At 42.1% G+C, this 72,089-nt stretch overlaps 1 protein-coding gene across 3 annotated transcripts; it reads left to right on the top strand.

Annotated features, from left to right (window-relative positions):
* Positions 1-34,867: 34,867 nt before the first annotated feature.
* LOC311238261 (uncharacterized protein) lies at positions 34,868-56,719 on the top strand. 3 transcript variants are annotated; one of them, XR_014620341.1, is made up of 5 exons: positions 34,868-35,086; positions 41,380-41,461; positions 47,203-47,308; positions 54,999-55,063; positions 55,808-56,719. XR_014620341.1 is itself a non-coding variant. In XM_084326287.1 (3 exons), the coding sequence occupies exons 1-3, from the start codon at positions 34,881-34,883 to the stop codon at positions 56,369-56,371; spliced, it is 852 nt and encodes a 283-aa protein (XP_084182413.1). In that variant the 5' UTR covers positions 34,868-34,880; the 3' UTR covers positions 56,372-56,719. The 3 variants fall into 3 exon arrangements, 1 of the variants encoding a protein (XP_084182413.1); XR_014620340.1 differs by lacking the exon at positions 54,999-55,063; XM_084326287.1 differs by lacking the exons at positions 47,203-47,308; positions 54,999-55,063.
* Positions 56,720-72,089: the final 15,370 nt, after the last annotated feature.

The raw sequence follows: 72,089 nt of genomic DNA, 5'->3' as shown, positions 1-72,089 counted from the left end.
AGGGTGCCTACTTGTTTCGGTTTCGTCGATAATCCAATGTACAGTTACCCCCCCCCCACCCACCTCCAATGTACAGCCCCCCCCCCCCTCCACCCAACCTACCCAACCTCCTCCAATGTAGTTTCTTCGTCAAATGTATATACTCTCTTTTTTAGACTCTTATTGTATCACAAACAATACTGTATTTGTAAATCTGGTATGTCATAAATGTATAGATGTAGCAGTATTGTCTATCTGTTTTAGCGTAATCCTGTCTCGAGTCGCTGCGTGCGTCCTGCCATTATTGCTCGCCATGACTGCTTGGCGTGGCAGAAAAAAAAATCCCTTTTACATGATATTTGATGCCTGATTGGCTCAATTTAGTTTCAATCTGTATGCATCTACAAATCATATTATACCAGGTAGCCAATTGACGGGAAATCCGTCAGACTCCGAATCAAATGGACGGAACTCCGAATCAAATGGACGGAATTCCGTCTCAAGACACTCGAGTGCATTTGGATCGCTTTCGAAACGCAATAATCGATATGATTTCGGTGTTTATTGCGTCATACAAACCGGAAATGGATCTAGCAGATCGACGTCAAATAATTGGGATATTTTTTCTCCAGTCTCATCGGCGAATGGTAAGAGGACACTAACGTTACTTTCAGCTTGATTGTCCATTTCTTTGTTTGCAATCAGTCTGATCAATATATCAACCCATACTAAATAAAGCCGTTACGGACGATCAAGGAATTATAAACGATCCCCCCCCCCTCCTTTCCTTCACGCATGATGAAGCATTATGTATACCGATCATATACATTTGAATTTTTTAATATAGCGTGTATAGGAAAGAAACGCCAATCGATAATCTATCATATGCTTCAGGGCCTATAACTAGCATTTTTGGAATTACAGCAGAAAAGCTTAAAAACATACTTATATTCTCGACGGTATTAACACAAAATGTGTGAATGAAAAAAGATAACGTTCGCACATCCGGAACGATAGATATCCGATGTTGAATGGGCCATAGTAATGCAGATATAGCTATATAATATTTAAAAAGTTATAGCCCTGCAAAGAAGGTAAACATCTCCATAGGCTTACAGCGGTGGCAGAGAGGGCATAATGATGGGCACAATGCATGCCGCCCAATGTGTTAACAGTTACCAAATCCATTCCTACATAGGAGAACTTTTCATGCTCCTCACGCCAAACCTTGAATGCAGAGTGCAGTTGGGGGATCACATTGGATGAAAAGTTTGATGAGCCTGCCCAAAGAAAATCATCTACATGACACGCAAGCACCCCAGTGACCTTACATTGCTCATCCAACCAGTAAAAGACTGCCGGATCCACCTGTGACACTCTACCACCAGTACTCAGCATGATTTCCTTCAATTTGTTGTACCAATATAGTGATGAATCTGCAAGACCATATACACATTTCTTTAGTTTCCATACAACATGTTGACATCCTGCCTCTAGAGGGGGGGGGATATAAATATCACTGGATAGCGCCATACCCTGCAAGAATGCAGATTTGATGTCCATAGAATGGACTTCCCAATGGTTTTGACATATCACTGATAACATAAGTCTAAGTGAATCTGTGGCACATGTGGGGGAATCTTTCGGTAACTCTTGAATATTCAGATATTCAAAACCTCTGGCAACCAGTCGGGCTTTAGGCACTATACCCTTGGGAGTGTCCTTAAGACTACAAACTAGGGATGTCCCGATCCTATCACGTGATCGGGATCGGGGCCGATCGTGGTTTTCCAAATCGGGATTTTTTATTTTTTAACTTTATTTTTTTATTGAACAGACATGACCATACTGAGGCCTTAGTTTTGGTTTTAAATTGCATATCATCATTCATTTATTTATTGTCACACAGAGCAGAAGAATTTTGCCAAAACAAACGCATTTCCTTTGATTTAATTATACATCAAATGATTTATGTCAAGGATTGCAATGCCTCGCTTGAATGAAGTTAACTTTTCACCTGGAAATGAGAGAAATGTGAGAAATTGGGATAAAAAAAATAAAAATAAAAAAAAATTATAATAATTTGTGATCGGATCGGGAAAGATCGGTATCGGTAGATACTCAAAATCACATGATCGGGATCGGGAGCAAACAAATTTGATCGGGACATCCCTACTACAAACCCATCTGGTGGAAATGCATTTCTGCCCTGCATCTTCAACTTCCTCAAATACATTATTATTGTGCCAGTTCTTTATTTCTTCCTGTTTAGCTGCATCAAATGAGATGTCTTTGGTTACAAGTACATCAGCTTCTCTGTCTTCTGTTTCAATGTTGAGATTATCAACCTGTGAGATATCAATTGATTCCTTTTGCCCATCACTACCATCATTCTCTAGATGTTGTATGTTATACCAGGTTTCATATTTCCCCGTAGCCTTGCCTGATCTCCCTAAGACTCTTGCTTTAAGTAGAGTATTGTCACCTCTGTTCATATTATGTCTGTCCTGTTTTTAAACTCACATCTGCAGAAGGGGCAGGATTATTATGGGCATTGGGCCTATGCGCCATTTCAGTTTGTGTTACGCTACTCAAAGTGTTTGGTGGATCGATCGCTTCACTTGTATTGGCTTCCCTGTCACCGAATTGTTGTTCATTCTCTGTATTTTGCTCACCGTCTAAACTACCAGTTGCATTGTTTATACCTTGCTCACTTCCTGCTTCTGTGTCAGCATAATTTTGTACCATTTGCTCTTCACTAACCTTTGTGTTCACCTTGGAAAGCCTAGAGCAGACCTGGGCATTGTACGGCCCGCGGGCCGGATGATTCTGACCGGCTCGCGAAAGATGACATGATAATAAAAAATAATAAAAAAAAAATGTATTTTTTTTTATATATATTTTTTTTACCTTTTTCTTTTCATGTCAACGTTCACACGCACAATATACGCTTACCTATGATTTGACTTGATTCAACAACAAAGCAGTCGGGGCAAGCCGAAAACGGTCGAAAGTGTGGTTATTTGAAGTTTGGATTTTCTTTCCCACAACTGAGGTAGGTAGATTACATTTTTAGAGACTAAAGTACAGAAAAAAGGTACCGTTGGATACCGGTATTGATTCACAGGTACCAGTACCGTATCGGTTCAAATGTGAACGGTGCCCATCCCTACTGAACACACAACTGCAGGGCAAGGGCATTTTTGCTCATGAAATGCATAGCCATGTGAAAGCCTTCATGACAAAGTTGCAATTAATTTCAAGGCAACTAGGCAGCAACAATCTCAAACACATGAAAACCCTGAAATAAGTCAAACCATCAGCTGATCACCGGCACAGGTACTCATCCATGTTGGGAACACTGCATGATGAATTTTCAAGGCGTTTTCAAGATTTCAAAAAGGTTGAGGATGAAATGCAGCTGGTTTCCTCTCCCTTTACCTGCAGTGTTGATAGTTGTTCAGCTTGAACTCATTGACCTGCAGTCTGATTCACTACTGAAAGAGCACTTTAAGTCAGCATCACTGCTAGAGGAGGAGAACTTTCCAAACATGAGGAGACATGCTCAGAAGATGTTTGTTCTCTTTGGATCCACCTACATATGTGAACAGACATTCTCAGTCATGACGTTTACCAAGTCCAGGTACAGATCCTCTCTCACTGATGAACATCTGGCAGCTGTGCTTCGCATCTCCACCTCAGACATGCAACCTGACTTTGATGGACTTGTTAAAGCTCAACAGAGACTGGATTTCTCACACTGAATGAAAAAAAAGAACTGAAGAACACTAAAATGTGGAAATATAACAAGTGAAATGAGACACCTGTTTTTTTTTCTTTTTTTTGCACAGTTCTGAAAACATTAAATGTTTAATATAGGCATGTAAAGTAAAAAAAGGCTACAACACTGGGACACTTTTCTTTACACAGTTCAGTGACATGTCTTGTTTATTTTTGCTATAAGATGATGTGATGTCTTTAGAAAGCTAAGAAAATCCTTGTTTCAATAGTATATGAAACTCAAAATGCCCTTTGTTATTAATGTTTCACATTTTGTTTATCATTTTGGAAATAAATTATATTTGAATAAATGATATTTTTGAAAGCTAACCTCACCTTTTAATTGCCAAATAATAACATACACTCTTACCAGGGGTCAAAACAATGCCATTTACTGCTTTTTATATAGAAATAAAATGTATATTATGCATAATTGAGTTTGGAATTTTGGCCCGGCCCTCCAACATATTTTCAGTTGCTCATTCGGCCCCCTGGGAAAAATAATTGCCCACCCCTGGCCTAGAGTGATGCACTCTCACTAGGCAACCACCATGCCTCACAAAAACAACAGCCCCATCCTGACCAATAACTATCCCTGGTCCTTTCCACTCAGTGCATTCAGCTCGTTTGTAATACACCTCGTCATCCATCTCATATTTCTCATCTGTGGGTCTGAGCTGCTTACGTAGTGCTCGTCTTATCCTTTCTGAGCACTCTGCTTCAGTAAATGCTTTTCTAGAGGCATGCAAGACTGAAATGTGTTCTCCTACTCTAGCACTCAGTGGTACCTTCTAGCGGAGGTGGTTTATCAACTAGTACAGAATGAAGGTTGTGGTTCTGGCCAAACACCAGTTGATGAGGACTGTAGCCGTGCACATTGAGCATACTGTTCTTAGCCATGAGAGCCCAGTCTAGGGCTGTTTGCCAGTTACATCCATTTTCCCGTCTGACCTTCTGGATGATGTCGGTGAGGGTCTGATTGTGTCTCTCCAGTAGCCCATTGCTCCAGGGGCTGTATCCTGCCGTGGTTTTTGTCTCAATGTTAAAGTTCTCTGCCATGTCACGGAACTCTGCATTGTTGAATTCTCCTCCATTGTCACTGTAAAGTCTCCGCGGAGGGCTGTGGACGATGATCCATGTATGAAGGAAAGAGTTCACCATCACAGAGGAGTTCTTTGTTTTCACAATGTTTCCAGCGCTGAAACGTGTAAATTGGTCAATGATGTGGAGGTACCATAAGCTTGGTTCCAACTCGTGCAGGTCCACTGCCACCGTTTCATTGTACTCTGAAGCCAGAGGCAAGCCCACAGCAGGCTTGCCTCTGGTCTTGCTGTACCTCTGGCATATGTCACATTCCTGTACTATTTGTTGTAAAATAGTGTCACAATCTTTGTCTTTATTTCCCGAACTGCGGAGGAGTCGCTGTAGTCTTTCTGCGGAGGCGTGACCAAACTGTTTGTGTAGTTTCAGGAGGGCTTTGTGTTTCTCATTTGAGGTCATATTTTCTGTGACTGTAAGGACCTCATCTGCATTCTGGCTGTTTTCTGTGACTGTAAGGACCTCATCTTTATTTTCAATTTGATTCATTCCTGTGTCCTTGTCTCTGATATCTATACAGTAGTGTCCTGAACTGGAGTGTTCAAGGGGGATATTCTGTTTAAACATCACAGCTCTATCATTCTCCATGTCCAAGATGGTTCCTGCCCTTTTCAGTTAAGTCTTACTCAGAAGTAGTGGGATATCAGCTTTGACTACTTCAGTTTCCACTCGACATTTTGTCGGTCCTATTTTGGCAGGCAGTTTCAGTATTCTGGAGGAATGCACTATATTTCCATCTCCAAAACAGAATGGGCTGGAGCTTGGAGTTTCACTTTTCACAATCTGGTTCACTTGACTTTGACCGAGATCAGTGACGAAGCTGTCTAATCATTTTTCTCCACACACAGTGCGGGTACATGCAGTGTCAATGATAGCCGTCCCTAAAGACTCAGTTAGGAATACCTCTGATTCAGACAGTGAGGCTTTAGTAAACAGTGTAATGTCACATTCCTCGCTCTACCTTTGTTCGATCTTCAGTTAGCTTTACTTGTTCGTTCTCTTGTGAGGACAGTCTTTAGCCCAATGGAACGTGCTCTGACATATAGCACATTTTGATCTCTTACCGAACCTATCCAGTAGTGATGTTAAGATTCACCGATTCGCATCGGTGCACCGGCATAAACGTTCACGGTGTGAGTGCACCGGTGGAATAAGTGCGCATCGGCTAGAATTCAAGTTGAACTCGCGATGCATCTTGTTGTAGCGTCTTTGCATCGGTCAAAACCGATTCATTCATATAATTTCCTCTCATCCACTTCTGTCAGCAGTGAGTGCACTGCACACAGCAGATACTATCTTTGCTTCGCTACTACAGATGGCAAGAGCCGCGTCACAGTTATCAACAAACAGTGGAAGTCGAGGAGGAGACCAACTGGCTAACGCTAGTAGCTGCTGGCTAACGTTAGCCAGTTAGCCGTTCAGCTAACGCTAAACTACAGTATCTAACTAACTAACGTGACTCTGCAACACCAGTTCCATTAGTGAGGAAATGGGGGGGGGGTATATTGACGACGCTTGACAACAGGTTCAAAGATAACTTCACATTTATTGGCAATTCGTTTCTTTATATCGCTTCCTCCAGCCAGGTTCAAACTGTGTTGTTGACAAAATTCTCACTCACTCTCTCACTCTCACTCACTCACTCACTCAACGCCAGTCATGATGATAGTCGGGTTAACTCGCCATCGCTTGAGCGCCAATCACAATGATTTAAAGTGGCCAAACGTTACAATATAAATACTAACTGGATAGTTGATTATAAACATTTAATTTCATTATCTGAAATATTATAAAATCATTAAGTCTGCTATAAGCTATATTGTCTCACAGTAGTGTGTATATATACATTGTGTGTGTGTCTGTGTGTTTTTAGCTAAAGTGGATAGAAAACACAGTACTGTGCAAAAGTCTTAGGCACCCAATAGTTTTTATATAAATTGTCTTACAGTAGATTATTTGATTTTTAATAATAATATAAGCTGTATAAGGAATACAACCAAATCCTCTGTCATACCATAACATTGTATCATTATTTTGCATCATGTTGAATCGCATCGCCCCGAATCGGATTATGTTGAATCAAATCGTATCGTATCGAACACAGGGGTGAATCGTATCACATTGCATCGCCCGGTGCTTCAAATGTATCATTAATGTATCGTATCGTTGGCAGTGCACCGTATCGAGATGCGCATCGCATCGGCCTCAGTGATGGAGATGCACATCCCTACTATCCAGTGGGTTGGTACCCTGTGACGGTTGCCTTTGTTGTCCAACTTGTCCAAACTGCTGCGTTGTTGGACGTCTGAATCTTCCTTGTGAGCGTTGCTCTGTGAATAACGCTTCATCGTTAACGTGTATTCGGTTTGATGTGCTGCCTTGCACCCTCCCTCCAAAGATCCTCTTCAGCGCGGACTTCATTGCAGCAAACGTTAAATCTGTACACGCAGTCAGCGCCATTTGTCTATTTTTCTCGTGTCTAAAAGTTTTAAAGCTAGTACGGCGTCAGGAAGAGTCATGTCGTACTTTTTCATTCGGTTGTATCGCTGTTCAAAGTCAATCACATAGTCCGCCATGGACACTGACCTCTCCTTTTTTATAGTAAAAAAAAGCGTAAGCATCGTCTCTCTCTTCTTTGAGAAACATACCATCTAGTTGCTAGCAGTGTGTCCATACCATTGTTGTTGTTCAAATCCAAAGCGGGTATTTCCATGGCAATATCCCTTGCCCTTCCTTCCAGCCCCAGGACAACGGCGAGGGCTTGTTTCTTCTTATCAAGTTCAGTAACCAGCTTCCAAATGGCGATTTCATTTTTCCAACACTCGTATGGTCGAGATTCGTCGAACTTCGGTGGAACTTTGTAGTTAGCAGTAGCCATCTTCTGCTACCCATCCTCTGCTACCAATGTTAGTCTACTACAAATAAATACAACGTTTATCTTCTGTTAACTTGGTTTATTCAATCAACGTGCATAACACCAATACAGAGCCATTAACGAGCAGTGGACCTCATGCTCCTGGTCGACACAGACTAACTGTGCATGCGTTTCACAGCCTCAAGAGGGCAACCTAGACCAGGGGTTCCCAAACTTTTCCGGCCGCGACCCCCAAATAACGGTGTCAGAGAGCCGCGACCCCCACTATTATAGGAGGTAAAAAAAAAATATATTTAAAAAAATAAACAATTTTTTTTTTTTTTTTTTATAAATGGAAATGTATGGTTGAAACATGCACACGTTCAAACGCACACACACTAATAAGCATTGGAGGCTTTTAACCAGGGCCGGACTGGGGAAATCATTCAGGCCAGGAAATATAGTGCAAAATATAGCCCCAGTCAGGCCACTTTTTAAGCAGGGGGTCTGGGGGTCCCCCACCAGGAAATGTCTCGTTACAAAGACTTAATTTCCTGCATTCTGGTGCAGGAATTTTTTTATTTGTACCCTTTAAATGTCAGTGTTTGTGATGGCATCACAAATTATTGTTAAAAAACAGTCTAGCATATGTATGATTAGCAACAACACTGATTTTGATGGATTTTCTGTTTTTTGTAATGTCAGATTGAAAATAATACAATCTTTTATTCAACTTCAGCCCTGATCATAACACCACATATTAATTTTATAATTCTAACCCTTTAAATGCCAGTGTGTGTGTGATGGCATATAATTGCAATATATCAAATGCAAAGTAGATTTATCTGGGGGGGATTATTACAGGCTAGCATGTGTCAATGATTAGCAACAACAGTTTTTTGTAAGGGTCCCGCCTCCACCAATCACATGCGGCTCCCTTTGTGTGTGTGTGTGAGAGCAAGAGAGAGAGAGATAGTACTCCAACTTGTGTGAGTTGCAGTGATCTCCTGGTTGTTCCCCACATAGGTTATCTAACTATTGCGCTGCTGCAACTACACTGGCCTGGCCTGCTTCTAAGTTCAGTGGCTTGACTGCATTAAAAAAATAATAATAATAATAATAATCTTTTGGATTTTTTTATTTAATTATTTGGAAATCATCTGGCGACGCCGGGTAGCGCAGCGGACTAAGTGTCTGTCTACCACCAGAGAGACAGTGGGATAGAATCCAGCTGTGGTGCCTCCGGCTTGGCCGACCGTCCATACTAACACAATTGGCAGTGTTAGCGGGTGGGAAAGCCGGTGAGGGTGGGGCCTGGAGTTGTAAAACAGTGACTCCTACAGATCGGTCGGGGCGCCTGCACAGCAAGGTCGGGTCCTGGGAGAGGTAGTGTGCTCCTTCCACACGTTACACTCCCCCAGTGAGAGTCCGCGCTGCCAGGTGAAAAAGAAGTGGGGATTGGCTACATATGCATGCGATAGTCTCCGCCCTCCCAGACCGACGGTAGGGGGCAGAGCATGCAAAGACCAGGTAGGGGATTGGGAATTGGCATAACGACTAACATTGGGATGGGGGAAAGATGGAAAAAAAAAGAGAAAAAGAGAAAGTAAAAAAAAAATATATATATATATATATATATATATATATATATATATATATATATGGATCATCTGAAGATTCTAGTCATTGAGATTTATTCTGATAGGTTAGTGTTAACTGAATCACGTGACATCAGCTCCATTGATAAACTAGCAGAGTTAATCTCCCATTATTCAGATGTTGAGATTTTTAATGTTAATTGGTTAAGTAATGCCACCAACAATGGCCGGGCGAAATCTTGAGGAACAACAACCCCCCCAAGCAGGGAACACGGCGGGGAAAGAGAGCCGGAATCCAAAACAGACTACGATCCAGGGCTCAAAACACCATTACCCAGCATGTTATTGGCCAACGTCCAGTCCATTGAGAATAAACTGGACGACATCAGAGCAAGAATTAAATTCTAAAAGGACATTCGGGTCTGCAACGTCCTTTGTTTCACTGAGACTTGGTTGACGCTAGATGTCCCGAATCACACCATAGAGCCAGCCGAGAACTTCTACGTTCACCGTAAAGACCAAATGGAAGAAGACTCCGGGAAGAAGAGAAGTGGTGGTATAGCCTTCATGCTGAACAACGGATGGTGCGATCCAGGCAACGTGAAGAAATTATCAAACCACTACTCCCCAAACCTGGAATACATATCCATCAAGTGTCGACCATTCTTCCTCCCGAGAGAATTAACGTCGGTCATTTTGATTGGAGTGTACATCCCACCTAAAACAAATACTGGAGAAGCGCTTTCAAAGCTACATGACAAGGTAAATAAACTCCAAACAGCTAATGTTGATGCTGCTATTGTTGTCGCGGGAGATTTCAACAGGGTGAATCATAAAAAAGTTTTGCCGAACTTCTATCAGCATGTGACTTGTCCCACTAGAGGTGAGAATATATTAGACCACTGCTACTCGCAATTTAAGGATGGGTATAAGTCACAGGCTCTTAGCCCATTCTGTAAATCTGATCATGACGCCATCTTTCTTATACCAAAGTACAAACAAAGTATCAATCGCGTTCCCGTAGTAACGAGAGAAGCGAAGCGTTGGTCTGTGGACTGGGAGAATGCGCTACAAGTCGGCGGACAGCAAATGACATGTGACAATGTAATAAATCAATCTCCCCAGACTGTTTCACAAAAGTAAAATTTTTTCCCCCAAACGTATTCAAGTATAAACATCATAACCATGTCACAACAGCATTTATAATGTATATTATCATCAATACGTTAGTTTAACAATAGGTTAAAGTGTTATTCGATAGATTTTCATTTAGTTTTGGTCAGGGTTATTTCGCGAGAGGTGACCATTTTGGAAAACTTTTAACCATGGGAATTGTAGTTTTTTGGCTGCCATTTTGTGAAGGACATCGCTAGCTGTCGATCAGCGTTGGAATTTTTCAGAACTACACTTCCTGAAAGCCTCTATGGGGTTTCAAGCGTCATAACTCTGTATGCATTTCTTTAATATCTCTTATTATTCGGGATAATAAACCACAACACTTAACATTATTGCATTATTTTGAAGCACAGTTAGTTTCTCTTCCCTATTTTTAGCATGCAGCAACAATTAGATTTGAAATTAGTTTCAAAACGGTTGAACCCTGATCAAAATAAAAATCAACAGTAGATTTGTTCTTATGCACGCCTGGTGATACTAAATCCAAATTGAACTCGGCCATTTGAAAGATAATATATGTATATATATATATAAATGTGCGAATTGGCTATAATAAGGTAATTTATAAGCCTGCTATTCTATATTCTATAATAATATTTCAAATTGCATTGGTCCGGATAGGAGAATTCAGTACTGCATCTACAGAACCTTTCCTTAGATTTTTTGTACACATGATCTCAAGAAGGTACTGAACGAGATCAGTGGCAGTTCTTCATGTCTGGTCATTATTAGCATGATGTTATTCACTGTCAAAGATCCAAAGAGAAATCATAATTAATATTCTCCTTCGTTTAATCACAATTTAAGCAAGCCTATCAATCAATCAATCAGATTTATTTATAAAGCACATTTCACATGACGCGTGTCAACCAAAGTGCTGTACAGAGGGTAGATACACAAGATACATATAGACAACAATCACACTCCGTTTTATGGGAGGGCACACAGGCAAACACATAGAAAAACAGGGCATGAGTCAGTGAACGGGAAAGGCTAGTAGGTAGAAGTGGGTTTTGAGCCTCGATTTGAAGGCATCTATCGAGGGGGCGAGCCTAATGGAGGTGGGGATGCTGTTCCACAGTTCAGGGGCTGCGATAGCAAAGGCACGGCCCCCCCTGAGCTTGAGGTTAGACCTCCGGACTGTCAGGAGCCTCTGATCGGCTGACCTGAGGGACCTGGTGTTGGAATAGGGGGATAGGAGGTCTGAGATGTAGGAGGGGGTGTGACTAGGGCTGGGCGATATATCGAGTATACTCGATGTATCGCGGCTTGTTCTACGTGAGATGTAGTAAATTACTATATTGTGAACATCAAGTATATGTTGTCACGTCGCGGCTGATATGAGACTTGCTTTAGTGCAGAGCGTTCCTCTCATTTCATTATAGACAGACCAGCGCGGACCTTAAATGACATGCAATTGTAATTTCATTACACAGACCAGCGCGGACCTTCAATGACATATAATATAATTGACGCGAGCAATGGGCTAACGTTAGCTGCTAAGTTAAACCATAAATAGGCTAAGCTAACTAGCGTTAGCTCTTAGCTGCTAACCCTGGAAGCGGTCAAAGCGGACTCCACGACACTAGTTCCATTCGTGAGAAAAGGGGGTGGGTTATATTGACGACGCTTAACAACAGAGGTTTAAAGATAACTTCATATTTATTGGTTATTCGTTTCTTGCATGCAGTTTCAATCTCCGTGTGTTCAACTTCCTGTGTTTACATTCGAGTGCGACATCATCGCCTACGGCAGCTTATACGCTCAAAACTCTCCCTCTCTCTCTCTCTCTCTCTCTCCCTCCAATGATTTAAAGTAGCCAAACGTTACAGTATAAATACTAACTGGATAGTTGATGATAAACATTTCATTTCATTATGTGAAATATTCTAAAATCATTAATTCTGCTATAAGCCATTATCCCTTTGTGTGTGATTATTATTTTCTCACAGTAGTGTGTATATATATATGTGTGTGTGTTTGGCTAAAGTGGATAGAAAACACAGTACTGTGCAAAAGTCTTAGGCACCCAATAGTTTTTATATAAATTGTCTTAGATGTAAATAATTTTTTTTATTAGTGTGCCAGTAGACTACTCTTAGTACATTTTCATTTAATAATTTTTTAAAGCATCTTCATGGTTTAATAATGCAAACATATTTTGCAGGGACTTATTATAATCATCATATTGGCGTGACTGTATGCATCAAAGGGTTAAATCAAGCATTTTTAAGTGCTTTAGAGGAAATGTCAAAATATCACGATATATATCGTGTATCGTGATATGGCCAAAAAATATCGCGATATCATTTAGAGGCCATATCGCCCAGCCCTAGGTGTGACCATTAAGAGCTTTAAAAACAAATAGGAGAACCTTAAAATCTATCCTGTAGCGCACTGGGAGCCAATGAAGGGAGGCAAGGACAGGGGTGATGTGGTCTCTCTTGCGGGTTCCGGTCAACAGTCTGGCAGCAGCGTTTTGTACCAGTTGTAAGCGGGACAGGGAAGACTGGTTGATGCCTATATAGAGGGAGTTGCAGTAGTCTAATCTAGATGAAATGAAGGCGTGGATGACTCTCTGGAGGTCTGCAGGGGAGAGAAGGGCTTTGAGTTTGGCAATGGTGCGTAGTTGGAAAAAACATGCCTTTACCACTGAGTTCACTTGTCTGTCAAATTTTAATTGTGGATAAAAAATGACACCTAGGTTCTTGACATACGGCTTGACCAGGGAGGACAGGTTGCCAAGGCTGTTGGTAAGGGTGGTGACAGCGTCTGGGGGACCGAAGAGGATTATTTCGGATTTGTTTTGATTTAGTTGTAGAGAGTTTTGTGCCATCCAACATTTAACATCATCCAGGCAGGATATGAGTAGAGACTGGTTGTTGGGTTTCAGGGAAACATAAAGCTGTGTGTCGTCAGCATAACAGTGAAAAGAGGTGTTGTGCTTCTGAATGATTGGACCAAGGGGTAGCATGTAAAGGGAGAACAGGATCGGGCCAAGGATGGACCCTTGTGGGAACCCACAGGAGAGGGAGGTTGAGGGGGAGGAGCAGTTGGCGATGTTGACAGCAAAGCTTCTATTTGTGAGATAGGAGGAAAACCATGCTAGTGCAGTGTCACTGACACCAACCCCATGTTGGAGACGATCTAATAAAATGGTGTGATCAACAGTGTCGAAAGCTGCACTGAGGTCAAGCAGCATTAAAATAGAGCAGTCACGGTTGTCAGCGGCGAGGAGTAGGTCATTTGACACTTTAAGGAGGGCTGATTCTGTGCTATGGCCAGTCCTGAACCCTGACTGAAATGTCTCCAGGATGCTGTTCTGGTGCAGGTAGGGAGACAATTGGCACAGAACAACCTTTTCAAGTATTTTTGACAGAAAAGGAAGCTTGGAAATGGGCCTGTAATTACTGTGCAGGGTGGGGTCAAGGTTTGGTTTTTTCAATAGGGGCTGGACTACTGCATGTTTAAAGCAGGATGGAACAGTACCAGTTGCCAGGGAGCTGTTAATAATGGAGAGGATGCTGGGACCGGTTGTGTGAAAAACCTGTTTCAGGAGAGCAGTGGGAACAGTGTCAAGGGGGCAGGTTGCAGGTTTCATAGAGGAAACTATCTCTGTGAGGGTGAGTAGACTGATGGGCTGAAAGCAGGTCAGTGTGGATGAGCAGACCAGAGGGACAGCTACATTACGTGTGGGGGGTGAGATGTTCCTTCTGATATTTTCAACTTTGGTGGTGATGAGAGTTGATGGTAGTGAACAGGGTCCTGGGGTTGTGGGAGTTGTTGATGAGGTCAGAAAAATATGTGATTCTCGCCTCTTTAACCGCTAGCTGGTAGTTAATGCGACTGTCCCTAAGCATTTCAAGTGAAACTTGAAGTTTGTCACGTTTCCACTTCCGCTCTGCCTTCCTATACTCTTTTCTCTGGGCTCTGGTGTTATCATTGAGCCAGGGCTGCCCTTTAGGGCTTAGGTTTATTCTGTCTAAGGGGGGCTACAGAGTCTAGAGTGGAGAGGCAGGTGGTGTTGAAAAGGGATGTAAGCTCTTCAGTGCTAAGATGGGAGGGAGAGGCTTCAATAGTGCAGGTGTTAGGGGCAGCTATGAAGGCAGTGAAGAACTTACTGGCAGTCGAGGGGTTAATGTTGCGAGAGAGACGTGCAGGGGGAAGGGGTTTGGGGAGTAACAGAGATAAGGTAAACATAACAGCAAGATGATCAGATGAGCATGCATTTGTTGTGATTAAACTGGACACTGGAAAACCAGATGTTAACACTAGATCTAGTGTATGGCCCAACCTGTGGGTAGAGTCAGTGACGAGCTGGGAGAGACCAAACGAGTCAATCAGATGTAAAAAGTCTGACACCATAGTAATTGACACAATATTTCTGACACTGGGAATACATTCACTGAGGTCCATAGATGTCCCCAGATACCAAGAATATGCAAATGGACTTGTAGAAGTGGAGCAATATTCCATTTACTTGGGTATGTATTTTAGGCAGATTTTCAGAAAATAGGGTCCGGGTGGAAGAGGTTAAGATCTTGTGAATACCAGGAAGGCAGCAGGACCGGACGGTATGCCCAGCCACGTCCTAAAAGTCTGTGCCGACCAACTGGCCCCGGTATTCACTGACATATTCAACCTGTCCTTAGAACAGTCTGTCATCCCCACCTGTCTGAAAAAGTCCACCATTATCCCTGTACCCAAATAATCCAGGCCCGCTTGCATCAACAACTATCGCCCTGTAGCTCTCACCTCCATAGCCATGAAGTGCTTTGAGAAGCTAGTGAAGGGCTACATCTGTTCCTCCCTCCCCAACACCTTGGACCCCCTGCAATTTGCATATCACCCCAACAGGTCCACGGAGGACGCCATAGCCCATGTGCTGCACACAGCAGCATCACACCTGGACAAAAGGCAGGGGAACTATGTGAGAATGCTATGTTATGTTTAAACATGTGATTTCAGACCATTGTGTGTGTACCTGTAACAGTTTTTGCTGATTTATTTTATATATATATATTTTATTTATTATTTTGTCTTTAATTTTCTGTGAATATTGCTTTCTATTATGTACTGTTTACATTTGTACAATCGTAGTTTCTGTAAATGAGGGAAACCTCAGAAGCTTATGATTTTTAAATTAATTAATTAATTAATTAATTAATTGTGGAAACTGGTCATTGAAATGGCTGGAAATGACTGATGGGCCATTTATTTTGGTGATTTTATAGATTTATTTTTGCATTTCATGTGAGGTTTATAATAGTTGAATAGAAAAAGAAAGCAATACGCTTGGACCAGCACTCACAGATTTTGGTATATTTAATGGCAGCCTGAAACAAACATGTTTCGGAACTATAATGTTCCTTCCTCAGTGTTGATTGTTAGATTTATTGGAATATGGAGATTTTCTTCAGATGCATCACAGTATTATGTCACCTTGAAAATTATGGTAATGAGAATCATGGAAAAACATTTATTTCAAGCATCTGTATGAACGCTGAAGATGGATTTACCCTTTAGAGCCTTACCTCCTCCTTCATTCACAGTTCCTTTAAGTCCTGGTGTTTTAATGCAGTCCACCAAGTAGACAGACAACTCCTTTAGTCCCAACTGAGAGAGGTGACTGCAAGACGCCATCTCCTCCACTGTACTGGATATCAATGGGGCTGTGGCCTAAAAATACCAGATAAAAAAACAGCGATAATAAGAGTCTAAGTACAACGTTCACTCTCCCCAGAGTAATTGTAGATTGACATATTTGGCTGAGTGTTGTTTTTTGATGTTAGACATGTCTTGTCACTGGTACTTGATGATTAAAGGGATAGTTCAGAGTTACCAGATCAAGTGGTATGAAATACTATAGTAGTATAGTTGATGCAGTGCCCTCAGTTTACACACCGAGTCTCGAGTTCTGACCTGGCAGAAGTTTTAATCACGCACAGCAGAAAACAGCGTGCCTCATTTTCTATGCTTCAAGACCCATCATTTAGTGACTACGTCACAGACTAGTTCCAACACATCATGTCACTCTGAAGCAGAGGACATGTTTTCTGCTGTGGATGATTAAAACTTTTGCCTGCAGGTTATTGTGTGGAATAACTTTTTTGTCTCATGATCTAATTTGCTGCCTGTCTGAAGCTTCCCGGTTCACTCAGAACCAGGACAGAACTCCGACCACGGTACTCTGTGAGTTAAGCTAATGGCATCGCATCAACTATACTACTAGTACTAGCAAGTATTTCATACCACTTACTGTCCAAAAATCCAAACTATCCCTTTAACTCACAAGTCAGACAAGTGTTTGGCCATGCCAAGTTTCCCCACATGCCAAATAGGGTATTATGCTGCTTGGAGTTGAATCAAATCACATGCTCTCTGGCGTCAGATTTTAGCATTGGGGAAACCCCACCCAATCCTGTTACCCTGTTTTAGTCTGGCATGGCTAATACTATACTATCAATACTAGGGATGTGCATGACTGACCAAAATCATTTTAGAATAGTCTACTGTTCTTAAGACCGAATATTCGAAAATTCGACCCCCCCCCCCCCCCCAAAAGAAAATGTTTCAGTTAAAATATTCAGTTTCAGTTAAATTCAGTTATTCTCTTTAATAGAATGGATCATTGAAATCAAAGGGTATTGCACATAAATAGGCACTTCAGAATCTTAAGTTCAGATAATACTTCAGAACGTTGATCGGCTCAGCTGACCGGCAATAAATCAAAATGACACCATTCACCATTGCAGCCTATAATAACAGCATTGCATTGGCCTATCAACCGGTTTTAATAAACAAACAGTAGCATGTGCATCTTTTAGATCAATTAGGCTATGAAAATTAGGCTGCCTCTAAATATAAAAATGAATTAAATAAGAATGGTTTGCTTCACTTAAAAAAATATTTATATTTTTTTATTATATAAAAAAATATTTTTCTCAACTCTGACATAAAAATTGAATGTGGAGATTCGAATATTCTAACCCATCCCTAATCAATACATCCCTGGAAGACAATCGTTCACTGGGTCAAACTTAGAATTTGTTCATAACATATTCACTTATGCTCAACCAATGTATTGAAGAGTATACACTTTGTTTGGATTGTAATAATGGGGTGTGTGCAGTGCACAGATAACTGGTTTGCCAGCTAACCACTTATCAACCAGATATTCATACATTTGGAAATGATTTAGGATCTATTTTGATACAGATGTAACGGATGGTACCGCGAAGCGCAGTCACAAAGGGCTGGGGTGAGTAGCGGTGCTATGGGTTAAACTCACTGTCATCCTCAAAAGACAGATGGACACGTTGCAAAGCAGTGAATTCACCTCTTGGTATAGCGGTCTGTGCTGTTGCCCACGGCGTGGGAGACCCAGGTTCGAAACTCCCTCGGGCATCGAAGTTTGAGGTGACGATGTCACAACCGTTACACAGATGTGTAAAAGATGTCATATCACCAGTGTTGGGCAAGTTACTTTAAAAAAGTAATTAGTTAGTTACTAGTTACTTCTTCCAAAAAGTAACTAAAATAGTTACTCAGCTACAAATGATAAGTAACTAGTTACTTCAGAAAGTAACTATTGCATTACTTTCAAATACATTTTTTAATCCTCAAATGTGACCCCACCTCCACCCCTCTTTAACGGAAATACATGTGCATGTTCAATTACCGTACTTTTCGCACTATAAGCCGCACCCGACTATAAGCCGCAGCAGCTAAATTGAATGATGTGTACATATATAAGCCGCACTGGACTATAAGCCGCAGGTGTTTTAATGTTTAATTACCATATGTAATTAGCATTGGGACACAATACTGTCGGACAAATAACAAGAATTAACTCATTTACAAGTTGTATTAAGTTTAGCAAATAAGGGAACAGATAAATAACATTTCAATGCAGTCAAAAAAGCAATATTTAGATTTTTACATTTTCGGGTTTGGTCACGTTGAGTCACATATAAGCCGCACCGTTATATAAGCCGCAGGGTCGAAAAATTGGGGAAAAAGCCGCGGCTTATAGTCCGAAAAGTACGGTATTTATGATAAATTTTTTTTTTTTTAATCCTCTCTTTCTCCGATTTTTCTGTTTTTCTCCCCGTCCCAATTTAGTCGTTGTGCCAATTCCCCCCTCCCCTGCCTGGTTGTTGTGCGCATGTTCTCCTACTGGTCAGTACAAGGGAAGCCTGAAGTCATCCGCACGCTTCCTCCGACACGCGCGGCAACAGCCAGTGACTCTTTTTTCACCTGGCAGCGAGGACTCTCATTGGTGAAGCGTAACGCGTGGGAGGCCACGCTGCCTTCATCAAGTCCTGCCTCCGGTGAGCAAGCACCCAGACCTGACCTGTAGGCGTCGCTGCCCACAACGCCAGATTCCCACCCATGACTTCCCTTCCCCCTAACTCAGCCAAACGAGTTAGTATGACGATCAGCCCAAGCCAAGGCAATGCTGACTCCGGGAGTCGATTATTTATGATAAATCTGAATATTATAATGAAATGGACACTTAATACAATACATTATTAACAAAGAATGTACACAAATCTAAACTATTTTAATGTTGCTGTGGGACAAAGTGAGACTAGCCTCCAATCAAATGCCATGTATGTTTGGATTTGTTTGTTTTCAGGCGTTTCCATAATCTCACCACGTTTTGGTTGGGTTGTCATTGAGGTATTTGAAATATTGGGTTGTTGTGTATCTGCTGTTATCTGTGTCATGAAACAAGGACGTTTCTTTTTGGAGGGGGGGGAGGTATGTAAGCTATTTAATGTGTTCTATATTATTATTGAGGCGGACGTTATTAGGTGGAGTGACACGCCCTCTTGGGTTTTTTGTCTTGGGGAAGAGTGGGGGCGCGTGCCTGTCAGAAGTGGCTTGTCTGCTCGCCTGTGAGAAGTCTGTTGTTGTGTTTTTGGAGTGGAGGAGAGAAATAAAGGAAAACCTGTTTTGTTGATGACCACCTATCAAGTCTCACGTGATTTTATATTACTATAGTGTAAAAGTATAGGCGGTTACATTACATTTTGAATTATTTGGGCTTGCCATACCCGTCTCTCGTTGACTGACTCACTTGTGTTGTTCGCTGTGTGTCCGACTATGTGTGCTTTCGAACACCCGCCCAACTCTACCTCCGATTGGCTTGCCATGAAATTTTACTCAACCTCAGCCAATCGTCAGCATTTATGCGCTTGTCTCGTGCACTGCCCACTAACCAAGGAAGAACAGTTAAAAAAAAGTATTTGCCTCTCGGCTCAGAGATCTAGTTGGTCTGATGAAAAAAACAGCTTAAATTATAGTAACGCGCGCATTTTTTGGCAGTAATGGTAACAGCGTTATTAAGATTGGAAGAGTAATCAATTAGATTAATCGTTACTGAAAAAAGAAACGCCGTTATTCGCATGACTGCATATCACATTGTAACTGGTATTGGAAAGCTCAATACCATAATAATGTCAAAACTGGCAAAGAGTCTACCCAAATTCCTGAACTCCTACAGTCTAAGGTCACTTTCAGTAAGCTCTTTGGACTGCTTTAATTTAACCCTGGTTAGTTTCCTAATCCGGTTGGTTTGAATGAATGAATGAAAACTTTATTTAACAGATTGCAGAATGGGTACAATACAGTACGGCTCAATACATACAATTGTTAAGGGGATGCAGACCTGAGAAAGACGTTTGTCTTGTTTCCATCAGGGTCCCCCATTTTCATTTCATATAGACATTTATGACATACACAACATACATGACATTTATGGCATAGGGACATATAGGTATTTAGTACTGATACATTTGTGACATAGGCGGTATTCAAATATACAGTACTGTTACCCCTAGATCCTGACAGAGTATATACATATGATGGGGAGGGGACTGTACATTAGGAGGGGGTGGGTGGGTGGGAGGGAAATATACATACGGCGGGGAGGGAATATATACATGCGGTGGGGAGGAGACTGTCTATTAGGAGGTGGTGGGGGTTTTGGGCATTTACGGTGGCCAGTTTCGAATTGCAGCCTCCCGTAGGTGCTCTTTAAGGGCGGTTTCAAACTCTGGTGTGGACCAAACAAGTGAACTCTGGTCCACCCTGAAAACGTTGGTCTCGGTTCGCTTGCAAGTGAACCCTGGTGAGGTATAGTAAAACTGAAAATACCATCAAACTACCATGATCCATTTTTGTGTGGATAATGAATTAATGATCAAGTCAGATGCAGCTCTGTCGCCAAAATGGCCAAGGAGTCCTGCATCCACTAGTCAAGCCTAAGCAAGATATGGTGATGTGATATTTTGTTCATCCACTAGTCAAACCTAAGGAAGATCTGGTGATATGAGATTTTGTTCCTCTACTAGTTAAACATAAGAAAGATATGGTGATATGAGATTTTGTTCCTTTACTAGTCAAACCTAAGAAAGATATGGTGATATGAGATTTTGTTCCTCTACTAGTCAAACCTAAGAAAGATCTGGTGATAATGATATGAGATTTTGTTCATATAGCCCAACCCTAACTGAATGTCAACTGAAGCATAATACCACATCAGGGAGCATATGGTGTTGGCTAGGACCGGCTATGTGGTCATCTTTCTTGTCTGCAGCCGGTGAAACAGCTCTGAGATGTTCGTTGGGGTCGTCACTGAGGGCATTCTTTCCGTGGGATATCTTCAGTGGACACAGCTCTGTAAAGTCCATACAGACAAAATTATCATTTAAAGCAGATTAAAATGTTCATTTAGGTTAGGCTGTATTGTTAGCAATTGTACACTAGAAATTTTGTAATGTAATTTCATAAAGTCTGTAAACAAAGTTTTCAAGGTTTCTCTGCTCTCTTTTTGTCTTTTGCTCGTCTTTTCCACATGCTTGTTTTGATTCTGTAGGTGGTGGAGTGGAGGGGGGGGGGGGGGGGGGCATTTCATCTTTACTTTCCCCGATATGTTTCTACATTCTGGTCATTTCAGTTTGAGGTCTCTCCTCTTCCCTTTCTAGGGATTCCTAGTATATGCTCCTCTCTTACACATCTTTGTAAACAAACTACTGCTTTCTAGTGCTGCCTCATTAGAGCTGCTTGTCTGCATGTTTTGTTTTCAGTACCGTAATTCCTCTAATAGTAACCGGGTCTCAAATACAAGCCGGGTCTCTATTAATGGCCGGGTGCGCTCTTGAGCTAAGCAATTATAAGCCGGCCTCCTAATACAAGCCGGGTTACTAATATACTGAGCTGCATACTGAGCTAGTTACTTGATTTCACTTTGAAAACGTTGAAATGACCAGTGACCACCTGTAATTGCACTGTTTACTATTTCATACAGTACTTGGTTTCAATAAATGAACCCATTGGTCTAATTTTACGTCATTTTAGTATCCTCCTGATCTAACGTGACCCTCAAGTGCAGAGTCAGTCAGAAAACATCCGCTTTTGGCATTAGTTTGCTGCTCCCCTGGCTACAAAACATTGATGTTAGCTAGCCATCTAATATTACAACTAATGTTAGCTAAATACCTAATTATACCGTATCAAGCATTAGCCCAACGTGCGCTGCATTACACTGAAGGGTAGTGTAAGATGTCTGGTAGTGTAAGACAGGACTGACCATAATATAGAGGAGGGTGTACCGGTAGTTGTGTTATTCCACAAGTACGTGAGTCCTCTGCATTTGTTGTGAGTATATTTATTTCATTCGCTCCGTAGCTCCAACACACAGGTTTTCCACTGCATGGTACCTACTCTACTCTACTCGCCAAATGGTACCTGGTACCATGTTGCTTTTCCACTGCAGATAGTACCCCCGTCACGTGACCGTCAGTGTAGCTGGTTGTCATAGCAACACGCGCGCATACACCGGCTAGCAGACACGCGCGCAGACAATGGAGACAATGGAGCATATTGAAGGGATGGTGATTTTGATTCTCGGAATGTGGCTGTTTGTCACAGCAAAGAAAAAAAGTTTGCGAAGACTTTTGCTTGAGAAGAGGCTGAAGGCAGCGAGACAAAATACTGCTGAAAGAAACTGGAGAATTTGGGAACTCAGAACTCAGAATCAGAACTCAGACGATGAGACGGCTCTGAGACAACGGCGACGCAAGAGGGTACGTTAAAGGAAAACTCCAACATTTTGGGAAATTGGCTTATTTGCCATCTACCCTGGAGTTAGACAAGAAGATACATACCCTTTTTCTTCTCTGTGCATGCAGTAGGAGTAGGAAGACAAGGGGCGCCCTCGTGGCGCATACCATAGTGCCTTGCGCACCTACGCGGCCGACCCGGGTTCGATCCCAGCACCCGACGTTATTTGTCGCATGTCCTCCCCGCCTCTCCTCCCGTTCGCCCTCTCCTCTGTCGGTCCTGCGTGACCAAGAAAAGCTGTAAAAATGCTAAAAAATTATAAAAAAAAGGGAGTAGGACACGCACCGTTAGCCTAGCTTAGTGTCAGTCACTGGAAGTAGGTTCCTCCATTAGCCTAGTTCCAAACGTCTTCCTACTCCTACTGCATGCACAGAGAAGAAAAAGGTATGTATCTTCTTGTCTAACTCCAGGGTAGATGGCAAATAAGCTAATTTCCCAAAATGTTGGAGTTTTCCTTTAACTAACGTTAGTCAATATATATACGAATAGACCAGTATTATAAAGTATTTAATATTTAATTATAAACTATTTAACTAACTTTAGCTACCACTATTACATATTTAAATGGTATTCTGTGTATGTGTATTTCAGATCGTTCACTCTTTGCTAACAAGTCGCCGCCACGGACCATATGTTTGGGCATTCAACCGAGCTACCGAGTGGTGGGATGTGATTGTTCCCAGTGGCTGCAGAACTTCAGGATGTCCGAAGAAACATTAATGTACCTGTGTAACAAACTGCGTCCAGTGATGGAGAGACGGGACACAACCTTCCGTAGGTGCGTCGCTCTAAAAAAACGAGTGGCCATCGCACTGTGGAAGCTTGCGACCGGCTCCGAGTATAGAAGTGTTGGCCATCTTTTCGGAGTTAGTATAACCACTGTGTGCCGGTGTGTGCAAGAGTTCTGTGCTGCTGCAGAGACACTGTTGGTACCCGAACAAATTATTTTCCCAGGCCAGGTTAAGTTTGCAGAAATAGCTTCCTACACAGAGAACAGATGGGGGCTCCCACAGTGTATCGGTGCTATCGATGGATCACACATACCGATCTTGGCACCACCAGAGTACCACTGCGACTATTTTAATCGGAAAGGCTGGCACTCCATCATCCTTCAAGGTGTTGTAGATGGAAAGGGGAATTTCTGGAATGTGTTTGCAGGAATGCCTGGGAGCATGCATGATGCTCGTGTTTTGAGACTGTCTTCATTGTGGGAGTTAGCCAGCCGTGGCAATCTATTTCCAGCGTGCACCAGGAGCATTGGTGGGGTGAATGTTGGCTACTACATCCTAGGAGACTCTGCCTATCCATTGCAAAACTGGCTTTTGAAACCATTCCAGGACACTGGACGGCTGACAGCAGAACAGCAGATATACCAGAGTATGGGTAGTGGTGGAAAATGCTTTTGGTAGACTGAAGGGAAGGTGGCGTTGCCTCATGAAAAGGAATGACTGTGATGTCAACCTGGTCAAATCTATGGTGCTGACTTGCTGTGCTCTGCACAACCTTTGCGAGACTCAATGGAGAGGCCTATGACAACGGGTGGGATGCACCTGCAGCTGCAGAGCCTGTGGTGGCACTGGCAGAGGGTGTAGAAGAGGGCCGGGATGTACGTGCCGGTCTGATGCGCTACTTGAATAATTAATTACCTGATCACCTTCAAACTCACTTCAGGTTACACCTCTCCCCAGTCCCTACCAATAGTAATATACAATGTACAGGTGATTAAATTGGGTATAACATATACTGAGTAATAGTGCTAATCAGATATATGTACAGGGTTGTAGTATTGATATGTACAGTGATGCAATAAGTCATACTGGCCAGCAGCCAGAACATGATGAAGAGAAACCTCAGTCCTCACGGTTTAACCAAACCCAGGACCCAGAGCTCCAACATATTAAAGAGGAACAAGAGGAACTATTTCAAGATCTAGAGGCTGATGGCTCCAATATGACCTTACACCCTGTGAAATATGAAAATGATGGTGAGAATACTCTGTCCTCACAGCTTTACCCAGCACCTCAACTGAACAGATGAAAACAGAACCTGATGGAGAGGACTGTGGAGTAGCAGAACCAGCCAGTAACATATATCCAGCTGGTGAATTAAACCAACTAGAGATGGTCAGCGCTACTCTTCACATTCTTATGGAACTGTAAACAGTGATGGTGACAGTTCTGGAACTGAGATGATATGTTCATAATTCAGATGTTTAGAACGAGGAAGGTTATTTATTTTCTTGCTAGTTCAGTTGTAGCACAGCTTTAACTTGTCCTATTAATTATTTACTGTTCTGTAATGTAGTATAATTGTAAATTGTATTGAACAAATAAATCTTTTGTACCATTTTCCACAAATGTCCCCTTTTTTTACCACTTTTTTTTTAAAGGTTATCAGGATTTACTATTTGGTAAATTAATCGCTAAAGCCCTTGAAATAGGAAACCATTATGAAAATGCATGTGTAACAAAAAATGTTTTATGTGCAAATAAAGCAAACTATATACATAAATCAGTGCAACATAGCAAACAAACACAGCAAACAAATCAGTGCAACAGCAAACAACAAACAATGTAGTGCATATACAAATTGAAATAACAATGAACTTTTCTAAAAACTGCTCCCGGTGGGGGGCTGGCTCTGCGTACTAGCGTGGAGAAGTGCAGGTTGTCACAGCTGCTGTGAGGAGCCGAACTCGAAAACAAGATGTGCGAGAGGTTATTTTCATCGTCAGGGTCTATTGGGGGACAGCCGCATGCACACAAGAAATGCATGTCAAGGGCGGCTCGTCACCAATTGCGCTCGTCACCAATGCAAGAGACTCCGGTCTCGAATCCCGGTGTCAGCATTGCCTGCGGCTTGAGCCGGCCGTCGTACTGACTCAATTGGCAGAGGTAGCGGGTGGAAAGTCGATGGCTGGGGATTTGACGTTGTGGATAGCGACTCCTACAGGTCGGTTGGGTGACGCCTGTACAGCAGAGACAGCAAGTATCGGGGGGCAGCGTGAGCCTCCCACGCGTTACTCCTCGCCACTGAGAGTTCGCGCTGTCTGGTGAAAAGATGAGACAAGCTGCCTCCTCGTGTACCGGAGGGGACACATGATGCAAGGCTTCTATCCTCACTACAGCCGACCAGTGGGGGGCATAGTCTAGCAACGTTCAAGACAGGGGAGGGGAGAATTGGCAATACGAAATTGGGATGAGAGAAAAATAGAAAAATAAGGAGAAAAAGTAGATAAAAAAATGAAATGCATGTCATAATTCAAATTTACTCAGATGTTTGTCTGAAGTCCGTCACCGAAATGACATTTAATATATATATTTCCGTTAATGCACTATTAACATGCTAACTTTGACAGCCCTAAGTATAATTATTATAACTACTTGGCCTAAAAGCGGGCTATACTTCGCCAGACAACAGTGTAATTTAACAGACTTCTGTAGTGCATCTCTAGACTGTTTAGCCAATATATAAATAGAATCATTAATGTAATTGCTTGGGATAAAAGTGGGCTATATTTAGCCCTGATTTAGCTTAGATTCTGGGCTATATGAGAGCTAGGCATAGCCACAAGATTAAAATAGATCAAGAAAAAGGGCAATACAATGATTTAGCACAAGAACGTCCGCTGTGCATCTTAGACATTTACAGGTGTTTGTGGTAAAAGTGGTCTATATTTAGCAGGACATGTTATGAGGGCTAGGACATGTGCTGAGGGCTAGGACATGTTCTGAGGGCTAGGACATGTTCTGAGGGCTAGGACAAGTAATGCAATCTGTATTAGATCAAGGTGAGGGACAGGGGGTTGGGGAAGGGCATTTGGCAGAAAGGGTAGTGCAGGAGGTTAAAAAGAGGGTGTGGGAGGATAAATTTAATATTGTGGCCTTTGTGGCAGGGGTTGTTAATGCTACGGCATTGGTTAAGGGCAAGACGGAGAGGATTAAGGTAATTGTTAGAGTGGCAGTTCAACATTTGGGCATGGAGGGTCTGACATGGCAGGAAGTGGTTAGGGAATTAGAGAAGGGGATTGTGAGTATCCAAGATGTCCAGAGTCAGCTTGTAGGAGGCAAGGAGTGTCTCACAGAGGGGGGCTCAGTCAGGCGGAGGATGTGGGACACGCTGGCCACTCAGTGTCTGCACAAGCTGGCTCAGCGTGGCAATGAATGCTTGATTGAAAGCTGCAGTTTGCAGTGCTTCCTCCCTCAACAAGGCCACTTCCTCCCTCCGCAAGGCTGCTTCCTGCTCCCTTGCGCGTGCAGCATCTTCAAGGGCCATCTGCAAATGCCTCTCACGCTGTGCCCGGTTCAGCACCTGCTGCTCCACATCCGAAGCTTGCATGCCCTCCAGGAACGTCAGATTATCCTGTTCCCTGGACCGCTTCCTCTTGCCTGGACAAAGCAGAAAAAACGAAAGTGGACCAAAGCACGTTTGTCAATAACTTTTTGGTAAATACCTACATTTGGGGCTTGAGACAATTCACATTTTCAATCAAAGCATTGTTATGCAAGTATATTATGTTCAATTACAAGTTCTTACTTTTAGTGCAGAAAATAGATTTACTAGAAGAGTTTCTCCTATTAACTGCATTGTAGTTTGGTCTGAGAACAGCCAATGTACCATTGAGAAATTATGTATGATGTTCACAATATCAACATAGAGTTTCTATACTTTCTAAAGTACATAATCATATTATATATTATTCTGGTACATAGTTTCTAAAGTACACAATTATATTGTATATTATTCTGGTGTACAGTTATATCTGAGTTTAATTGCTCTTTAATGGACCTTATCATAAAAGTAAAATGGTACACTTCCAGGTGTTTTGCCTACCTACCTGTGGATACACGCTGTGGTGTTGTGACGTTGGTGCTTGAGGTTGCCGGTGTCGACGCCCGTTCTGGTACAAACGGATCCGGAGTGGTCTCTTCGCAGGTCATCAAACTGCCCATATTATCGCGATCTTGAAACAAAAAAAAAGATAGAAATTACTTGTTAATTAAATGAACTACTGCAACACAATACGAAACAGCAACCACAATTGATTGATTGAAAACTTTATTAACAGATTGCAGAATGGGTACAGTACAGTACAATACATACAATTGTTAAGGGGATGCAGACCAGAGAAAGACTTTCGTCTTGTTTACATCAGGGTCCCCCATTTTCAATTCATCATAACATATATGACATACATGACACACAGATAGACAGTACTGCTACATCTATACATTTATGACATCAGATTTTGCAAATACAGTACTGTTTGTGATACCAAAAGAGTCCAGAAAAGAGAGTATATACATTTGACGTAGAAACTGTACATTGGAGGGTAGGTGGGGTGGGAGTGGGACACTGTACACCTGTACAAGCAAAACTGTAAATTGGAATATTGACAAAACCATACTTGGTCAACAACAAGACATTTGAACGTAACGTGTTCAAGTAACTAAATAAAACTAAGCTTTCAAGCAGAGTACAGAGTGAACGTTAAATAATAATAATAAATAACTTACCATTGCCAGCCTCCATCAAGGACTCCAAAAGCTCCTCAGCGGGGGTTAGGGTATAGTATCGAGGGTATCAATACAGCTCGCCCTGGGATTGCTCGCAGGTCGATGGCCATGTATCGCATCCATCTGGTCGAACCACTTCCAGCTCTTTCTGTTCGCCCCACTTTGGCCGTTGTGGTCCTTAATAGTCTTGTAGTCACTTTTTATTTTTTTTAACTTCTCCCTGCACTGCTGGAAAGACCTTTGGAAGCCGTGGTCGGCCATCAGTGTAGCTATGGTTTTAAACACTTTCTCGTTCCGCGTCGCTCCATCTAGCTCTCGCTGTATCCTCTCCTCGGCAATCAAACCGAGGAACGTCTGCACCTCTTCGAACGACCACGGATCTATTTTGCGAGCTGCCATTATGAAATGCTTTATATTGATAATAATAATATATAATAATAATAAATAATAATATATATCTATACGAACTGTCACAGTGTCACTTCGTCTTCTTCTTTGGAGTTCATGCGAGGTAATTTAAAGTTCAAGTTTCAAGTTTCTTTAATCGTTGTCATACAGAAGTACAGAATACTTTTATACAAAATGCTTCTTACTGTTGCGCTCCAGAGACTGTGCAAGACAAGATAAGTATGAAATAAAATAACATAGTATAGCATGTAAATTAGAAGTAAAAAAAAAATGAGGTCACAGTGTTCAGTATAGACATATGTACAATGTTCGATGCAGAATAGACGTAACTGAGTTACCATATAATATACAATACTGTGCAGTGTACTAATATACAATACTATATAGTGCAAGGCAGAAATGGGATGAGGTGCAATTTAGGTACAATTTACAGTAGGTGTACGAGTTGTAGTGCAAATCCTTTATCAATAAATATAAAGTGTGTTTGTGTGATCTAAAGTGTGGAGAGTGGGTGCTGCAGTGTGTTGTTTGTTTAAGTGAGTGTGTGCGTGTGGGTGTGTGTGCTGTGTGCATTTGATGGTTGTTGCATAGTGTTTATTGTTCGTTTAGCAGCCTGATGGCCTGGGGATAGAAGCTTCTTCTGAGTCTTTCTGTGCTCGCCTTAAGACTCCGGTATCGCTTGCCTGACCGCAGCAGTTCAAAGAGGCAGTTGTTCGGGTGGCTCGAGTCCTTAATAATTCTCTTAGCCTTCCCCTTGCACCGCTTGTTGTAAATGTTCTGGAGGGTGGGAAGCCCCCCTCCAATTGTGCGTTCGGCTGAACGTGTCACTCTTTGTAGTCTGCTACGGTCTTGTGCAGTGCTATAAAGATGGCGGGTTTTCAGTTTTTTCCAGGACGCTCTGGCTCCAACGTGTGACGCGTCTCTCTTCTGACCAATCAGTGGTCTGCAGTTTTTCACGTGACATTTCTGGTACCAGTTCTACCCGCTTGGCTCGCGCTTGGAACTACGACAGAGCAGGGACTAAAAAAGTACAGAAAAAGTACCTGGTACCAGGTACTTTGGTAATGGAAAACCGAAAATACCGAGTAGAGTAGAGTAGAGTAGGTACCATGCAGTGGAAAAGCGCCATAAGTCTTATTCTTCGCTCCTCGTCTACTACTCTGCCCCGCGTACCTGTCTGTGACCCCCAGTACTCTGTGTCGTATTAACGCACACACATGAACATAACCCCACACCGGTTAATATATATGTAAGGGATAATGTATATAGCTACGAGGTCATTGTCACAAAATAATTGACCGACACGGAGTTTAAAATACCAGGCGCCGCGCCAGGGTGTTTTAAACGTCAGTGAAGGTCAATTATTTTTAGGGGTGGGACGATACATCGATCCAGATCGATACATCGATGTAATTATCAACAATCGAATCGGATCGATGCGATGTAATAAGATCGATTCATATCGATACTCTTATTTTGAAAATCCTGTGGCGAGTCTCATATCCGCCCAAGAACAACAGCAGTAGCTCCGTGTGTGTAGATGTTACAGCATAGCATTATCCCTTTCTGTGTGTGTGTGTGTGCGCGCGTCTTTGGAAAGACCAGATGAGGTCAGAGGAGTTTGATGTTTAAATGTTATTTAAACATAAACAATATAATACATAATAAATGTAGGCCTATACATGATCATGCAACATCAACAAATTGTTGTAGGAACGGTTTGGGAGAGGGAGGTTGTGAGTTTTGAGTTCCAAAAAATTTAGCTTAAAGTTTAAAGCTCAATATATAAAAACGTGGCACTTTACAGTGAACAGGAGGTCTATTTGTATTAAAAACAATAGATTGATATTTTCATTACCTTTTTTTTGTTGATCTAAATGTTACTGATTGTGTTAAATGGGCATATGATATCATCTCATATCGATCGCAGGCACCTGAATCTAATCGTATCGTATTGTATCGTGAGAGACTTTGTGATATCGGCAAATATCGTATCGTTGTCCAAAGAATCGATATCGTATCGTATCATGATGAAACTGGTGATTCCCACCCCTAATTATTTTGCGACAATGATCGAGTATAGCTATACATTATCCCGCTTATTACATGGCTAACTTACTAACAATATACCTAATTCATTTTACATCGACAAGACGAGATCAAATGCAGACGCAGTTCTGTTCTGGCTCCGCTATCGTCACACACACTCCGCTGTCAGTGCAGCCAGCAGGTGTGTCTGATTGGCTGCACTGATGCAGTGTGTCAGTGGCCTTGATTGCGAACAGCTGCGCACAGCGGTCATTATTGTTCGGCAGAGGTCCGTTATCGAGTAATAAAGGACCTCTGACGAGCGCTATTGACCAATCACAAGCAAGCATTTCGGCGAATGTGAAAACGCCATGTAATAAAATATTTTATAACACACACATGAACATAACACCACACCGGTTAGCTATGATGACCGACGGTCTACATAAAATGGTCAATTTACACACACACTGCAATAATGTAAGACAACCCATCGTGGCACACAGTCTTATAATAAATGGGCTCTGGTCTGGAACGTTACCCAAGTAGCTCTAACATTAGTCTAAGAAACCAGCTGGTTGACTGCGACCGACTCATCCATAGTTTACAGAACCATACCGGGCATCTTATTGTTGTTCTTATTAACTGTTAAAAGTAGACAATGACGCAACGCTGGTCTAGCTGTTGGGTAGATAATTGAATGGTAAATTAGACCCTGGCAACTACCGCCCTGTTTCTATCCTAACCTCCATCTCGAAAGTCATGGAAAAAATTGTATACGAACAGGTCGAAAAATACCTTGCGGAAAAAAATCTAATCTACGAATTCCAATCTGGCTTCAGAACATCCCACTCCACTGACACATGCCTTCTCTATTTAAACGACCACATCAAACAAGAGGTGGACGCGGGCAAATACTGCGGCATGGTCATGCTGGACCTACAAAAGGCCTTCGACACTGTCAATCACACCATTCTGATTGACAAGCTAAAAGCAATTGGTTTTGATAGTCTATCAGTGAGCTGGATGCAATCCTACCTGGAGGGGAGAGAGCAGATGGTGGAGGTAAACGGTACCCATCCCCCCCCCTCACAGTGAGCTGTGGTGTTCCACAAGGAAGCATACTAGGTCCGCTACTGTTCCTAATTTATGCAAATGACATGTCGTCAGCTTGTGACTGCAACTTGTTCCTGTTTGCGGACGACTCAGCCCTGCTGGTCTCTGACAAGAACAAGTTACAGGTTGAAAAAACCCTCAGCTCAGAACTAGGCAAAATCTGCATATGGCTCGCTGATAACAAACTATCATTACACATGGGCAAAACAGAGTAGTCCATTCTCTTCGGTTCAAATAACAAACTCAGCAAGGCCGACGTCTTCTCAGTTACAGTGGGTGACAATATTGTCAGATAGATATTACCTACCTGGGTTCCATCCTAGAGGCAAATCTTTCCTGTGACAAAATGGCATCCAATGCAATAAAAAAAAGTCAACCAACGAACACGATTCTTGTACCGGATCTCCTCACTGGTAAACAAGAATACCCTGAAGACTCTGGCAGGAGCGCTCATTCAAGGGTACTACGACTATGCATGCACCTCATGGTACCAAAGCACCTCAAAGGCGCTAAAAACAAAATTACAAACATCTCAAAACAAACTGGTCAGACTACTGCTTGACCTTACTCCTAGAACCCACCTCACCCCTGCCCACTTTGACAACCTAGGATGGCTTAGAGTAGATGACAGAGTACAGCAACTTGCAATGGGCCTGGTCTACAAGATACACTACACGACCAAGGTACCCATGTACATGTCAAAATACTTCCCAAATGTCAGTGAATACCACGATCACAACACCAGAGGGAGCTCCACAAATCATGTTAAACCCAAATTCGGCTCAAACAAGGGACTAAACACGTTTTCGCAATTATGCCACATCAATGTGGAACGCCCTACCCAAAGCTGTGTAAAGGAATGTGAATCACTACCCACTTTCAAAAACACTCTCAAAAAACACCTACGGGAGACTGCAATTCTAAACTGGCCCCTGTAAATGTCCTAACACAACCCCCCCCCCCCCCCCCCCCCAATGTACAGTAAATGACCAAGTATGGTCTTGTCAATATTCCAATGTACAGTTTTGCTTGTTCAGTTGTACAGTGTCCCCCACCCACTCCTCCTACCCAACCCCCCCCCCCCCCCCCCCCCCCCAACCTCCTCCAATGTACAGTTTCTATGTCAAATGTATATACTCTCTTTTCTGGACTCTTTTCGTATCAAAAACAGTACTGTATTTGCAAATCTGGTATGTCATAAATGTATAGCTGTAGCAGTACTGTCTATCTGTATGTCATATATGTTATGATGAATTGAAAATGGGGGACCCTGATGTAAACAAGACGAAAGTCTTTCTCTGGTCTGCATCCCCTTAACAATTGTATGTATTGAGCTGTACTGTACTGTACCCATTCTGCAATCTGTTAATAAAATGTTCAATCAATCAATCAATCAATCAAGACAACTGTGAAATAACGTAACATCAAAGCATATATCCCTATTGATAAGTGGTGTAAGAATAATGTCCAAAAGACCTTCTGGTGATTTAACAAACCTGCTTTGTGTTTCTTCATCTCACGTTCAGACATCAGAACATTCAAGGTGGTGACCAAACTCTACTCTAGTTCATACTGCTCCTTAGTCCATTCAAATACTTCACATATCTTCAGCAGCTGCAGTTAGTCCGTTGTTTACACGAGGTTAGCATTAGCCCATTAGCAAGCTACATCTGAAGCTACACGTATTTCCGCTGGGGCGGGACTTCCTCAAAACGGTCGGACCAACTAAAATGTTGCTAACAGATGGCAATAGGGGATATCTGCAGAGCCGAAAGCCCAACGTCTGGGCGGGGCTTCGTGGCTTGGACTAGGTTTGAGGCGGTTTCGTGGCTTGGACTAGGTTTGACTGTGCGTGGGCAGGGCGTCGTGGCTTGTAGTTGTACCTTGTTTTGCACTAGTATACAATTGAGGGGGAATAAACTGTACATTGGAAGAGGTTGGGTATAGGTGGGGTGGGGGGTGGGGTTGGGGTAGGTGGGGGAAAATGTACATTGGAGGGGGTTGGGTGGGGGGGACTGTGCATTGGAGGGGGTTGGGTTTGGACATTTAAGTTTGTGACATACAAGATATGCAAATATGGTTAGAGTTACATTGATGGAGAGACTGTTAATTAACTGGTTAGAGTTACATCAGAATCAGTAAATAAGAGGTTGAATACAATTATATGGGATATAAACTAAATTAAATATAGCACATAATATTAAAATAAAATAGGAATAGGCCAGGGCTGTACAACTGGGCAGATGTGGTCAATTATATACACTAATTAGAATGAGTAACAATGCAGTGGGCAAGTATATAGTCCAGTAGGGTTTGTTGATGTAACACAGTGGGGGGTGTCAGTGAGGGTACCGAGCCTTGTTGATGAGGCTCACTGCAGAGGGGAAGAAACTGTTCTTGTGGGGTGAGGTTTTGGCCCTGGTGGACCACAGCCTCCTTCCAGAGGGGAGTGACTCAAACAGGTTGTGACCGTGGTGGAAGGGGTCGGCCACAATCTTACATGCACGCTTCAGAGTTCTGGAGAGGCGTACATGTCCTGGAGAGATGGCAGATTTCAGCCGATCACCTTCTCAGCAGAGTGGATGACACGCTGCAGCCTGCCTTTGTCCTTGGCTGCAGCGTACCATAGTGTGATGGAGGTGAGGATGGACTCAATGTACCTATAAATACTAACTAGATAGTTGATGATAAACATTTAATTTCATTATCTGAAATATTCTAAAATCTAATTGTTTTACCCTGTGCACCCCAGACACAAACTTTGGTTACAATTTTAATAATTTTCTAGAGGTTTAAATTGCTGGGGTGAAATTTACATCAAGGAAACCAAATATAATGTAAATTGTAAATTTGAGGATAGCAGGATGTTAAATGCAGATAATTTCAGATAATGAAATTAAATGTTTATCTTCCAATGTACAGTTTCTTCCCCCTCAAATGTACATACTCTATTTTTGTATCACAAACAGTGCTGTATATTTGTAGATCTGGTATGTCATAAATGTATAGATGTAGCAGTATTGTCTATCTGTATGAGGTACATGCCACAAGGCTAGTCCACGCCACGAAGCCCCGCCTCAAGCCACGTCCACGCCACGAAGCCCCGCCCAGACGTTGGGCTCTGTGGCTCTGCAGATATACCCTACTCGCAGGACCGCTGACGCTGGTAGCACCGCTCGGTAGTCACTAGCATCTATGGTCACTAGTATCCATCGGCAGAAGTCTTCCTGGATTATTCCACAAATCGGCAGAACACCGGCGCGTCTTCCTGGATTACTCCACAAACGCTTTGTGTGTTTACAGTGTAAAGATGATCTGCAGAACTCTACTGGTCTGGAACAAGACGTTCTTCAACTTCTTCCCGAGAAAACAGACATCAGACTGTGGACACCACAATATCTGTAAGTACAATTATGTTTACATTGTTTCCCTCTCTTGTCGCTCCTTCCTTGCAGCAGCGGCACTCGAAAGGAGCCTTGATTTTGTCCAATTCCAGTTTAATTCAAAACAAATGCTTTACATTTGTAGTACTTTACCATCTCCATGGTCAACTAACTGCTAGCATCTGCAGCGACATAATTCTCTTCACAATAACATATTACATTTCTCCCGATACCGGAAGCTACCTCTGTTGGCTCTATCGATAGCTGTAGTTTCTCGTTTTATTTTGTATTTGTCACATATAAGGTACAAGTACATTATAGTGAAATGCTTGGTTCCGTTATTGTGCTTCATACAGTAAAAGTGAACAAAATCAAGCACGATTTCGACGGAGCCCACAGAGAGGCGAGACAGTGCGGCGCCATCTTGTTGACGTGCATTGTCAATGAATTGGTCGTAAAGGAGAATAGAGAATAGTAGCTGGGTCAAGAACCTCAATTCCGTGACCATTCTCTGGCTAAGATGTTTTGATGATTGATTTGACTTTTATAAAAGATTTAGCCCCCGTTGTCAGAGGGCCAAATCCAAAATACCTGCTGCCGCCATCTTGAAAAATGTACTTTTGAACCAGAGCACCTAGAATCATGTATGATACACTTGTCTATGTAAGTCGACCATGGGGATTCCGATTCTGACCAAATGTTTACGTTATGACATCATTTTGACCCAGAAATCCAAGATGGCCGCGACCCAGTAATAATAATAATAATAATAAACTTTATTTGTATAGCACATTTCATACAGAAACTGCAGCTCAAAGTGCTTCACACCAGAAAAAAGACAGGCATAAAATGAGCACATAAAGTGCAGACATGTAAAATCACAGTTTTTCACATTAGGATCTAACATCCCAAAACAGGCCACCTAGTTTATGGTTTGATTCAGTTTTAAATAGACAATAATAAAAGAAGCAAGATAAAATAGACAGAGTAAAATAGTGCACTACAATTTTAGAATAGATTAAAGAATATATATATTTTACAGTGCAATAAAATAGTTCTGGATTACTGTTCAACAGTTCAAAGTCGTACAATGGTAGAACTGTTCTGAATTACTGTTTCAAGTTTCAACAGTTCAAAGTCGTCTCGGTATCCATAGTTCAAAACATGACAGTAGAGCAACATTTTTACTTTTAATGTCAAAACCAATTTTACCATGGTACTGCTGTACTTTAAACAAACTACCTTCATAAAGATCTCAGTAAAATAATTAATGAATATGACAAGATAACTAATTATACTTCAAAATACACTCTCTTTAACACTTTGAGTGCCAACGACGAGATGTCTCGTTTGTTCATGCCGACCGTTCAGTGCCAACGACGAGAGATCTCGTTTTTTTTATTAGCGATTTGAATTCATATTTCATCAATCTAGCCTCACGTTACCACTGCAAACTCTCTCTGAGCTCCATTGGGAAAATACCGCCCCCTATCGTCTCTCCCTGCACCCCTTTGGAATGGATTGAATGAAATGCATGAAAAAAAAAATCCTGCTTCCACATTTTACTTCTCAGGCAAGTCACCAGAGACGATCAGACTCATTGTGGAGCCCCAGAACAGCGTGGAATACATATTTCCAGTACCCAGCGTTGGATCAATAAACGCGATCGATATTTGGAATGGCGATCAGGAATTGGAATAATCTTTTTGGAGAACATCTGATCTGAGGTAAGGAATCTATTTGACCAGTCTTAGGATAATCAGAGCTTTTTTCACAGGGCTATCAACGTGTGCCCTATGTGTGTGTGCTGATCAGGAAATGAGATAATCGATTTTCAGCCCGCTTCTATAGCGTGCATAAGTACTGTAAAGTACACATATACTATCGATAATCTAGCGTTTATTTGAAAACGATTCATAAATAGGCCGAAAAATTACAACGTTTTTTGTGTATTCCAGAATATTCCAGTGAAGGGCTTTTCAAACTGGTATAAACGGAAATGAACCGATTATTAAAAAATTTAAATAAATTCGTTTCGACAATGTTGACTGCAAACAAGTCATTGATAAGCGACGGCCAGATTATACACATAGCCATAATTTATGATGTAGTTTATGCGTTCGCAAATATGAGAGCTCTATCATTGAAGTGGACGCTGGCACGCAATGAGGTTCTGGGGCACCCGACCTCCGGCAGGGAAAGTGTTAATAGTTGTAACTTGAACAGGTTAAGAATGAAACCACTTTAAATATGTCATGACTCATGATCAGTCCGAATCGGCATTCTGCCTCACTAGATTCTGAATCAGCAGATTCCAATGAATCCCCCCTAGTCCTCTGTACATCATCATCTCCCTCCTCATTGTCCTCTTACTTGTTTTCTTCAGCTGGCCCTGGTGCAGGTATATGTGTTGGGAGAGCAGGTTGTGTGTGGCGGACAGGGCGACAGCGACCACCCACCAGCTCCCAGCCATGTCCGAGTGGTGTTCTTCATTCTCTTCTACCTTATGGCACAGGCTTCAGCCATGTTGCTACTGTTCTTGTCGCCATAGATAACATGTCGTGAACTCGAAGAGCTCCTCTACCACCTCCTCCTCAAGGTCAAGGCTATCTCCCCACCGCAAGAGCAGCCGTCGTGCCACAGGGCTCTTCGCCACCTTGTCAATGCATCGACAACTTACCCTGCCATAGAAGCCTGAGTTGGCATCACAGCCTGTAATACAGTGTAGCTGCACAATACAGTCTGCCATCTCCTCATAACCAGACCATGGCAGAAGACGGTCTCCTGCTTTCTCCTGATACAGAGCATACCGGGCACCTGTTGCGAGATGACCGCTGCATCGGTGTCAGCTGCATCAATGACAACAGGGCCACTGTAGCCTGACTCGCATATAACTGTGTACGCAGAGAAGAAGATGGTGTCAGCCTCAGACTGGTCAATGCTGTAGTTCTGCATTGGTTGCTGGGTTGACAATTTGGTGCAGTGGGAGCCAACAGAGTAGACAATCTCTGTATCTACATCCTGTGCAACAATGTCGGTCAGATAGCTGCATATTACTTTTTGGAGCCGCTCCTTGTTGCTGACACTACACAGCAGTGTTTTGAACTCTCTGACAGAGGGGAAGGGGTCGCCCAGTTTCATGTAGGTGTTGGGGACATGTACCTTACCTTGTACCCGCAGATCTCGCATGTCATCTTTAGATGAGTATTGTACAGGTAATTTACACAGATGATACGGTCAGCATCACCATGGCAGGCAAGGATGATGGATGACACCTTGTGGACACATAGTCCAGCCACTTGTATGGGGTGCCATCTTGCGTCTACCGATCTTCTGCTGATGAGTTGCCATCCTCCAGATCATGCCCATGTCGACAAGAGGGGTTCTTGCAGATCTACAGATTGGAGAGAGAGCTTCTGAATGAGCTTGCTCTTCTGTGTCTTCCTATATGTGCCGTTGGAAGTTGAATAAGGCCACACATTCCTCTACAACACGACAACTCGGGGAGATTTACAAGTTGACTGACCTCAACCAGGTCGATCACTACCTTGAGAGCACTCCGCTCCATCTCATATTTTTTTTTGCATAATGTCGATATGACTAGATAATTATCATATTCAAGTTTATAAATAATATTCCTGTATAAAACTGAACCAGACCAAATTGATTCATGTTATGAACCAGAATGTTTATTTAGCAATTATAATCATCATAAATAAATATCTCTTTCCTGCAGGTATTTAAAAATATAATAATCTAAAAATAAAAGAAGCCACATTTATTGCACAAATATTTTTAGCCACTTTTGTGGTCAAATTGGGCACATTCATCCTACTGCATGAATCACACTGCACCTACCGGGAAAAACTATTAAAAAAGCATTAGGTACATAAAACTTTTGCACACATTTGTGAGTCAATAATAATACAAAACACATTTGATGTTATACTTTACCATTGCAATCATGCTCTCATCAGCATCAAATTGCAACAAGGAGCACACCATGCAGTGGTCCTCTACATTCCCTAGAAACAAAGTTTATCATAAGGTTTTAAACTGTAGCAACTCCACTCATTCTGTATATGAGTAAATAAATCATGGTACACTACACTAGGGATGGGATAGAATATTAGAAAATTCGAATAGTCATTCAGTCATTAAGATTGATTTCATTTTTTTTTACAATCGATTATTTGTTTTGTGAAAAAAAGTATATATATTTTTTTAATGCTTTTTTATTTTTTAATTGAAGCAAACATTCTTATTTAATTCCTTTTTATATTTAGAGGCAGCCTAATTTCCATAGCCTAATTGATCTAAAAGATGCACAATAAAGATGTTATTATAGGCTACGCCTACGATGGTGAATGGTGTCATTTTGATTTATTGTCTGTCAGCTGAGCCGATCAACGTTCTGAAGGATTATCTGAACTTCAGATTGTGAAGTGCCTATTTATGTGCAATACCCTTTGATTTTAATTATTATTATTTTTTTTTATTGATCTTTTTCCCCCTCCATTTTCCTCAGATTTTCTCCCATCCCAATGTTAGTCGTATGCCAATTCCCAATCCCCTTCCTGGTCGCTGCGCACTTACCCCCCACAGTCAGATCATCTGGGAGAGTGGAGGCTATCAGTATCACGTGCTTCCTCTGACACACGTCCAGCCAATCAACCGCTTCTTTTCACCTGGCAGCGTGGATCCTCCCTGAGAGGGCGTAGCGTGTGGAAGGATCACACTATCCCACTCAGGTCCCATCCGCGCTTAGCAGGCGCCCCGACCGAACTGTAGGAGTCGCTGTTTACAACGACCCGGACCCACCCCGCCAGCTTCTCCCACCCTCTAATACAGCCAATTGTATTAGTGTGAACGGCCAGCCAAGCTGGTGACAACCCCGGAGCTGTGAGCTGGATTCGAACAGGCGAATCCAGCTCACAGCTCCGGGGTTGGTGACTAACACAATCTCCGCTACGCCACCTAACCGCTGATTTTAATTATTCTATTAAAAAGAATAACTGAATTGAACTGAAACTGAACATTTTAACAGAATTTAAATTGAAACTGAAAATTACAATATATTAAGGGCCTCCCACCGCTCCTGTAACTTCAGCCAAACAAACTTCACTAATGCCGCTTTTCCACTGCATGGTACCTACTTGACTCGACTCTACTCGCTATTGCTAGTGGTACCTGGTAGGGGTGGGAGTCACCAGTTTCATCACAATACGATATCGATTCCTTGGACAACAATACGATATTTGCCGATATCACAAAGTCTGCCACGATACGATACAATTCAGGTGCCTGTGATCGATATGAGACTATATCATATGCCCATTTAACACAATCGGTAACATTTTATATCAACTCAAAAAAGGCAACGGAAATATCACTTGACATTTTTATTTCTGAGCTCTTTCAGACATTTAAATGAAAAACAATCTCCTGTTCACTGTAAAGTGCTCAATAGTGCTTTAAATAACTAACTGAAATAACTTTCTAAACATTTTAAAGCAGAACTTTTCGCTAAACCTAATATTTAGAGTCTCAAACAATATATTATAACTTAACCAAGGTCACCACTGTTGATTTCCTGAGAGTCGAAGGTCACTCACCTTAATATTTTTCTTAAGAAAGCATATAAACAAGTTAGTGGATATTGTACAAGTAGTGTCGCAATCACAATAGGTTACCACTTGTAAGTGTAAATGCAGATTGTCCACGCAGTCTAGGTCTATCAATCTGCGCATACGTAGTTCAGAAGTAGGTGCGACTAGCTCGGCCGAGAACGTGCCGATCGACTTGGGATTGGTCACGCCGTGTTCAGGAGACTTAGGCATATACAAATCTATTGGATCATATCTCCAGCACCCCCACAGCCGTAGCAACAACCACTTGATGTCGAGACTCTCCTCCACATTCATTCATTTTCTCCCCCCGCTCTCTCCGCATCTGGCTGCATTTCAACAATATTGGAGACTGCAAAACTGAGTGCAGAACTTGCTAAATGAAAATATGCAGAGTCGGACTTCCCATCACTAGTATAAAAGTCTATTGGATCATGTTTCCAGCACCCCCATAACCGTAGCTACAACCAATTACATCAAGGCTCTCATCAACATTAATTAATTTTCTCCCCCCGCAGTTCCTCCATGAGCTCAGAATACCGGAAGTGTTGTGGTGGTCTATAGGAGACGTCCATTACGTTTCATTGCCCCATATAATTTCCTGATTAGTCACATGGTACCGCCGGCGCGTGAGTCTTCGAACGTCTTTCTGGATTACTCTATAAACGCTTTGTGTGTTTACAGTGTAAAGATTCTTCACATCTGGACCAAAACGTTCTTCCTGAGAAAACAGACATCAGACTGTGGACACCACACCACAACATCTGTAAGTACAATTATGTTTACATTCTTTTCCTCTCTTGTCGCTCCTTCCTTGCAGCAGCGGCACTCGAAATGACCTTGAAGTTGGACAATCCCAGTTTAATTCTGACATAATTATCCTTTAAAAAAAAAAAAACGTATTCAAGAATAAACATCATAACCATGTCACAACAGCAGTTATAATGTATATTTTCATCAATACGTTTGTTTACCAATAGGTTAAAGTGTTATTAGTAAGGTTTTAGATTTTTTAAATGTGTTGTCATGAATGTCCCTATTGGGATTAATAGTGCAATAACTTGCTTTTTCACCAAACTTCACTTAAAACAAATAAAAGGTGCCTCTTGGTCATCAAACAAGAATGAATTTCCCTATTGGGATTAATAAAGTGCAGATCTAACTTTCACCAAACATCACTTTTTGTAAAATAAAAGGTGACTCTTAACACATTGAGTGCCACGCCTCTTCTGGCAAGTGACCTGGCCTTGCCGTCCATTAAACCCATGTGATGAACGTAGTTGTACTTTGTGGAGCTAAACCTATATTTTATAGTATAGTTATGGGTCTAATAACACCGTAGAGTCTCATTGAGCTGCTTCTGGTCAACGTGCAAAAAACAGATTTCATCCTTACATTTCCGTTTTGAATATGAACATAGTCCGGCTGCTTCTGAGCAATTCCAGGGAAAATACACAAACAGCGTTTTTGTGTAATTCAATAAACACGGTGTAATTTTCCGCCTGATTATCGGATCTTCCTGAAATCACCGCTAGATCATCACTATTATCCTTTTTCGTGCACGCATGCAATGTGATTTAGACCGGCGTGTTTAGGACCCGCCCCCATGTCGCAGCTCGGTAGAGAAAATAAATGAACCCATTTCTAACGGGGTGCAATAAGGGCGATATAAGACCGTCTGCCAGCTCAGACACACTCGGAACAGTATGCACAAGGTACCCCGCTGAATTATGAATGGCAATAGATAATAAAATAAATACCGTGACAGTAACGTAGATCTACGTTTCCGGCACTCAACGATCGGGCGACAGAACCGGAGATCTACGTTTTCGGCAACCAAAGTGTTAAAAACGATCATACAAATTTTCATTTTTGAAAATCGTCCTAAATCATTCATTCGAATTAATCGCCCAGCCCTAAGTCAAGAGTCACTTTATTGTCCCATCAGCAGTGTTGGGCAAGTAACTAGTTACAGTTACTAGTTACTTCTTCCAAAAAGTAACTAAATTACTTACTCAGTTACGAATTATAAAAGTAACTAGTTACTTCAGAAAGTAACTATTGCGTTACTTTCAAGTAAATTATTTACATAAACAACGTACACAAATCTAAACTATTTAAATGTTGCTGTGGGACAAAGTGAGACTAGCCTCCAATCAAATGCCATGTATGTAGATATTATAATTACTACTCAATGTCACGGAGCTGTATGTTGGCTGGAAAATGCCTTTGGGATTCGGAAAAGTGATCCTGGTAGTGGCGCTGTCTCGAGAATGGAGTAATCCTTGTTGCAGACGGTGTGTAACTTTTTTTTTCATTCCGGGTAAATTTTTCTGTTAGCCTGAAGCTATGGCTTCAACCGATCGCCTGGAATACTTATTGCAACGCCGAATTCAGTATGCAGTAAAGGAATATAGCATCAGCCAATGGACATATCGATCTACCAGATAGCGATCAATAACAGGGGAATTCTTTTTGGATTCCAACCGGCCACAGGTAAGAGCGATTTGACGTCAATTTCAGCCTGATCGGCCCGGGAGCATGTCTATGTTCCCCGGGTCCTATGTTCCCTGGGTTCTATGTTCCCCGCTTTGATTGATTGAAAATTTTAGACCACCAGCCCTGATTCCAAACTCTAACCATAACCAGTTCGAAAGAGGGCCTAAGCTTAACCGTTCGAAACAACGCGGACATTAATAATTAATCAAATAATAAAAATCTATAAAAGTTTCAATCTATTAACCACCCGGTCAGCATATGTTGTTGTAATAAGGAATGCCGTTATTGGTTATCAATAATCGACTTCCTCTGCCCCCCCCCTTTCATGCATTCATGGTGGACCATGATACCGATCGCATGACTATTAAAGGCAACCAACTTGTGTTCAGCGTTTCTCTGATTGGCCACACGGCCAATCAATCAATCCACTAGCACACGCCCTCGCGCAAAGAGAGACGCGGCAAAAGCGCTGGTCGAACCAGCGGTGTTCTGTTGTGTGACTGTACTCTACAGCGGTGTTCTGTTGTGTGACTGTACTAAACACTTCCACCACATGACCGACATTTGACATACAGTACACCTCCTATCTATGTTGGGATTATGTTTGGTCATGACAAAACAATAAAAATCGCTACTGTTAGTAAGCTGCCACCACCCACTTCAATGACAGAGCTCTCATATTTGCGAATGCATAAACTATATCTTAAATTATGGCTATGTGTCTAATATGGCTGTCGCAAAATCATTGATAAGCGATAGCCATATTAGACACATAGCCATAATTTAAGATATAGTTTATGCATTCGCAAAATATGAGAGCTCTGTCATTGAAGGGCTTCGTTCTACAACGGAGCACGGTCGCTGCTGCTGCTGGAGCTGAACCGAGTAGAGCCGGCGGCGGTGCACGGAAGCCGGGGACTAACCACCGCATCGCCCCGCTGACGTTAAAAACGCGAAATAACGTTACTGATGTACAGTGACACCCAGAGTTTCTAGTTACAGTAGTGACGCGTGAATCAAGATAGTCCTAACACTAGTCTGTAACAGTGTTTATTATTACGAGTCAGATAGTCCTAACAGTGTTTATAGTCCTAACACAGTGTTTATTAGTAAGAGTCAGATAGTCAGTGTTTATTATTTCATAACTGTATGGGCTTTGTTTATACATGTACAGTGACGAGTGAATATAACTTTGGTTGTTAAAAACGCGAAACATAATAATCAGTCAGCAGCGCTCCACTGCTACCGCAGCCCAACACAAGTGCGTTGGAACAGCAGCCCAACACTACACAAGTTGGTTGCCCGCGCTGCCGCACTTGCTCTTTGGATTTCATTTGGGACGTGGGACGGCTGCGCTTGCCTGCGCGTGGGGGCGGGGGGGCGCGGCCAATCAGAGAAAAGCCGAACACAAGTTGGTTGCCTTTAATATTCACGCATACCGATCATATGCATTTAGATTTTTAGCTCTAGCTTGTGTAGGGCCGAAACGCCAATCGATTGAACATTATTAGCTTAGCGCCCTATAACTAGCTTTGCAGGAATTACCCTAGACCAATCCGATATAACGTTCGTATTCACAAAGCTATAAAATGGGAACGTATTGATGGAAAAAAAAATTCTTTATGGCATATTGAAAGGAAGGTTTATACTGTCAATTGACAATGGACACATAGCAATAATATTAAATATAGATTATAGAAAATAAAATAGATATAAACAACCTCACGCAGAGTGAAACCTTGTTATGAGAAGCTGGCCTCATAGAGTGAGATTAGACAGCCCCCAATGGCCGGGAATGTGTTAAGCACTATACCAAAAATAAATAACAAATATATACTGATTGATTTATTGAACATTTTAATTACAGATTGCAGAATGGGTACAGTACAGCTCAATACACACAATTGTTAAGGGGATGCAGACCAGAGAAAGACTTTCGTCTTGTTTACATCAGGGTCCCCCATTTTCAATTCATAATGACATTTATGACATACACAATATACAGATATAAGAATCTAATCATCTGAACTAATCTAATCATGACATTAAGACATACATGACATACAGATATACACTCTTTGTAGTGCAAATAAAACAAAAAAACAATGTGTCGTGTGTGTCTCTCACTCTCTTTCTGTATCTCTAGTTCTCTCTCTCTCTCTCTCTCTCTCTCTCTGTGCACCTGAAGACTGTGCTATTAAAACAGGAAGTGCAGCACTATGTTTATAAGGCTGTCAGCAGTAGAGCCTCCACTACTGTAGTGCCCTGCGCTGCAAGACTAAGGGCGAACAAAAAATGCTCATGGACCCGTCTCTCGTTGACTGACTCGCTTGTGGTGTTCGTTGGGATTCGTTTTGGATTATTTGGGCTCGCCAAACAAACTATCAAAACGTACACAGACCCGGTCTCTCGTTGACTGACTCGCTTGTGTTTTCGTTGTGTGTCCGACTATGCGTGTTTTCAAACACCTGCCCAACTCTACCTCTGATTGGCTTACCATGACATTTTACTCAACCTCAGCCAATTGTCAGCATGTATGCGCTTGTCTCGTGCACTGCCCACTAACCAAGGAAGAACAGCTAAAAAAAAGTATTGCCTCTCGGCTCAGATCTAGTTGGTCTGATGAAAAAAAACGTCTTCAATCATAGTAACGCGCCACATTTTTGGCAGTAACGGTAATGCCGTTATTAAGATTGGAAGAGTAATCCGTTAGATTACTCGTTACTGAAAAAAGTAACACCGTTATTTATAACTCTGTTTTCTGTTATTCCCATCACTGCCCATCAGCTGGGAAATTTGTCTTGGGCTTACACCCATACTGCAGCCACAGACACATACATACAGACATGACGCAACTGACTCCAAACAGAGGCGATAAACAATATAAAAGATACAATAAAGTATCTGCACAGCAGGATGTCTGGCAACACCACATATATATAGTAGTAATAGTATAACAAAATGTCAATTATTGAATATCTATAATATAATGACCAAATATAGTTTATTCGATAATTGCCGGCCATTTATCTGGCACTATTTAAAAGTTTAACTGAGATCGGGATAAAGGAGTTTTTAAACCTGTTTATTCTAGAGCGTGGAACTCTAAACCTCCTCCCAGAGGGCAGTAGCTCAGGCCAGGTACACTACACACACACACACACACACACAGAGAGACGGGAGCCAGATTTAAATAAGAGTCTGGAAAAAGTTCAGAAATGAGCGAACATAGAAAAAGAAGCTGCATTTCAACAATATTGGAAAATGAATGAATGTGGATGAGAGCCTTGACATTAAGTGGTTGTAGGTACGGCTGTGGGGGTGCTGGAGACATGATCCAATATAATTGTATACGCCCGAGTCTCCTGAGCACGGAGCGACCAATCCCAAGTCGATCGGCACTTTCTCTGCAGAGGAATGGCCACTTTTCTGGACCTACTCCCGGACTACACATGCGCAGATTGCCCACAGAGTCTCTGGATTTCTAGGTTCATCAATCTGCGCATGAGGAGTTCGGGAGACAGGTCCGGAAAAGTGACTATAGCTCGGGATTGGTCGCTCCGTGTTCAGGAGACTCGGGCGTATAAAAGTCTATTGAATCGGGGCGCTCTAGTAGCACACCATGTAACACGCTGCGTCGCGAAACGGGCGACCCAGGTTCGACTCGGACCTGGCGTCCTTTGCCGAATGTCTTCCCCTGCTCTGTCTCCCATTTTCTCCCTCTCTCTCTACCGGACTGCCCGGTAGTACAAACCAATAAAAATCTACAAAAACATATATAAAAAAAAGTGTATTGAATCACGTCTCCAGCCCCCCCACAGCCGTAGCTACAACCACTTAATGTCTAAGGCTCTTATCCACATTCATTCATTTTCTCCCCCCGCTCTCTCTCTCCCATGATTTCAGAATGCCGGAAGTGTTGCTGTGGTCTATATAATTTCCTGATTAGTCACGTGGTACCGGCGGAGCGTCTTCCTGGATTACTCCACAAACGCTTTGTGTTTACAGTGTAAAGATTCTCTGTAGCAGAACTCTACTGGAACAAGACTTCACATCTGGATCAAAACGCTCTTCCTGAGAAAACAGACATCAGACTATGGACACCACAACATCTGTAAGTACAATTATGTTTACATTGTTTTCCTCTCTTGTCGCTCCTTCCTTGCAGCAGCGACACTCGAAAGGAGCCTTGAAGTTGTCCAATCCCAAAACAAATGCCAAACGTTTTACATTTGTAGTACTTTACCATCTCCATGGTCAACTAACTCCTAGCATCTGCAGCGACGTAATTCTCTTCACAATAACAAATTACATTTCTCCCGATACCGGAAGCTACCTCTGTTAGCTCTATCGTAGCTGTAGTTTAAAGTTGAACTTTTGATGACTAAAAAATGAACAATCGAGCACAATTTCGACGGAGCCCACAGAGAGGCGCGACCATCTTGTTGACGTTCATTGTCAATGAATTGGTCGTAAAGGATAATAGAGAATAGTGTTTTCTTTTTCTTGTCCTTTTTTGATACGTGAATGACAATTGACAATACGGATGTATTGTTAAACTTTAGCCTAAGAGTAGCGTATTGGTAATTTCAGGGCTGTACCGAATGCTTCGATCATAATGTTGACATTCTAAATCAACATTCAAACTTTTACTTTTTAATAAAAATAAATATCTTTTTTTATGTGTCTATTCATTCTGTTTAAACCAATGGTGTTTTTCTTCACAGTTGCAGATAAAGATTAGGCTAGACTAATATTATACTATAAGACGTCACCATCACTTTTGTACCAACCATGCCCTTATTGGATTATTTATGTTGACGAAACTGATGCGTAGACTTAAAACGCCTGCTAAAAATGCATTGGAGAGCTTACACGTGTGTCTTTTATTTGATAGTACGTGCTTTACAATTTAATTACTAAAACAATCCATAAACAACAAACATTTCCATAAAATGTCAATAAAACTAGAATAAATGTTAAAATATATAAAGAAAAATATAAAATAACTAATCTGTAAACATTTTATATGTACAACAGGTAAAGTGACATGTGAGGACACTGAAAGAGAGCCCCCTGGTGGAGATCTGTAGATATGTCAAGTGTGGGATAACTGACTAACCCAGGGTCAGCAACCTTTATTATCAAAAGAGCCACTTTTCCCCCCCTCCCACAAAATAAAATGCTCAGGGAGCCGCACAACCTATTTACCCTTAAAATGAAGATAACCGTGTATAACTTTTTATATATCCCCAAGCATACCCCACATTTAGCATAAAACGCCTGAAGTAATTTGCGATTTATTATACTTTATACTTATAGCACACAGTTTGTTGCATTAATGGAATTATAAAGCAACAAAAAGAAATGTTTTGACTTTTTATTGCTGTTTTTACCTGTTATAACAAAGGAAAACCTCAAACAGACCCATTTTTTATAAAACACAGAGGAGACAAAACACTGGTGTCTGTAGACCGACTTTGAAATAAAACTCTGAACTATTCGGGTATATTTAAGTCTTTCCCTTATTTGTGGAAAATCTATAAAAGAAAAAGAAAATTTTTCGTTGTTCGCAAATTTCGCACCACATATCAGGCATACAGGTAAGCCTGCATCGTTAGTCGTGAAAGCAAATTAATCTGTCCACGCTGAATTAAACCCTCTATTTTCCTCAGACTTTCCTTTTTTTGGATTTATCAATGGTTAGCTTACTGGGGGGTCGGAAAACTCAAGATTAGCCACTTGCAGACGGCAGGGAGAGGCGCAGGGTGTGACATACTGTATATTTTACTAGTTGATGAAATATTTTAGTTGACTAAATATTTTAGTTGATGAAATATTTTTTTCATTTCAGTTTCACAGTATGACATCGATCTAAAAAAAGAAAACAAAATTGATTTGGGCCAGGGAGCCGCAGCTGATTGGCTAAAAATCCGCATGCGGCTCCGGAGCCGCAGGTTGCCGACCCCTCCTGGACTAGCCCAACTATACATACAAAAAGGGAAATAAATAAAAACTGAATTTCCACATACTTAAAATACATTACATGTTACAACAAGTCATGCATCCTAAAATGATCAAGGATAGCATGTTATGTGTGTGGGTGAGAGAAGAGAGAGACAGGAAAGTGTGTGTCAACTGTCACGGTGTTGGGGGAGGCACATGGGGTGCAGGGGCACATTGCACTGCACTGCAGTGTTGCACCAGGACGCCTATTGCTTAATGACATGTCATGAGTGCTGCTTTTGCTTCCGCGTTTTCCCTGATTGGCTGCGCCATGCCCCGCGGCAGGCGCGGCAACCGCAGAGCGAGCGGAGCGGCAGAGCGCGAGCGGAATTAGGTAACCGCCGCAGTAATCCGCCATGACTTTCATTCGGCGCTTCAGCTCACCTGGCACAGCAGCGGTCCTGCGGTTCGTTGTTGACGAGTTCGAATCCCATGAATTTTTTTTTTAACGTGATTTTTTTTTAACGTGTATTCTTTCGCCGGTTAAGGTTAGGCATGGTTAAGGTTAGGCATTGTTTCGGAGTTGGTTAAGGTTAGAACGGTTAAGTTTAGGCGCTGTTAAGGAGCTGGTTAAGGTTAGAGTTTGTCAAAGAGAATGGCAATATTCTTTCTATGGTTAAGGTTAGGCATGGTTAAGGTTAAGGTTAGGCATTGTTTCGGAGTTGGTTAAGGTTAGAACGGTTAAGTTTAGGCGCTGTTAAGGAGCTGGTTAAGGTTAGAGTTTGTCTTAGAGACAGCCTATTTCCGCACTGCCGCTCTCCCGCGTTGCCGCGGTCACATGGTCAAATTGTCACATTCTTGCACTCATGACCTGTTAAAAAGCAACACGCCACCAGGACGGCCAGGCTTCTGTGAACACACAGAGCAGACCTTTCTCTTCTCGAAGATGACCTCCACATCGTGCACCGCTGAGGCTCCAGCTGGTCTAGCCATGCGTTGAGGAGCACTCCTTGCTCTCACATCAGTGACCAGCTCCATGGCCAGGTCCTCCACGAAGTCTTTGAAGCCAGCCTTCACTGCTCCAGCACTCCTTCCCACGATGTAGGCATTGTAGCAGCTGACCGTCAGGAAAAAGAAGAGCCGGCGCCACCACTTCTTTGACCGGTGCTTGAATAGTAGCCTACCATGTGGTCCAGCAGGTCTACTCCCTTCATGTATTTCTGGTAGTCAGCCAGCCAGGCAGGCAGGCAGGCACAGAGACCTCGGTCTGGCTGTCCCCTCCCTTTCTTCTCTGCACTGTTCCTCTGGCCGTGGGGTCGTGGTGGTTGGACAGGACATAGACAACCTTGGTGTCCTGCCACGCACAGAAGTTGAGCGTGTCCTTCTGGGCCACATGGTACTGGTGCTTCTTCAGGCCAGACGGTCTGGGGGGGGAGTCCCTTCCGATTTGCCCGAATGGTTCCACAGGCATCCGCGCCTTTCAGCCTCAGCTCGTCAAGCAACTCCACATCAGTATAAAAGTTATCCATGTAGATGGACAGGTGGGACCCATAGTGGCCAGATCCAATAGAACACGGTGGGCAAGACCTTTCTCTGCCGGCCCCTCACGTCCAGTGTAGACCTGGAAGTTGGAGCAGTAGCCGGTGGAGCTCTCCGCCATCACCCAGACCTTGATCCCCCACTTGGTCGGTTTCATAGGGAGATGCTGTCGGAAGGAAAAAAGAACCAAAATATAGCCTGGCCTTATGGGAGTTGAGACATAAAAAATCATGTAGATTAATAATACAAGCTCCAAGAGCTTTCTCTTAGTCGAATACAAAAATAATAATAATAATAATTTGATTAAATATATATATATATATATCATTCTTTCCAAAAGAAAAGAGGCCTAGAGAAGCGTGGCTAACGCTAATGGCACGCATACCAGAGGCTAACTGCCTACGAAAACAGGCACAGAGGTACTGAAAGAGGATTTCACCCATCTAATGAACACATTAGACAATATCAAGATGTATCCATCAGTGGACCAATTGCATGCTTTTGCAGAGGACAAGAAGTAGGGCTGGGCGATATGGCCTAAATATGATATCACGATATTTTCTGACCTTTCGGCGATACACGATACACATCACAATGTTTTTCCTTTTTTACCCAAACAATTCATTATGAGGCTTACCAAGACAGTATTTGAGTTTGCAAGCGAACATTAAAGACAAAAGACTCATGCATTTAGCATTTTTATATTATATATTAGATTTAGATTATTGGATTCTTAGATTATATATTTAGCATTTTAGCCTTTCGTTTTTTTATATTATATATTAGATTAGATTTAGATGATTAGATTACATATTGTAACTATTTATTTATTTACATGTATGTATACATTTATTATTTGAACGGCTTAAGGCTATATCTGTACTTGATGTTTGTTTGTTGTGTTGCATACTTGAAATAAACTTCAATCAAATCAAACCCCCCCTCTTAAAAACAAAAACCTGTGTTTAACCTAGCCATCTATAAAACATCATGCTAAAACTGTGAAACAAATGTCCTACTCCCCTAAAGAAAGAAATACATAGCAAACATGACTCAGTTATCCAATAGTGCTGCTGCTTTTTATTTTGTTAAAATCTTTTAGTTAATAAGACTAAAAGACTACAATATATATGACTACAAGGGCCAGAAGCCCACTTCATGACGGCTTCCTGTCCTCTCATTCCATTTCCGGTTTTCCGGTTAACGTTACATTTTCAACAACAGATTGCTGCTAATTAAACACTTCATGGAAACGGAGTAACGTTAACGTTATGTCGAGTTCATACGTGTAGTGTAGTATGAACTCCACATAACGTTAACATTACTCCGTGTCCACTGTTGCTGCCACTGTTGCGTCGCAGATGCATGGTACACTCTGTTAGCTCCGTAGCTAATCCGCTCATAAACTAACTTACAGATAGCAGTACCGTTAACGCCGGAGTTTACTCCTGGGTTTCAGGGGGCATCCCTAGCACCGAGCCACCACCGCCTCTCTGGCTAGGTGTGTGCGCTTGCGTGCGTGTATGTGCGTGTAGATGACGTAATTTTGGCAAGTGTGTGTGTGACTGACTTTTTTTTTCTGCAAGAGGGAGAGGCGAGAGAGAGAGGAAAGCATTTAGCACTGCGCTTGTAAGTCTCATCTCAGCCGCGGCGGCCTCTAACGCGAGGGCAAAACATCACGATATCCGCGATACGTTTAAAAAGTGTATTGTTAATGAACTGTACCCGATATTTATATAATATCGTCATATCGCCCAGCCCTGACAAGAAGCCTTCAGTCGACTCCTTCAGACATTAAGCAATAAGCACCCCCCCCCCACAGCCCAAATGGAATAAAAAATATATATATTATAAAAAAAAAAAGAAAAAGGGACTAATAGTCGACTAACGGCACATTTTGGCCAATCATAGTCGACTATCCAAATCCTTAGTCGGGGACAGCCCTAATGTACACATACTTAACCCATTCAGTACCAACCACGAGTATAGTCGGGTTAACTAGCCAACCGTTCTGTGCCAATCACGTGTATAGTCGGGTTTTAATCGCTATTTCTTTTATTAGCGATGTCCATTCATTTCCATCCATCCAACCTGATGTTATCATTGGGAATGGGTCTGAGCTTGCAAAAGGGCAAATACCGCCACCTATCGTCTCCCGGATGGTATTGCACATAATTGGATTGGATTGGCTGGGAATGTGCATCAAAAAAATAACTCCGGTCCGGGTTTCCCTTCTCGGGCAAGCAGTATCGTGTTACCACATTGACTGAGGACACTCAGAGCAGCGTCGATTATGTGTTTTGGACTATAACGTTGGATCAATAAACGCGATCGATATTTGGAATGGCGATCAGGAATTGGATTAATCTTTTTGCAGAACATCTGATGTGAGGTAAGGAATTTATGCGTATGTGTTACGAAGGATCAGATTAAACCGAATATATATATTTATTTATTGATATATATTGAATAGTATTTGTATATCGTTTGATATCCCTTGTATATTCCTTGTACATATACACGGAATATCCCTTTAGCCTACTATAGCCCATAATAGTTCATTCTCTTATTGGACAAAAGGACCAGGCGCCCGTCAAGTTCAAAGGTACCGACGAGACATGTCCGTACTAGCCCCGGCTCCGCTCAGGGATACGGCTACCGAAATGAGAGTGGCACTATTTGTTCACCGTGCATATAGATATGGCGCAAGTAAATGTAGAATACCCTTAGTCCTTTACCCTTCTTCCAACTTAGTAACAGAACGTGAAGCCTCACCCACGATACCGCGTGCGGTGTAGTATGGCCTGTTTGGCCTTAGAATAGCATCGAGACCTCGTGCGAATTAATAGCTGAATTGTCAGAGTTTGGCACTGTACCGTCGAGTGCGACGTATTTCTATCAAGTAATAATAGTCTATCGTGTATGGTGCATCGTGCGGTTAGAGTTCTGAAGTGACCAGCATCTCCAACGCTTCCTCGTGTTATCTAGAGTCTTATCCAGGTTGGGCCAACCACATGGCGCTTTCATCCGAGGAGATCTAGGCGAGGACCGAGGGACATGTACACTGGATTACCTACCCGACGACTGCTGAGCCCTATGCGGCTGGAATATATATTTGCTTTGGTACTGTGATTTGTGGAGCGGATAATCGCCGACGCCTGTGAGTGTTGGATTTACCCCCGAGAGGAGTCAAGTTGAGTCGGCGCTCAGAGAGACTGAGGTCGCCTAGCTTCTTCTTCATTGTGGAGCTACAGCCTACAAGAGAACCAAGGTGTATTCATCTGCGGATCAAGAGTCTATTGCACTGTCTTCTGTACTTGAAGTCTCCATAGATATCGTTGACCAGACGGTCTACTACCGACGGCTCTCCTACCCCCCCTACCGGCTTACAACCGGGAGGACCCCCTCCAGAATATCCCGCTATATCATTAAGTGTACCATAGATATAATTCCCTAAGAGCCAGGTTGTATACTTGCTTCCTGCGTAACCAGAGATTGGACATTCAGTGTTGATTTGCCTACGAGTACTCATTTGCCTTACAAGTGCATTCAAATCATAAATGTAATAGTAAATATCATATGTACCTTTTGCTATATTAAATATTTGATTATTACCTTTGTCTGGACCCGATTTCATTGTGGGAAAGTGTTCATCATATTTAGATATCGTGTACTGTATGGCCAGTAGTTAAAGTACATAAAGCGGTAGTGGTTTAATGATACCATACTTATCAATACAGTCAGGGAATTGTACCCCTCAGTTACAGTATGTATGGCCAAAAGATAATGGAGGATGGACGTCCTTGCACCAACCTGGATGAGCTGAGGTACACACTAGCATCTACCACAGATTCATCAGCTGCAAATCTACCCCCCAGGTCCATTGAACCTGTGATGTTCCAGAAAGCACCGGCACCTAAGGAAGTTCGAGACATCACCCACCTGTACTGTAAAGATGGAAACTGCAATGATGCCAGCAAATGCCTGTCTTTCAGTGGGCTTGACTTGCACTGAGTTTTGCTCTTGCTCTTTCCCTGACTGCCCAAATATGATCAATTTTGTCACTGATGATAATGTGGACGAGTGATGGTGATGGTAAGACATAAGATGTGCATGATAAAAATAGACATGCTAAATTCCTGAGAAGGCACTGGTTCCTATGTACACTACTATACAATATACAATTTTAACTCCGTCATTATGTTTTACTTACTATATCTAAACTATACTATACAAGAACCACATCTGTTCTTTCTTTTTGTGTTGTGTGTGTGTGTGTGTGTGTGTGTGTGTGTGCTCATGTGTACTTGTGAGTGAAGAGTTCAGTTTTCTGATGGCCTGGGGGAAGAAGCTGAGCCGGAGTCTCTCTGTGCTCGTAGCGTGTGTACGTACATGTAGGCGCTTCCTGTGCCAGCCAGAGAGTCTAGCTTCACTCGCACCACGTTACTGGTATAGGTATATTTCAGAATATACTATTCCAATACTGAGATACACACAATCTGTGAAAAACACATTGCTGTTGAAAATCACAATCTGAAAAACACATTGCTGTGGAAAATCACAATGCTGTGGAAAAACATAATCTGTGAAAAACACAATCTGAAAAACACATGCGCAATACTTCCCGTAACACTTGGTTGTTGCAATATCGTTACCAAATAGGAAGGGGGGCTTGCATGCCGATTGACGAGGTCACAAGACCTGGACTCTGAGGAGAATGACGTAACAGATTCAGTATATAGTAAATGACTATCAGAGGAAAGGATTTCTGTGGTGTTTGCATCTGTCTGCATCTACAAGCAATAAGATTCCTTCAACGGGGCTATAATTGAGACTTAGTCTTAACAAATTCAGTTCACACGCTTATTTCACATATGGGCACAGAGGCAGTGGCGTTGCGTGGGTAAAATGACTGAGGATGCCAATAAATGACTGAGGATGCCAATAAGAATGTTTTGTATGTTTTGATAATGCGTTATTAGATCTACAACCCGTTACAATAATGGAACCAGTTTTAAACAACCGCCCTTGGAGCAGATTCACTTTTAAATCTCATCAATAACTACATTTGGAGCATAACACTTTTTTAGAACTGAACTCTTAATTGATGTACTTCTCTCTTCTCCAGGTACAATTGCTGCATTGCTCCCCAACAACAAGCAGAGATATGAATGAGTCAAGGCCTCACTGCTGTGACCAGTGTGAGAAGAGCTTCAGTAGATATGACAGCTTAAAGAAACACCAGCGCATTCATACTGGAGAGAAGCCCTACTCATGTGACCAGTGTGAGAAGAGCTTCAGTAGACATGACAGCTTAAAGAAACACCAGCGCGTTCATACTGGAGAGAAGCCCTATTCCTGTGACCAGTGTGAGAAGAGCTTCAGTAGCTATGACAACTTAAAGAATCACCAGCGCATTCACACAGGAGAGAAGCCCTACCACTGTGACCAGTGTGAGAAGAGCTTCAGTGAATCTGGAGGCTTAAAGCAACACCAGCGTATTCATACAGGAGAGACGCCTTTCCACTGTGCCTTCTGTGAGAAGGGCTTCAGACACTCTAGCAACTTAACGAAACACCAGCGCATTCATACAGGAGAGAAGCCCTACCACTGTGACCAGTGTGAGAAGAGCTTCAGTAACTCTGGAGGCTTAAAGAAACATCAGCACATTCATACAGGAGAGAAGCCTTAACACAATAACCGCCACGCGGATATTGCTGGGTGTTGTGGAATTGCCAGCGTGTTGGGACTGTTTTCGCGATATTTCATGATCTTTGCGGAGCTATTTCTATATTCTATATTATAGCTATGGGGAAATGGTTCAGCTCATTTGACAAAATCTATTTGCTGTACAATATGTAAGAAACGGTTTGTTTCTACATACATTCGTTCGTTCACAATTCCAAGCTAAACATTGACTGAAATCCAGGCTCATTTCCTAGAAACAGAGTTATGGACCGTTTTCTGCGCTATGCGCAAATCATGTTCTTTGCTCGCCCGCGACACATTTCCAGGTCATGACAAGACAAGAGTTCCTCTATCAAAAGCAACATGGGGGGGGGGGGGGGGAGTTATCGAACGGGTTATAAACCAATTTAGACTGTTATTTCTTGAATCACAGGAAAAACAATTGCGTTATACATTAGTCTGTATTTTACTATTACAAATAACAAACTTGAAATGCAGTAAAGCTATTATTATTTCGATCAGGTAGGAATATCTTGTATTGATCCGGTTAGTAGATATTGTATCGATCAGGTATTACAGATCATAGGTAACATGACCACCAAGGTATTGTTCAGTTATCAACATGGGGGTGTGCACGAAATAAACTAAAATGTCATAACCCATTTAGACTGTTTCTAATTCCTGTACCGTTTATACTATGCTCCTGTGTTGTAGACGGTGTTTGCTCTGTACCTACCTGTAAAGGCTGCAGGGAGAAAGTACTGCAGTCTAGTCGATTTTGTGTTTTGAGCACAAAGTTCATCATAGATCTAGCCTCTTTATTTTGCTCTCAAAGAGCACCAGATTTTTTAAATGTTAAAAAGAAATGCCCCCGGACCCCTCCAGAGGCACAGCACCGCTGCTGAATTTTCTTTCAGGGGAAACACTGTTCATAAAGTATTCTGTATAGGTAGGTAGGAAATAGTATTTATCAGGTAGTAGTATTTGGTGAAACTAATTGCTATATTATCAACCATGAACAAGTAAGTTATAGCACAATTACTGGTGTAGGTCTAGAATCATACAGAAAACTTTATTATAAAATACAGAATACTTTATAATGCAGAAAACTTGAAACTTTGATGAAGTGAACATTTTAATTTTTACTTACAATATGTGCAAATCAGCCGTCGGAACCAACCATTGTTTGTGCATTAGAAAACCGTTACATTTACAGCACTGAGCACAGTATACACATAAGACTTTATAAAAGTATAAACTGGGTGACTGCCATCAACCATTGTTTCTGTGCATTAGAAAAGTATGACGGTAACATTCACAGTACAGTATACACTGATAATACTTTATAAAAGTACCATTCAGTTTCTGTGCATTAGAAAACTGTGACTGTACATTATATATGTGTAACGGTTGTGACAACGTCACCTCAAACTTTGATGCCCCGAGGGAGTTTTGAACACGGGTATCCTACACCGCGTGCAACAGCACAGACCACTATACCAAGAGGTGAATTCACTTCTTTGTAGCGTGTCTATCTGTCTTTTGAGGATGAGTGAGTTTAACCCATAGCACCGCTACTCACCCCAGCCCTTTGTGACTGCGCTTCAGGTACAGGTACACGAACCGAACAGTTTCAGTGTGTACCGTACCGAACGGCTGTAGTGTGTACCGAACGATTACAACGGTATGTTAAACGCCCACCGGGGGCTGTTTTTTTCACAATAATAATAATAATAATAATAATTTTTTCTTTTCTTTACAAGTCGATTATTAATTTCAATATAGAATATTCGTTGACAGCCTTACAAGTACAATTAGTTACTGCACACTACATCACCCCTGAGTGGAACATGGAAAGCCAAACTTTCCCCCATTGTACCGAAAACCTGTACCGAACCGTGACTTCAAAACCGAGGTACGTACTGAACCGTGGTTTTTGTGTACCGTTACACCCCTAATATGTATACACTGTTATTATGTACACTGTTATCCACTATAAAACTATATATACACAAAATGATCACCAGCCTCCCACTTTCCTGTGTTGACAAGCTAGATCACTAATATTACTACTCTGAAAGTGGTCCAAAAATGCCTATGCAATATTTACAACAGTGGCCCAAATATATCTGCAACGCATTTGTCTGGTACAGAAAACAGTACAACTACCCACTATGCTACTGTGAAACTATTCACAGTGTATTATAACCTTGATGGTGAGATATTTACTATACTATACTATATACACTCAGCTAGCATAACTGTGCATTATAACCTTGATGGTGAGATATTTACTACACTATACTATATACTACTAATACTATCTACTATCTATCGGAGTGGTACCCATGGTACGGCGAAGTACGCATCCGCATGTTTCTCTCTATCATACAAAGATGGATTATTTAGAATTTCAGGCTCCCCGCCTCCCCACAATATGGCTGCATCGAAAAACAGTAGCCCGTTTTTGAGTCGCACATGAAGTACGATTTTATGCCATACCTGGTTGGCTTGTTGGGGTTGTAGACCCTGAATGTTAAGCGTCCACGCCATGCCAGCATCCCCTCATCGATGGCGATGTCGCAGCTGGGCTGGTAAAGCTCTCCAAACCGCGACATCACATGGTCCAGTACAGGGCGTACCTTGTACAGTTTGTCTCGCGCATCGATGTCAGCATTGTCAGCGAAGTGGAGGAAGCGCCAGATTAATTAAAATCTGTTCCTGGGCATTGTGGTAGAGAAAAACGGTGTTGAAACTAATGGGTCCGTGGACCAATACATGGTCATAGCAGGCTTCTTGATGACACCGGTTAAAAAGAAGAGGCCAAAGAACCACCTGAGCTCCTCCACAGACACGGGCTGCTCGTTAGGTTGGGATCCAGCAGGGCAATGGACTGCTCAGCGTAGAGGTTGGTCTCCGCTACAATCATGCTGAGGAACTCCTCGCTGAGGAACAGACCTATGAAGTCCGCAGGCCGGTCAGACACCAGTGCCGCAGCATCCTGGAGCGGTCCTGGTTGGGCTGTGAATGGTATGTCTTGTGGCACCCAGCCCTCATGAGTCCAGGTCTCCTGGCTCCGACCACGCGCCGCCGACCTGCTTCTCGTCCCTGTGCCATCCCTCGACCTGTCAATTATACAAATATACAATTATCATAACTAGCCTAACCCGTACACCCTACTGTACACAAACATTCCTATAACACGTAGTTACAAACTGTGTATGAGTGAGTGTGTGTGTGAGAGAGTGAGGCTTACTTACCCCTCTGGCTCGAGTGTGCCGTCCCCACCTCTGGTTGTGGAACATCTGTCCCCTCTGGTTCTGGAATCACAGGAAGGTAACAAATACATTATATTAGATTTATTGTCATTTTATTTACATGATATATATAGCATTATGTATTATTATGTAGCATTTGTTCTCACCTATATTGGTTGGAGTAGTTGACCTGCTCCTTCTGCCCGGTACCGCACCAGAGTCCGATTCTGTTCCCGAGTCTGGGATCCAATTCAGTCAGTTTTATTGTCACAATGCCGCATCCGCATAATTTACACAAATATCTACACATTCAGTAAACACACACATGAATACAGTATGGATATATATTAGTTCTCAACTAAAAAGGTAGGATTAATTGGCCTTCCATGCGTTCCCTCTCCCTCTCCGCCAGACAGAGAATCGGTCTCTGAACCTAGGATCCCAAAATCATGGTCAGCTGTATTTCTTCTAAAGACACAGATAATTGCATTTCACACTTCCCACGGTGTATATAAAAAAATATATATACAGAGAAACAGAGAGAGACAGAGAGGGATAGAGGGAGCGAGAGAGGGAGATAGACACAGACAGAGAGGGAGAGAGAGACACAGATATAGAGAGAGACAGACAGACAGAGAGGGGGAGAGAGATAGACAGAGAGAGGGAGATGGGGAGAGAGAGACACAGATACAGACGGGGAGGGAGAGGGATATAGAGACAAACAGAGGAAGAGAGTGATAGGGAGAGAGAGAGACACAGATGGAGACAGAGAGACAGACAGGGAGAGAGAGACATATATAGAGAGACAGAGGGAGAAATACACAGATAGAGAGAGACAGACAGACAGGGAGAGAGATAGAGGGAGAGAGGGAGATAGAGACAGAGATAGAGACAGAGAGGGAGAGAGAGACATATATAGAGAGACAGACAGGGAGAGAGACACAGAGAAACAGAGAGAGACAGAGGGAGAGAGAGAGACAGACAGAGGGAGAGAGGGACACAGATAGAGACAGACAGACAGAGGAAGAGAGGGATAGGGAGATAGAGACAGACAGAGAGGGAGAGAGAGACATATATAGAGACAGACAGAGAGGGAGAGAGAGTGTCTGGTCAGAGCAGATAAATATATATTTAAATTAACTCGTATCTCCTCTGACCAGACAACATAAACCTCCCCCTGCAGTAAGTTAGTGGTTATTTTTCTTATTTGAGGCCTGGTGTCTAAAACAGTACAATGAATTGCATGTACATACACCCGATATGGAAATAAATATGAAGACATAGTTTTCAAGAGATAAGTGCATCAAAATGAGACCGCTGAAACGCACCGTGGTTAGGACCGCGACGCCTGCCCAGGCCCAATTCATCATCTGATGAAACCTCCTTCCACCTCCTTCCTCACCACCTTCTTCCCTACACTACGCTTCCTCATGATCGCGATGATAAATAACTAATATAACTACTAATACAACTACTACTCTACTACTACTACTACTGCTACTACTACTACTACTGACAAAATACTACTAATTAGCATGACTGTACTTTCTAAAGTACCTGGATAACTTACAATTACTACTACTACGATCTACGACTACTACAAATACTAGGAATGATACAATCTGCTCTCATGAATCTCAAATAATCTCTCAATGTAAATATCTCTCTCTCTCTCTCAAAAAACGTCTCCAACACTTGATTCTGTAATGGCCGTAGTTTTTTTTTTAATTTTTTTTTTAATTTCCCCCCTTTTTTTACATAAAACCAGACACACAATACATAAACAATGGAAATCCACAATAAATCACAGGACTATGATTGACACAATAATGAAATTAATGACAGTCCAGTACTTAAATCAAAATAAATGTAAATTAAAAGATTTACCCATAATAAATGCAATACTCCATGCTCTTGCTCGCTCTCCCCCCCCCCACATCGAGATAGGTAAGAACCCATACCTTCCGGCACATTTTATCCGGTTGAATCCAGCGTTATGCTATCAGCTTTTTAGCAGCCGTAAGACCGGACAAAATTAGTCTCTTTACCTGTATAGAGGCTGCTAACTGAGAAACATCATTCAACATCAATACAGAAGGCAGTACAGGTATGGTCAGAGATAACAATTCTGATAATTGCGTGGTTACTTCTTCCCAGAATGTCTTAACCGGCGGGCATTCCCAATACATATGCATAAATGTACCAATATCACCGTTTACACATAAGGAGCATCGAGAGTCTTGTTTAAGCCCCATTAGGAACAAACGTCTAGGAGTTAAGTAAGTCCTATTGTAGTGGCCTCTTCCTGGGTCCGCTGCTAGTGGCAACCGGGGAGGTGATCCGTACGCGCTCCATCCAACGAATAGTCTCCACACCTTGAGTTCCGTTATCAGATACCACAGATATCCGATTTATTTAGAAAAGATATTGTTTACATGGGAGAGGTGATCAAAGCGATCCTATTGTTCCTATAAACGTGGTTCAATTCAAAGCGAAGACTATCCAAAGCGTTTCCAAAGCGGTCAGAAAACTGTATGCTTTCCCCGGCTACACCCCACAGCTGATTTCCATTACTCATTTATGTCCTCAGCTGCGCCGTGGCTGGTTCACCTGTCACGTGACCAACCACAATACAACTGAGAATATTCAATTGGCTATACAGATAAATAATAACATTCCCATAAATCATATCCTTCCATTGGAAATAATAATACTAATAATAATAATAATAATCCATAACAAAAACACTCATATGGCCCTTACACCGGCCCCTAATTGTGTCTACACAATTACAAAACAAATAACATGGTCAGGTGAGTGTTCCTAACCCCCACCACCTCCTAATAGACAGTCTCCTCCCCACCGCATGTATATATTCCCTCCCCGCCGTATGTATATTTCTCTCCCACCCACCCACCCCCTCCTAATGTACAGTCCCCTCCCCATCATATATACTCTGTCAGGATCTATGGGTAACAGTACTGTATATTTGAATACCGTTTATGTCACAAATGTATCAGTACTAAATACCTATATGTCCCTATGCCATAAATGTCATGTATGTTGTGTATGTCATAAATGTCTATATGAATTGAAAATGGGGGACCCTGATGGAAACAAGACAAACGTCTTTCTCAGGTCTGCATCCCCTTAACAATTGTATGTTTTGAGCCGTACTGTATTGTACCCATTCTGCAATCTGTTAAATAAAGTTTTCATTCATTCATTCATTCATTCATTCATTCATTCATGGCTGGCAATTCTTCTTTGATTCCAGTAGTAGGCACTTCGTACTGAGCCTTTGTCATCTGGAAAGGTTTCCAGGATCCGTCCGAGCGGCCAGGGTTCCTGGGCGCTGTGTAGTCCACTATAATGGATATGATAATGTTCATTCAAAGTCCATATTCTAGTCTTCTGGACATCCCTTGTTACATAATAATCTTCATGTCGATGATTAATTCATAACTTAAAAAGATTCCATAATAAACTTAAATGCCTTAATGATGCATGTTCCATGGTCTTAATGATGCATTTTCCATTGTATTAATGATGCATGTTCCATGGTCTTAATGATGCATTTTCTATTGTATTAATTGGGTATTATTGTCGTGTGATCAATACACCAATACATCATGCTCACATTCTTGTGTTTGTGTTTCCTTTTCTCAAAGTCAAGACCTTTGCTTACTCTTGGTCAGCCTCTCCCATACCCTACCAAAGTGGGCTGAAAGGGGGGGTTTGAGAATCCACAATCCACCTTTGCCATGGTGGTGCCTTGGAATGATGATGTGAATCAAACACCACTCATGTTGTCTTCTCTTTCTTTCTTTTATGATACACCCTGTAATGGGGTATGTACCAGACATGGCCATCTTTCCTGCTTAGCTCTTGAAGAGGTACATTCTCTGTGCTCTTAGATATGCCAGTCTTCTCTCTGTTCTTAGATCTTCTAGTATTTTCTTTGCACTTAGATCTTCCAGAGTTGTCTCTGCTCTGAGATATTTCAGACTTGTCTTTGCTCTTAGATCTTCCAGAGTTGTCTTTGCTCTTAGATCTTCCAGACTTGTCTTTCATCTTAAATCTTCCAGACTTGTCTTTTCCGTCCACTACTACTCCTTTCTTGTTCTTAGTCTTCTTGGGCTTGATGTCCTCATCTTCATCCGGTTTGCTTTTCTTGACCTTCTTGTCGTTTTTGGTCTTGATTTTCTTAGGTTTGAAGTCGATTCCTGCCACATCATCTCGCTCCCTCTTCAGAGACTTCTGGTGTTTAGGAGAGTGGTAGAGGTCTTCTTCATGCTCAGACTTCATATTCACACGTGGAGAACTGCCAAAGCCATTCTCTTCCTTCTTGATCTTGCCGTCAAGGGACTTCACCTTCTCCTCCTTTCTCTTTTCCTTGTGCTTGTCCTTGTCCTTCTGTTTATCTGTGCCGCCATCTTTGTGCTCTGCATCCTTCCTGAGCTTCTTTTGCAGGTGCGTGGAAACCGGAGTCACCTGTGGCTTGGTGGCGGCTGTCTGCTGCTGTTTCAGCTGTGGTCTTTGCTGCATCCTCTGCTGCTTCTTCATCAGCTGGGCCTGGCTTACCGCAGACTTCGGAGTATGACTATGTTCTCAACATTGAACTGAACAAATTTATTCTAGGCAAAACATCCATCTTAACTATTGATGCTCGGGCCTGTACTGAGTTTTTTAGTTTTGACCACCTGCCGAAGTCGTCTGTGATCCTATCTAGGAATCCGGCATAATTATACTTCACCGTTTGGCAAATTGTGGGAAAAATCTCAACTCCAAGACATCTAAAGTGTTCTACCATTGGTATATTTACTGGGAGTGAGGTAGCCTTCGCAGTCACATTAAGTGGAAGGAAGGCCGATTTTGGCCAGTTTATCTTAAATCCCGATAGATTGCCAAAATCATCTATCACCTTGAAAAGATGAGGTAGTGAGGTGGTAGGATTTTGCATGAACATTATTATATCGTCCGCATATAAACTGATATGATGCTGTGTGCCCTTAATTGAGATCGGCTCTATGGATTGTGATTGTCTTATATACTGTGCCAGAGGTTCTAGAGATAGAGCAAACAATCCGGGACTAAGAGGACAACCCTCTTTGGGGAGGTGAATTTCCCTGTTATAATCATGGCCGACAGGTCTGTGTATAGTTATAGTACTTTGATCATATTAATAAATCCATCTCCTAGCCCCATCCTTCCAAGTACTGCCCATAAATAAGACCATTCCAACCTATCAAAAGCCTTCATCGCATCCAAGGATAATACAGCTACAGGAGGTAAAGCTTCTTTGCTGGCTTCTATCACATGCAATAACCGTCTAATATTATCCGTGATCAGGCGGATCAGGCCTGTCTGATCAGGATGAACTAAAGATGTCATATGCTTTTGTAGTCTGATGGCTAGAACCTTAGCGTACAGCTTAATATCGGTTCCGAGGAGGCTTAAGGGTTTGTAACTACCACAGTCGGTGGGGTCTTTATCTTTTGTGCCATATTAACGTCCCTGGAGAAGTTCCCCTCTTTGATTGAGTATAAAATCATGTCAAGTAATAGGGGTCCGATTAGATCCCAACATGAGAGGTACAGTTCTGGTGGGATACCGTCCCATCCAGGGGCCTTACCACTTTGCAATTCTGATATAGCCTCCCTAAGTTCCTCTAGTGTAATAGGTGCATCTAACTGTTTAGCGTCTTCCTCTGAAATTTTAGGTAGGTTAATTTGATCAAGAAATTAATCCAGTTTATTATGATCGAATATCACTTCTGACTTGTATAGGTTAGAATAAAACGCACTAAACGCCTCGTTGATTTTCTTGGGGTCTGTAACAAGTCCCTGTTGGCCCTTAATAGCGGGTATATCAGCAAATTGTGCATTGGATCGTATCTTCATAGCTAGTAGGTGACTCGGTTTAGAGCCATGAAAGTAATAATGTTGTCTTGTACTGCGTATTTGAAATTCAGATTGTTGTCTTAAAATGGAGTTAATCTCTTTTTTTAACACTTTAATTTGAGACTCCAATTTACATGAGTAGTTGCGTTGTAAAGAAGAGAACAACGATGAGTGTATCATTTCCAGTTCTACCAATTTGGATTGACGTTCCTTGCGGAGGTTGGAGGCAAAGACAGTAGTGTTTTCCTTAATAAAACCCTTTACCGATCTCCATAACATTCTGGGGTCCTGTACCAAACCCTTATTACTCAGTAGGAAATCATTTAGTTTAATGCTGAATTGTAAAATGAATTCAGTGTTTTTCAACAGTGTCGGGTTAAAACGCCATCTTGGTGCTCGGGAAGTCATTCTACTAAAAGAGCCCTTTAGGAGTAAATATCTGTGATCTGATGCATTGGTTACCATTTCCACGTCCTGTTGAGAGCCGTGCATGAGCATGATAACATATAATCCCCTATCCCCATTTCCCTCCCTCCCTTTAAAGTACACGACCGGTCTGCCCAAAACGAGCACTTCATCCTTAACTTTCCTATGCAAATTGCCATAGAACTAAAACTAAACTAGAACTAAAACTATCGATTCTACCATTAGTAGAATGTCAATAGTGGCCTGGCCAAAATATGCCTCAAATATCAAAGTATATTCACTTAAACCTTATACGAACTAGTCAGGCCTAGTAGACTAAATTAGAGAAACCTCAGAGAGTATAGAACATTTACTTAAATCTTAAAAGAACTTTGCTAAGTTTTAACACCTGGATGAAATAAAATGGAAACGTAGTGGAGCTAAATGCAAAATGATAAGAACGTTTTTAAATACGTATATGCAGTTCGTCACCCCGGCCAGGGGTGGGCGATGTTCCGCTGTGAAGACTGATGTTCCTCCGGAAGTGATCTAAGCTGTGTGTATAATCATAATAAAGTTGTTAAGAGCTCCAGAACATTCAGTATGTCACAAAACGTTATCAATGTTCCAGCACATTCCAATAAGTCACAGACTGTTGTAAGGGCCCGTGTCGACCGGGGACGTTTTATGAGTTGTCAGCTCCTTTCTGTCATTCATTTCTATGCTACAGACGCAACAGGCGCGCTCCTTTTCCCAGCACTGCGCCTCGCGTTTTAGCGCTCTCGCCGGCTGGCGTTTTTGGGCGGAGCGCTCCCAGCGCCTAAAGTTTAAACTAGTTCAACTTTTGTTGAACTGTGTTTTGCTCAACAGAACAAAACACAGAAAAACAAAAACCATAGATCACTGATACCACCACCGCGCCCATATCCATCCCACCTGGCACGGGCAGTTCAGGATACTGCAAACCGTGAACATCCAGAGTAGGATGTACCGCCTCAGGTACAGCCCCACCGTCCCTGGAACATGGCAGTACGTCAGTCACAAAAACGTCTGGAACACCATCTAAAATGGCGTCACCCAAAATAACATTGTCCTGATCAAAATCAAAATGGCTGCCACTCAACAGACCAGGTCGCGAAGAAAAGCAAAATAAAAATAACGGGAGAGGAGCTGTGTCCAATGCGACTCACTCCATTCTCATGCTAAACCGGAAGTCTGTAATGGGCGTAGTTTATGTACCTGCATGAAGCGTGAACTGACCAATCATAGCTGAGATCTATTCATGTTGTCCAAGGTCTAAAATGAACCTTGTTACAATACCTGTGTACCTGTGTTACAATATAGGGAGAGACTGCCACCTAGTGAAATTCGATCGGAAATGCAGTCTGAGGTCCAATGGTATTACAGACAGGTCGGCGTGGCTGTTTAGATGGGGAAAATCGAGAAAAAAAAGGAAAACAGACCTAACTCGTTTTTGGCGATATTCGCATGGCGGGCAATAACGAGTTAACTCGTTTTTGGCGATTAATGTGTTAAATACTGTGGAGGAAACATTGAATTTTATGATTTAATTTAAACACACACCAGCACATTCAAATGTGAGAGAAACCCTACCACTGTGACCAACATGGGAAGAGCTTCAGACATTCTCAAGACTTGGTTTTAATAGAGGCCTTGCTCTCTAGTCCTTCCAAAAATAGTTGTCTCTGTTCGAACATGGCTGCCTGTAACCAGACACCCATGGGGCTCAAGGGGTGCTTAAAGGAAAACTCCAACATTTTGGGAAATTAGCTTATTTGCCATCTACCCTGGAGTTAGACAAGAAGATACATACCTTTTTCTTCTCTGTGCATGCAGTAGGAGTAGGAAGACGTTGGTAACTAGGCTAATGGAGGAACCTACTTCCAGTGACTGACGCTAAACTAGGCTAACGGTGCGCGTCTTCCTACTCCTACTGCATGCACAGAGAAGAAAAAGGTATGTATCTTAAGGGCTTGTGTCCATAGCGGACGTTTTATGAGTTGTCAGCTCCTTCCTGTCATTCATTTCTATGCTACAGGCTTGACAGGCGCGCTCCTCTTCCCAGCGCCGCGCCTCGCGCTTATGAGCTCTCGGCGGCAGCGTTTTTGGGCGGAGCGCTCCCAGCGCATAAAGTTGAAACTAGTTCAACTTTTGGAAAGGAGCACGCTCATCAAGGTAATCAACATCGAGGAAGGGGCGGAGCCGCGGCAGTCGTGAGACCCAGGAAAACGCTCTGAGCTTTTTTTTCATTTTTTTTCAAAGTGGTCCGCCTTGAAAAAAACCTCCGCTATGGACACAAGCCCTAACACTCCAACATTTTGGGAACCCTGGAGTTAGACAAGAAGATGCATACCCTTTTCTTCTTTGTGCATGCAGTAGGAGTAGGAAGACGTTGGGAACTAGGCTAATGGAGGAACCTACTTCCAGTGACTGACGCTAAGCTAGGCTAACGGTGCGCGTCTTCCTACTCCTACTGCATGCACAGAGAAGAAAAAAGGTATGTATCTTCTTGTCTAACTCCAGGGTAGATGGCAAATAAGCTAATTTCCCAAAATGTTGGAGTTTTCCTTTTAAGTAAAAAAAATTTCCTTTTCTGGCTGGTGGTAATTGTATTTAATTTTTTGTACGTTTTCTGCTAAATATGGATGCAACAATTCATTTTTAAGTTTCGTCCATCCCAACTATTCTTTGACATCTGTAAGCTTTGCAATAGGACTCTAGAAAATACTGCATGTGGTTTAGGATGGGTGGCTCCTAGGTTGAGCTGGGCAGGAAGCAGAAAGAGGGAGGGGGGGGGGTTGTTTCTGATGCTTTGATTGCGACTAACGGCATTCGTTTTGAACACTACACATACGGATTAGCTGGATCGCTATATGAAAACATTGTAGGATCAAGCTGGAATTGACGTCGGATAGTCCTTACCTTTGATCGGGACTATTCCAAAAAGAATATTCCAATTGTTTGATCGCCATCTGGTCCATCTGATGTTCATCTGGTCCACGACATAATCCTGCACAACACATGCATCGAGTGTCCCGGACACTTTTCAATGTGATCGAGTGAACCTCTAGGCTTCCCTGTACTAACATTCTCCGCCTGGTGGTATTTAAATGTAACACACGGTCTGGAACAGGGTTTACTGCACTCTCAATACTGCCAACTAGCCAGATCTGGCCGGTACTGCACCCTCTGGGTCCCAGTAGCCTGTACGTTAATGCCAAGCAAGCAGTGCAAAAATGCTTCCGCATTCGTCACCGCACGCTAGTGCGGTAAAGCGCCCTTCTTTTCAGACAAATGCTACCGTGCGTGCACCGGCGGCGGCGTGCTCGCTCAGGTGCGTGCGTGCGCCGGCGTGCTCGCGCGAGGTGCCCGCGCATGCGCATGAGATCCCGCCTTGAGCGGAGCTCAATATATATAAGTCACCGCCCCTTATTCAGTATCTACCAATAGCTCAATTGGCAAGGACACATGGCTGTGGATCCTATGGCTTGTTTGCTGGCGAGTTCGAATCCCATCGAAAATATTTTTTAACGTGATTTTTTTTTAACGTGTATTATTTCGCCGGTTAAGGTTATTTCGCCGGTTAAGGTTAGGCATGGTTAAGGTTAAGGTTAAGGTTAGGCATTGTTTCGGAGTTGGTTAAGGTTAGAACGGTTATGTTTAGGCGCTGTTAAGGAGCTGGTTAAGGTTAGAGTTTGTCAAAGAGAATGGCAATATAATTTCTATGGTTAAGGTTAGGCATGGTTTCGGAGTTGGTTAAGGTTAGAACGGTTAAGTTTAGGCGTTGTTAAGGAGCTGGTTAAGGTTAGAGTTTGTCAAAGAGAATGGCAATAGACAGCCTATTTCCGCGCGACCTGGGCGCTGGGCGGCGGAAAATGAAAGGCGCATTACTGCATGCCACTACGTTAATTTTTTGCACTGCTTGCTTGGCATAAAGCTACACGCGTCCCAGTATGCCTTTTAATGGCAACATACAGGTCCGTGACATTGAATAGAATATTAACTCATTGACCGCCACATTGGGAAATGGATCTCACTATGTGCTGCCACGCATTAAACCAATGGAGTCACTCACCTTGTTTGCAGGGCTATAACTATTTAAATATTATAGCTATATATGCAATACTATGGCCCATTTAACATCGAGTATCTATCGTTCAAGATGTGGAAAAGGAATATTTTTCCATCCATACATTATCGTTTTATACCGTGGTGAATATAAGTATGTTTTTAGAGTGGTCTGGGGTAATTCCTGGAAGGCTAGTAATGACCCGCGACGCATATTATACTTAATCCATTGGCATTTCGTCCCTATACACGCTACAATAAAAAACTCAAATGCATATGATCTGTATATTATGTCCATCATGCATGCATGAAGGGGGGGGGGGGGGGTCGTTTATGATTCATTGATTTTCAATAACGGCATTTGTTAGTACAACAGCATACATTGAGCAGAGCGATGGCTATGAGAACAATGGACAACCAAGCTGAAATTAACGTTAGATTGCTCTTACCTGTGGCCGATGAGACTCCAAAAAGAATATTCCAATTATTTGATTGCCATCTGCTAGATCGTATGTCCATTTGGCCCACGCCATAACCCCCAAAAGCATAGTGATTCTGGCGTCCCGAAGGCGATTCAATGCGATCAAGTATATATCTTGATCCATGTTACAAGATAACTCCGCCCGGAAGACTTTCAATGACGCACAGAGTCATACTTCCTTCAGAAAGTAAGTACAACATCAGCCGCATACCACCAGGCATTTCTACAGCACAGCAGGATGAATTATGAATAGAAATAACAATCCAATAACAAGTATACTCGTTGTTGGCAGTATTCGATTGGCGGGCTATAACGAGTTAACTCGTTTTTGGCGGGGAATGGGTTAAAATCGGAAAAAAGGAAAACGGACCAAATAACGTATATGTGGTTGGCATTCAACGGTTGTCGAGTAAACACATATAAACGTTGTTGGCGCAGATTGAGTTAAGTTCACCTCAAATATGTTTAATGTTAAGGATTTCTTTCATGATTATCTCTTTAAACAAGTCATATTTCCTTGACATAAACTTTATAATTCTGAGGTTGTTTATGTTTAGTGTCTGGCTTTATGCACTTAGCAGCAGCAAATAGAAAGAAAAACACCTAGTCCTAATGGCATGTTTTATACTGTATATCATTATATTAAATAAAAGCTTTCATTACAAAATCATATGTAAACACTATTTTATCGTAAATTCAGAGAAAGCTGGCTGGTAAGAAAAATGGAGGTCAGTCCAACAGGAAATACTGAGATAATTGTATTTATGGAGATTATGTTACCAATTAACGCAAAGCAATAGACTTAATAAAAAAAAAAATGGCTCTGCATATAAGTTTGTTTGACGAGCTATCAAACAAAAAACCTGTCAAAAACAGACCCAGAAAGTCAATGGGCCGGTCGGATATGAGTGCTGCAGCATCATGACGTGGTCATGGGCTGGCTGTGAACGGGATGTCGGTGGCACCCAATTCTCATGATGCCAGGGCCCTCATTTATCAATGGTGCGTGAATGAATTAATCAATGAAAACTTTATTTAACAGATTGCAGAATGTGTACAATACAGTACGGCTCAATACACACAATTGTTAAGGGGATGCAGACCAGAGAAAGACGTTTGTCTTGTTTACATCAGGGTCCCCCATTTTCAATTCATAGTGACATTTATGACATACACAACATATATGTGTGACGGGGTCCTTTTTCTCCCTCGTCCAAACTCACACAAATTATGGCGTAGTCGGAATAAGAGGTGTTGAGGTTGCTTTTATTGCCCAGCCTTCCAAGGTGCAGCGCAGTGGCGTCGTTAACCCTGGGCTTCCGGGGCTTTAGCCCCGGATGTTTTTCTCCTAGCCCCGGATCTAAAAAAAAAAAAAAAAAAAAGATTGTTTACATTTTCTTTTATTTTTATTTTTTTTTATTTTTTTTATGTCAGCATCCCCATTGTCTGTGCTGAATGTTTGTTAGTGTTTGGTATTTTTTGTTGGTTTTTAGGACTTTTAAACATCCATTTTTAGTAAGTAGTTTTCATTTGATCCTATAATTTTTTCATTCACCGATTTGTGGACTTTTTTTTTTTAGTGTCCTG

The sequence above is a fragment of the Notolepis coatsorum genome (genome assembly GCF_963971535.1).
Source record: "Notolepis coatsorum genome assembly, chromosome: 12".
NCBI lineage: Eukaryota > Metazoa > Chordata > Actinopteri > Aulopiformes > Paralepididae > Notolepis > Notolepis coatsorum.
Note: the sequence above shows the minus strand (reverse complement) of the source record. Positions and strands in the feature narration are given on the sequence as shown.

Bases quoted from the DNA above. Each gene is read 5' to 3' on its own strand.
- LOC311238261 (XM_084326287.1), top strand. From the start codon at position 34,881: ATGGTCACTAGTATCCATCGGCAGAAGTCTTCCTGGATTATTCCACAA. The intron at 35,087-41,379 runs GTAAGTACAATT...GTGTGTTTACAG, and splicing joins CTGTGGACACCACAATATCT to TGTAAAGATTCTTCACATCT. The intron at 41,462-55,807 runs GTAAGTACAATT...TCTCTTCTCCAG, and splicing joins GACACCACACCACAACATCT to GTACAATTGCTGCATTGCTC.